Source organism: Silene latifolia, chromosome 11 (assembly GCF_048544455.1).
Source record: "Silene latifolia isolate original U9 population chromosome 11, ASM4854445v1, whole genome shotgun sequence".
NCBI classification, from domain to species: domain Eukaryota; kingdom Viridiplantae; phylum Streptophyta; class Magnoliopsida; order Caryophyllales; family Caryophyllaceae; genus Silene; species Silene latifolia.
Window position 1 is genome coordinate 48,824,225 of NC_133536.1, and position 72,089 is coordinate 48,896,313.

A 72,089-nucleotide genomic window follows, 5' to 3' on the forward strand; every position below is an offset into this window, starting at 1 on the left:
AACCAAAAAATCCTAAATACATTTTAGGACCAGAAACTTTATCATGCATAATTGATTTCGTGATATATCATAATAAACACAAATTTATAAATTTTATTTGTTAATCGTATAACTCGGAAAAACTATAACCGATTTGCATGCAAACAACCTAAGGCTCTTGATACCACTTGTTAAAAATCTATATCTCATTATACTCAACATATTCTTATATGTTACAATTTAATTTAATCATAAAATTAATTTGGATCTTATGCATGCAAACATAAAAGATAAAGAAGAAATCTTTTTCCTTACATTGAGAAATCGGATAAATGGGCACAAATGAGTTCTCCTACTCACTTGTTCTTGAGCTTCCTAATATTGGATGAACAAAGGATTCAAGCTTAGAATCCCTCCCAAGGAATTATACCCAAGATAACTTCTTAAAAATTAATATTATTTATACTAGAACAATATTAATTTTAACTAAAAATGACACAAAACTATTGTTTTATCCTCTTGATATTTCGGTCAAGAGGGAGGAATATTGGAGTAATTTTTATCTCTCTAAAACTCTATATTTTTAGATGTGTGTTAGAATGAATAATACACTAGTTATTCATGTAGTGTATATTAGGTAAAATAAGAGAAAAAACTCTTTGGCCTTTGCACTAGGAAAACCGGGTAGGGGGAGGGTAAAGGGGCCAATGCATGACCAAGGTGTTCTTCACAAGAGTAACTAGGTATGCATGGCTAGTATTTAGGTAAATGATTATGCTTTCCACTTAAAAATTAATTAACACAATATTTAGCCTAAATCACCCTCCATTTCGGTCAATATAAGATAAAATGGATTCCATTTTATCTTTGTCAATTTATCAATTTGTCACATGTCACAAGTCATGTAAAATTGTTATGCATTTTTAACATATTAAAAATCAACGTATTAATAAAAATACGTCATGTACAAAATCGACTTAATAATTCATAATTACTTGTACCAAAAAGATTTACCAATTATAAATCACAACATCTTGTATTTATAATAAATTATTCATTCAAATTCAATTGTTTCCGTAAACAATAATTTCATCTAAGTAATAAAACAATTCGATCACTTAGACCGTATCTTATTTAATCAAATTATAATGAGATACGTAAATATTACTTCCAAAATCGTCCGTCAATTTTAAGTAATTTAATTGACTCGTATCGTCATACGACCAATTAAATATTCAATTAAGAGTGTTACCCTTTAGGTATGACCTAAGGGGATCAACTGATCACCAACGTCGCACGACAGTAATGTCAAACTCTAGTCAGCCAATCATTACCGATATGTGTAGACCAGTTGACAGTAAAATATTACTTCCCACATGTATTCTTAAAAATGAGACTTAAACATGTGATCATCATGATCGACAGTTGTGATCACATTATTGTCGGAGGACACATATTCCAACAATTATTAGTTACCATCTTATTTGCAATTATTAATATAAATGTCTTTTAATTAATTATTAAAATCACATAAATAATTCTTATAAATACTTATTGAATTACGGGGTATTACAGTCTTCCCCCCTTAAAATGAACTTCGTCCCGAAGTTCGCCTATAACTATTACAACAACAATTTACAAACATCCGCACAACTAAGCCTCTTTCCACTTATGATCATTGCAACATAATTAACTTACTTAAACATTACCAAATCATATCATACTTATCAAAATGTATCACAAAACTAATTCAAAACATGAAAATATATCACAAAATAAACTCAAAACACGAGGTGTCACATCCCCCCCCCCAAAAAAAAAAAAAACTTCGTCCCGAAGTTTCGGAACTACGACTACTTTATTAAACTGCTAAAAACTTAACAATAATATAAAGGATAAGACTCTACTCCTCCTAATAAACACTAGTTACTCTTCTCCCCCACTCCCTTGTACGGTGCTAGTTGTTCCAAATGTCTTCCCCACCATTACTCTGATCAACTCTTTGCCTTGCCTATTGCTATAGCTTCTGTGATTAGTCCACTGTCCCGGATTCCTATTACTTCCAATACTTGACATTGGGGTTTGATAAAGCCCTTGGTTTCCCACTCCATAATCGCTATTTCCGTTTCCATAACTGTTACTTTGATTACCCCTAAATACCCTGCAAGACACGGCCTTATGACCCATTTTTCCACACCTGAAACATCTACTTAAACTTGGCGAACTAAAATTGGATTGGCCTCCCCCACCGCTGTAATTCCCCCCTAATGATACTCCTTCTGGGGCATAGGACCGAAACTGGTTTATATTCTGCTTCTTGCCTTCTCCTTCACTCCCACTCGTATTCTTTGACTTTCTTTTCTCACCCTTCTCTTTCCTCTCCTTCTTCTCTTCCTGTAACATGTCAGCAATCCTCTCTGCGTGCCCAGCTCGCTGGTAAACATCATCCATGGTACTTGGCTGACCAGCTGCAAGCCTCTTCTTAATAGTGGTTGTTAATCCTTTTTCAAATCTAAGTGCCAACATCTCATCACTAAAATTCAAATCAGCTACATATTCTGACAATTCCATAAACCTGTTATAATAAGTCTCTACTGTCATCTCCTCAATCATCTTGAAAGAATCAAATTCAGCTCTCATCTTACTCCTAATATGTTCTGGTACAAATATAGCTCTCATATTCTCCTTGAAACCCCTCCAAGAGATAAAGGTTCTTCACTCTCCCTCCAAGCTTCCCTTATGCCCTCCTTATTACGATTCCACCACAAACCCGCTTTTCCCCTCAAATAGTAAGCCGCTTGGTCTACTTGCAGCTCTGCAGGACATCCTAACAACTCAAAAAGGTTATCAAACTCCCTATGTCAATCTCCTAGTAAGGATGGTTCACCTAATCCATCGTACTTCGTCGGGTTATGTCTTGCAATATTAGCACTCATCTTTGCTGGATCCTGAACTGACCCTTTAGCCTTCAGAGCCGCAGTCAAATCCTCATTCATAGATATCAAACGGTCAACCTCCTCTTGGGACATGGTAGAGGGTGTATATCTCTTTGGTGGCATGGTTCTATAAAAGGTAGAACAAGGCAACGTAAGTTTCTATCCGAGGTAAGATGGCTCAACACTTTAAACATTCTATACTTGCAAAGATAAGGTATGGTCAATTCTACCCATTAGGTCCCCCATATCCACTCATATCTCTCAACTAAAATAAGTTAAGATTTGAGAAAACATTTACACTAAATTTGTTTTCTTGTGAAACTCGCGTTTTCGAAAATTAAGGTCAAGCTGTAACTTTCAAAATTCACCATTAATTAACCATTACATTCCACGTTGAGTTTTCATATTTTACAGATAATATAAAGAGTTTTTAAAGTATGAGAAAAAGAATCAAGTCCAAATCTCGAATAATCAATTTATAAAGATTTTACAATTCAGTGGGTAGAAACAAAACCGATCAGCAAAAAGTTAAAAATTTTAGGTCACTTATAAAAATCACTATTAATTGTCAAAAATTCAAATTACAACGGGGCTTATCAATTTGAAAACATATTTTAGTCCTTAAAATATTGGAGTGGGAATTAGGTAAAAATATTAAGTACATATTAAATGAGAATTTTTATAAAATCTTTGTCGAAAACTTCATTGTACAGGAACTTTCTGACCACTGTCCACTAAATTATTTATTTCTCCCCACCCATAAAACTTTTAAACATGAGACCAATGGTATTAGTAAGATAACTCATAGGGTTATCACTCATAAAAATATCAACCTTGTATGATAAACGGAGGTGAAATGGAAACTAAATCAAATAGGGGTAAAATTTGACGAAATAAAGTTCAGCTCTAGGTTCCTTTTTACTAGGTCACAAGCCCTTATTAACACCCTCCTACTTCTATATCAACACAACTTGGTCAATAAACTTTCACACACGACTAGTATATACTCTAAAGCATTCATATCACAAGCTTAATCATTTTATAATATATTTTAAATAACATGGCTTTGGGATTCACACAACCGCATATCACTAGACATGATACTACTATCACACAACATCCAACCACATAATCAATATCAATTTGTAATGACTTTCATGCTTATGATCAAAACAATTCAACATCACATCATTATTTTATCCATCCCGTCCTCCTTAAAATCAAGGTTACGTCTCGTAACACTGGTCATCAACAATACACATCCAATCAATAAAAACAATACACCTTCAAGTCAACAATGAATCCTAAGAGATACTCAACATTTATTTTAATTTTCCCCGCTCTTAGTTATCTCTCGAGGTAACCGGTTCAAAACTGGAAGGGCCGGGGTTCGGAGTGAGGGTACCTTCTCACCCTAAGCCTAAAGGGGCACCTAACAGTTTCTACCCGGGTTCATTTTATTAGACACATCCTATATTCATTATTAGGTTCATTGGTTAGGCCTGAGGATCGTTTTGCTCTGATACCACTTTGTAACACCCCCATTTATTCAGGAGCCTTTAGCTAGACATTCCCAAATAAATAGGACTGTTACCATCTCGGTTTTCCGAGGTAGTGAATAACAAAGTCCAACTCACCAAAATACTTTATATTAAAAACTTAATGATTACATGTTTATTACAACTTAACCCACTAAAACTTAATATAAAAACATTTACAATTCGCAGTGGAAACAAATAAAGTGATATAATTATTCTATGTGATCTAGACTTCAACTATGGTCCAAGTCAAGCTTTCATCCAATGCTCCAAAGTCGGCTAATCATTAGTACCTGTCAAATCTGCTCCCCATAAAACGGTTCACCGCAGGTGTTCACGAATACACTGTCAACCACGAGGTTGAGTAGGAATAACCAACAACAAGTCAAAGTGAAATGATATGATATATAATGCCAATACAACTGAGCTCATCACCCGAAACACCCATTCATCCCGCCAATACCTAGCCCGGGGTATCCATCATTTCAACCGAAGTTGAAGTATCCATCATCCCAACCAAAGTTGAGGTATCCACCATCCCAGTATAAAACTGAGGTATCCAACAATTACGATATATAGCAATAACAATACAATAACAATAACCCATCTCAACACGAGGCTGAGGTATCCACTCAAAGATATGTAATACTAACAATAACCATAACTCGTCTCAGACCGAATCTGAGGTATCCAATAAGCAATATGAATAAACCAATAACCAAAATATAATTCTATGACATATAATTCACTTCCGACAATTCATCCAATGGCAATTATCCACACAGTTTCACAATTTCTCTTATCAATTAAATAGCAAGACAAGTTGATAGTTATCCTACCTCGAGAGCAAGCACTACAATCACGCAATCCAATAAAATAGCTCCTCACAAGACCGTCACCTAATAGTAATAATAATTTATCCAATATTAATTAATTATACTTTATTTATAATCCAATGTCAATTATACATTAATTACTTATTATTAATTATAATATAACGATATTCTAAAACCCGATTAAATTACAAAAACCCGAGACTCAACTCGTGATAACTCTTTCACAACAAACCCACATCATATATGATACACCTAACCAATACAACACCCAATAAACACAACACCCTCAATAACCAACCCGCAACAATCCACAAACACTACCACTGACTACCATCGTGGCCACCTCTGACAACCCAGCCTCACGCCAAACACCAGCAAACACCGCTACTTATAGTCGAACAACCACGCCCTAGCTTCCCCGTGCATCCGACACCAACAACAACCACCACACCAAATCCCACGATACCACCTACTAGCCACATTACGCCACTAGTCAGCCTCCACGGTGGTCCCTGACTGACCCAAGGTGGTCCCAAAAGCAGCGCCACCTCCCCCTGGCCAGTTCTAGTCGAGCTACGGTGGTCCCAGCATCCCTCAACTTCACGGTTTCAATCAACAACCCACAACCCTCTGTTTTCCCCTGTTTCACGTTTTTCCAGCCAACCACCTGCATAAACCACCACCCTTACCACCCCAACACCCACTAATATGGTCGAACCAACCACCCTGACCCATCCCTACCAAGCCCAGGTGACTCACGTCCCGAATAAGGGTTCAAAACTATGTAAACCGTGTAACCCACATGTAATAACCACCCATTAACAACCCCGTCAAACACCCTTTTCCTGCCAGTCTAAGGTGGTAACCGGAGGTCAACAGTTATCCTTGGTGTCCCACGGTCAATGTCATAGTCTCGGGTCGGTCAACGGTTGTCTATTTAACGAGTTATATTAGTCTTAAGGTGAGTATGTCATGAGACGATAAGAAAATTACCTTGTGACGATCTCCTAGCTAGTTGTTCCTTCTCTTTTCTCTTATGTGAATTATTTGTGTTTTATGATGAATAAAGTCTATTTATATAGGTAGGTCATAGGTATAAGGAAGCAATTAGGAAACTATATAATTACCATATTATTTCTAGTATACAAATACGATTATTATTATTATTATTATTATTATTATTATTATTATTATTATTATTATTATTATTATTATTATTATTATTATTATTAGTATACTTTAAATACTCAGTCCAACACATCTTCCTGACTCGTCCATTACTTTATTATTAGTTACCATCTTATTTGCAATTATTAATATAAATGTCTTTTAATTAATTATTAAAATCACATAAATAATTCTTATAAATACTTATTAAATTACGGGGTATTACAGTCACTCAATTTAGCACTAACAATTACCGGACACATCTCCTCATCATCTAGAAAAGCATACCTCAAATCGGAGGGGAGGGGTTTAAATTCGGATTTTTGTACCTCAAGGTCTTGAGGTGTAGAAACCAAACCTATAAAGGGTGAGCTTTTCTCCATTGATAGCTCTTCTCTATCCAATTCATGCTCCAAAGCATCTATCTCCTCATTTCCAATATCATCATCACCTGCAAATGATTCTAATAGCAAGAGTGCCTCCAAGGGATCTTTAGATAAAAAGATCGAGGTGTAGAGTATTCTATGATAATGTCAAAAACATCCAAAACATCAATAGAATAACAAGACTCTTCTATCATAGGACTCTTCATGGCACTATTCAAATTGTATGTGACCTTATCGTCACCCACTTCCAATGTGATTTTACCATTCTTGACATCAATTACCGTCTCCGCGGTATGTAAAACGGGTCTTCCCAAAATGATTGGGATTTGGTCATCTTTGGCCATGTCAAGAACAATAAAATCAACCGGAATGAAAAACTTACCAACCTTCATGGGAACATCCTCCAAAACTCCCAAAGAGCGTTTTATAGAAGGATCCGCCATTTGCAATGTGACACTAGTACATTTTAAGATTCCCATATTAAGTTTAGCACAAATAGAGTAAGGAATTACACTCACACTAGCACCTAAATCAAATAAAGCTTTATCAATTTGATAGGTGTCAATTGTGCATGGAATGGAAAAACTGCCGGGATCTTTTAACTTAGGAGGGAACTTGTTTTGCAAAAGAGCACTAACCTCGGTGGTGAAGGCTATTATTTCAACTTCGTCAAAAGTCCTCTTATTAGTTAAAATGTCTTTCATGAACTTAGTATAAGATGGGATTTGATTAATTAATTCGGCAAAAGGAACGGTTACCTGGAGATTCTTCACAACTTCCATGAACTTACCGAATTGAGAATTCTTTTGATGCTTTGCCAATCTATGAGGGAAAGGCACTTTGACTTTTTCTGGCACTTTTATTTCAATAACCTTCTTTGGAGGAGCATCATCCACATCTTTGACTTCTTCAACCACGATCGGATCATCCACCTTTTTTGGAATATCCTCACCTTTCTTACCATTAGGAGAAATCTCCAACTCAACAAGTACCTCCTCATCTTCCTTGGGCATGGGTGGCTCATCATATTTCGTACCACTTCTCAAGGTTATGGCATTGAGGGTAGCATGTGGTTGCTCACCTTGAGGTGGTAATTGACCCTTTTTTCTTTCAGAGCTTGATGAGGCTAGTTGAGCCATTTGTTGCTCTAACATTTTGATTGCGGCATTGTGAGAATGATTACTCTTTTGTAGTTGAGCCAAAATTTTTGATTGGATCTTAGCCATTTGCGTTACCAAGGCCTCAAGTTTACCCCCTCCTTGATTGTTTTGTTGGCCATTTTGAGGTGGTGGACTTTGATTTTGTTGGTAATTTTGTTGAGGTGGCCTTTATTGTTTGTTTTGACTTTGATAGCATGGTGGGAAATTATACTTTTGTTGTTGTGGAATATAAGCATTTTGTTGTTGTGGTTGGGGTTGAGGTCTAGGGTTAAGCACATTATTACTTTTATAAGATATATTCGGGTAAAATCTTGAATTTGGGTTATACGTATTTGAAAATGTACCTGGTGGATATGAATTTTGTCTAAAAGTTTGATAAGCGCATACCTCCTCCATAGTAGCTTGGCAATGAGCGGCATAATGACCCGCACCCCCCGCAACCTTCACAAACAATGATTTAACAAGTAGAGGACATGTCATTGAGTTGTTGAAGAGAATCCCTAGCATCTCGTTCCGCTAATTGTTGTTGGAGTAAGGCAATTTCAGCTAACAAGACGGGATTATCGGAAGATTCTTCCTTACCCTTGCGTGTCACACTTCGGGAATTGATATATTGCGCGTCATGGATCGCCGTGGATTCAATTGTGGCATGAGCAATATCGGTGTCAATTTTATCAAACCGCCCATTGTTGGCAGAATCGAGAATCGTTCGGGACTCGGCACAACATCCATTGTAGAATGTTATAGCTAGGAACCAAGCATCCAACCCATGATGTGGGCATTGTCTTTGCAACTCTTTGTACCTCTCCCAAGCTTCATATAAGCTCTCAAGGGCTTGTTGACGGAATTCGGTGATTTGGCTCATCAAAGTTTGAGTTTTCTCCGGTGGAAAAAAACTTTTGATAGAAAGCAAGAGCCAATGTCTCCCAATTTGTGATTCTCATGGCTGTGTGATCAAGGCTATTGATCCATAGCTTTGCATTGTCCTTCAAAGAGAAAGGGAAAAGTATTTCCCTAATTTGGGCTTCAGTGACGCTCGTTTGCCAAATCATGGAGCAATAATCGCAAAAGTTTTGTACATGCAAATTGGGATCCTCCAAAGGACTTCCCCCAAATTGTTTCCTCTCCACAAGGCTAATGAAAGCCGGTTTGATCTCGAATTTCGGCGCGGTAATTTGAGTAGTTGTAATACCAGCCGGAAGCATAGCCGCGGTGGGTTTGGAATGGAAAGTTTCACCATCTTTTTGGTTGGAGATGGTGGTGGTGGTGGAGATGATAAACTAGAAACCTCCTCCTCTTCAAGAGCTTTTCGATCGCCTAAGTAAGACTTTCTTGCTCTTTCAACTTGCACCGGGGAAGCGGCTTCTTTCACTTCTTTCCAAAAACTTCGTCTCCTACGAAAGGTTTTCTCGGGCTCGGAAACCGGTGAAAACAAATCTCCACTACGAGAAGACTTGGGCATAAGACAACAATCTCTAGAAAATGATAAGTAACGGTCTCAAGGAACAAGTGTTCCTTAAGACAAAAGAAAACAAGATAGAAATCGACAAATCTAAACACAATAAAACAGTGCTCCCCGGCAACGGCGCCAAAATTTGATAGGCAAAGTCGCACACCCAACAAAGATAAATTTCCTAGACACAAATTAATGTAGTAATAGGGGTCGAACACAAGGAGACGGGAATTACGCTATGAAATGCTATGAGTAGACTTCTATCAAGGTCGATTACGATTGGTTTGGTTTGTTAGTTGGTTTGATGATTAGCAAATAAAATGATATAACAATATATGATTAAAGGAGTCTAGGGGAGTCGGGTCACACATGCAATTGTAAATATATATTCATGCCAAAATCGGAAATAATAACAATGTCAATTGTTTAGGCTTAAAGACACCCACCTATCGATATTAGTGTCAACCATAGACCAGGTCCTAGAGAAACTCTCGTTTATGACTAGGTCGTCCTACTACACATGCTTAGTCTAATCCGATTCTGTGCCTCTCGAGTTATAGAATGAATTAAAAAACTTAATCAATGAATAAGGCCTCTAAACAAAGATTAATTGTGACGATACAAATATGTTATAGAAACAATTAGACAATATTATATCAACCTAATTTATCATTTTACATATATTAGTTATTGCATGGCTTCTCTAATCCCTAGACTAAGGAAATTTAGCTACTCGTATTGAAATGAAAACTACAAACTATATTGTAAGAAATGCTAGACATGATTATAGAAATAATGTAAATTAAATGGTGAAACATAAATGCAATAATAAACTATGTAATATAATTAAAATACTAATGATAAAACTATGTGATAACTAAAATAGAAATGTAAACTAAATAAACTAGAATTAGAATTACCGAAATAGAAATGGAACTTGGACTAGGAACTTGCAAGGAAGAACAAATGAGAACCAAAAGCTTGATTATAAGAACTAAATTTTTAACAAATATCAAATGCTTGACAATATTAAAACTAAAATGAGAACTATGAGAGAATTTGTTTGCTTAAGGCTAATAGAGAGTAAAATGGTATATGAAAGACGTATGAAAAGATGTATCCCAATGACGGAATAAGACCCCTATTTATAACAAAATAGGGGCATAACGTAAAAGTCCAAGAGGGGGTCAACCCCGATCGGGGTTGCCTGCCCTGATCGGGAACGTAGGAATCCGGGCATTTTGTCTTCAATTCTTGATTAAATGCTTGAGGGATCCAATGTTTATGTTAAATGCTCCTTAATCACCCGGTTAATCACATAATTTGGCATCCCATGAGCATTCAAAGTTGAGCATCCAAAGTGTTTGTATGGATTTCTTAACTTGGGCTTCATTTGTGATTTTATATGTGCATCAACCCACTTCATAATTCCTCATGCTTGGACCTTGTCATTTCCATAATATCCTATCATGGTTCATCTTGCTTCCACTTAGCTTAGTGAACTCGGTGTTTTCTAAAATGACGGGAAAAAGCATCCAAGTACTTCATTCCTACAAAATGCGATAAAATACAAGCAACACACCTAGAACACAAGATTAGCTCACAAATTTACTAATTAAAGTATGATATGCAATCAAAACTGAGCTAAAATGAGGGGTAAAAGTATATATAAAATGAACACATCACTTGTTGTTGAGGAGACGTAATACGGTTGGGAGACCATCTTACGTTTGAGTCGCCTCTTAGAGCTTCCTGCTCGAAGAGGAATGTGCACATTAATGGTTTGAGTTCGGAGGGACTCGTGTGGATGAGATACGACGTTTGGCAGGATATCTGGTTGGCTTCCGGGCCCGGTATGTCTGGACGTGTCCCGGTACCTTTGTGTGAGGTGTGGGGTCGTGGGCGTGTCCCTGGCACCGGTGGTTGTGGGTACGTCTGGGCATGTCTTGTTACCGGCGTGGTGATTGTATAATTGTGGTGCATTCGTATCATTGGCATGTTGCATTTTAGCTATCATGTTGTGTCTTATTATTATTTATTGAAACTGACGTGTTGTGTGTCTGTGTAATTGTCACCTATTTTCGAGTGGCTTGTGTCGATCCATATGATATTTCCCATCATATAGGGAGCAGGTTAAGTACATGTTATTTTGATGTCACGTGGGAGACGGGACGAGCATCGGACTTGGAGTCAAGTAGCATACATAGTTATCTTAGATGGTAGACAAGTTGTATAATGTCTAGTTCACATTTATTATTCATTTATTTGTAAATCACTAAACTTATCATTTATTTAAGTTGTTTCTTAATTATACTGTGTAAGGAAATTCTACCTTATTCGCAAAATCCGGAAATAGCGCAAGATGGTTTATAACTGCTCTTCTACAAATTCTTCACTTATATAACGATATACATGCAATTACTATCCATAATCTATGATTACACGACCATTTTCCCATTTTATCCCAAATCAGGGTTACATGAAACTTCTAAAACAAACTATAAAATGAATAAGGATGAATATTGACTTACTACGCGAATGATACGAGAACTAGGAACTCCGAATGCTCAACATGTTGGAATATGTGTCCTCCGACAATAATGCGGTCACAACTGTTGATCATGATGATCACATGTTTAAGTCTCATTATAAATAATACAATTGGGAAGTAATATTTTACTGTCAACTGGTCCACACATATCGGTAATGATTGGCTGACTAGAGTTTGACATTACTGTCGTGCGACGGTGGTGACCAGTTGATCCCCTTAGGTCATACCTAAAAGATAACACTCTTAATTGATTATTTAATTGATCGTATGACGATACGGGTCAATTAAAATATTTAAAATTGACGGACGATTTTGGAAGTAATATTTACGTGTCTTATTGAAATTTGATTAAATAAGATACGGTCTAAGTAATCGAATTGTTTCATTGCTTAGATGAAATTATTGTTTAAGAAAACAATTAAAATTGAATGAATTATTATAAATACAAGTTATTGTGATTTATAAATTGGTAAAATATTTTGGTACAAGCAATTATGAATTGTTAAGTCGATTTTTGTATATGACGTATTTTTATTAATACGTTGATTTTTAATATGTTAAAAATACATAACAAATTTATGTAACATATGACATGTGACATAAGACAAATTGACATTTTGACAAAGATAATATGGAGTCCATATTACCTATGTAAACCGAAATTAAGGGGAGTATTAGGGAGTTTTTGTGTTGATTATGTTAGTGGAAAACATAATCATTTCCTACAAAACTAGCCATGCAAAACCTAGTTGTCATTGTGAAGATAAAGTATTGCATGCATTGGTCCCTCCCCTTCCCCTTACCCGGTTTTTCATAAGAGCAAAACCAAGAGTTTTGCCTTATTATTAACATATACACTTGATTATATTTTAGTGTATTAGCCAATTCATTCATTCATCTAAAATTGATTTTTAGAAAGATAGACTCTTCCTTCTCTTCCTTCTCTCTAACCAAAATAATAGAGAGTTCCATAATATTTTTGGGTCAATTTTTCCACTAAATTAATATTATTCTAGTATACATAATATTAATTTGATTAAGAGTTTGCCTTGGGTATTTTACTTTGGGAGGGATCCTACACTTGGATCCTAGTTCATCCATTAAGAAGAGCACAAGAACAAGAGAGAAGGAGAACTCTCTTGTGTCCATATAAACCGAAATACCAATGTAAGATGAAGATTTCTTCTTTAAATTGTTTATAGTTTGCATGCATAAGATCACCATTTAATTTTATGACTAAATTAACAAAAACATATATGAATATGTTAGTAAAGAGATCTAGATTTCTAACAATCGGTATCAAGAGCCTTGGTTGTTTGCATGCAAATCGGTTATAGTTTTTCCGAGTTATACGAATAACATATAAAACTTGTGAATTTGTGTTATTATGATATATTACGAAAATAATTTATGCATGTTAAAATTTATGGTCCTAAAATATTTTTAGGATATTTTGGTTATTTTATGGATTTTTATTGTTCATCTTATATAATAATGGCATTAAAAATATGATTTTATGAATAAAATGTCATTTTCGGACTAAAATTAGCTAAACTTCGACATTTCCAGTGATTTTTGGATATGTTGTCACATATATTATTTTGAGATGACCTGTAAATTTTCATAATTTTTGGAGTTATTATGCTCGGAAAATGGATTTTTCATGTTTAAAATCGGATTTAGATGAAAAATAGGTTAATATGAGATAAATTTCGAATCTGGTCATAGAAATTTAGTATGTTATCACATGCAATTTTAAACGATGTGTGTAAAATAATAGGCTATATTGAAGTCTTTATGCATGATTTATGATTTTTTGAAGAAAAATAGCATAAATAGTGACTTAATTAGTAAAATATTAATATAACATACTCCATGACTAAGGAAAAACGTCATATGTTGCATTTTATTATTCATTTCAGATCTAAAATTGAAAAGTTGATAAATATAATTTTTCTTATGTTTTATGACTATATTTGTTAAAACCGATAAACCGCAACATTGTTTTTCCGGATAAATTTCGAAATTTTTAACTTAAGTTTTTTGAACATTATGAGTGTCATGGTATTTTCCAGAATGTTCACAAGTTTTAAATTTCAAATTTTGAATTTATTTGGAATTTTTGTGATTTATTTGTAGTTTATAGCTTATTATTGTAATTTTAAGTCCATTAATGAACAATTTTAGAAATATGAGTTAATTATGGTCAAATAGTTAGTGGAGACTAATTTTGAGTCCTAAGAGGTTAGGGTAATTAACTTGTGCATAAATATGAATTTATGTAATTTTTGTGATTATAAAACGTTGAATCACGCAAATCCGTAAAAACCGTGTAATATACGATATTGGCTACTTAAAGGCGATTTAGCATAAAATTTGGCATGTTCATACATATTATAATGCTGCATTTTCATTGTGATTGTCATAATTTTATTTTATGTAATTTTTGAATTATGTAATTTTACTTAGTATGGCCTTAGTTTTTAATTGATATTACCCGAAATGTATGGGAATATCGATTCGGTTGTAATTTTATTGTGATCTCGTATCACCGTTTTGTATTTTAATAGATTTATTTTATTTTATGTACAAATGTATAATAGGAAATTATGTAATTTATTATGTAATTTATTTATTCCGGAGTTCCATAAAGACGGATTTCTTCAAGAAGACGATACATAAAGACGGTGTTACCTCGAGATGCGTGCCACAACCGAAGTTCAAGGGACCAATGGAGTTGGTTTCCGAATATGTAATAGTTAAATAGTTTTTCTATTTTAGGAAGGCCATACTAGGATTTATTTTATGTTTTGCATTTTTATTATATGTCGCATGCATCGCTAAATCGCCATAACGAAAACATGCATCATCTTTTATCGAGTTTATCGACCGTGTCAAATACAATTATCGTAGTTCACCGCTTTAGTTCACTTAAAACGTGATAGATAATAAATTGATATGACCTCTCGCTAAAACAATCAATTGAGACATAGCCTTACCAAATAGTAGAAACCATGAAAACCTATTTCGCGAGGGAGTGCACTCGGCTACCCCGGGGTACAAACCTTGTTACGTAGGGGAAGTGGGTGATAAATGTCTATCCACCGAATTTATGTTGATGAAGGTTTCATCGGCTACCCCGTGCCCAAATTAATGTAAATTTGGATCATGGACACATTTATTCGAAATTTGGATTGAACTCAACAAAAGTTTTTGATAAGGGTTTCATCGGCTACCCCGTGCCCTTGTCGGATGTGTTTTGGGCTATAGATAAACATTAGAGTAATTTTATCGACCAAGAGTTCTAAAAGTAGAATCGATTAAAAGGTTAATCCACCAAGTTATATTGATAAGGGTTTCATCGGCTACCCTGTGCCTAAGTTGATATGAATTTGGGTCTTGGAATCATTTATCTAGTTGGGTAGAGGTCACTAGAAAAATGCAATAAAACTTGTTTAAATTATTTTACGAGTATTATTATTAAAACGACATATGTTTTATTCCTTCTATCTTTTGTTTTGTAGACCACTTCTTTTTCTCATAACAAATGGCTACACCAAACCCAAACGCCACGCCTCTCGCTAATTCATCATGGCTCCGATCCTTCATGGATCGATGTAAACTTGAAAAGAATGGGTCAAATTTCTCCGATTGGGATGCCCAACTCAAATTAGCCGCCCAAGGTGACGACAAGCTTCGTTATCTTACCGAGGCCTCTCCACCCGAACCTAATACTAGATCGACCGCCGCCACAAGGGAAGCATATGAGGCTTACCATAAGGAGTCCGCCGCAATGAAAAATGTGTTGATCTTTGCGATGGAGGCGGATCTCCAAAGGAGAGCCTTTAAGATGGGCACCGCTAATGAGATTTACTCCAAGCTTGTGACAATGTTTTCACAAACTCCGCGGATCGTCCAATATGAGGCGGCCGCGGCATTCTTTGATCTCGACTTCAAAGAGGGCCAAAAGGTTAGCCCTCATGTGCTCAAATTAATGGAGCTAGTCGAGACCTTGAAGATTCAAAAGGTTGAAATCCCCAAAGAACTCATTGTAGATAGAATTCTACACTCCTTATCCAAAGTCAAAGCGTATGTTCAATTCCGGGTGAATTTTAACATGCAAGACAAGGACGTGTCTCTTGAAGAATTGCACAAGTTACTTGTGCAAGCCGAAAGGGACATGGGGTTAAATGTGAACCCACTCAAGGATGTGCTTAACATTAGCACCAAAAGCAAGGGGAAGTTCAAGAAGAATGGGAGGAAGGGTAAGAAACAAGCTCCCACTTTCACCAAAGCTAGGACTTATGAAGCTAGCACTTCCAAAATCAAGAAGGGTCCTCTTGATAAATGCCATTATTGTAATGGTGTTGGACATTGGAAAAGAAATTGTTTCAAATACCTTGGTGATATTAAGGCTGGAAAGATCACTCCAGTAGGTAAATGACTATCCTTTCTTTTATGTTTCTAATTCAACTATGGCATTGTGATACAAAGTTGTGATAATGTATCTCCCTTTTATTGTAAATAGGGCCTCCACCAAGCAAAGACAAAGGAAAATAAAAGCAAGCTTGAGAAACCATAAAGAAGCTAGGAATAGCTTTCATGAAGCTTTGCTTTTTATTGTCTTATTTTAATTATGTTTCGGATTTTAGAACCTTTTAAGTTTCCGTGTTCGACATGGAAAGGTATTTTGGATAATTGGTTGTATTTTGGATAATGGTGGCTTGGTTTGCAACCCAAGTCACCCGTTTTATCGTTTTATCCTTATTCTAAAATTCGTCTTTACTTGCTTGGTCTTAGAAACATATGATTATTCACTTAAAGTGATCTAATAGACAATTATAATGATGAGATTCATTATATGTCCACATGCTTAAGGCTTGTGTATGATCATTTACAAAGTGTCATTGAGTTTATGAACTCTCTTAAAGGAATGTCAATCACCAAGTACACTTACAAAATCTAAAACTATTAGTCAAACCTATGAGATAGTCCTCCTTATACTTCAAATCATTATTTGTGTGCCATAAGCTATCTTTGAATCTCTAGTGTATTTATTCTAAAGATAGAGTGGGAGAAAATGAGGACACAACACCAAGATAAATCTATATACTTGTGTATACGAGATCTACGCAAGAAAGAATGATTTGAATAAAGGTATATCTATTTATATAGTATACCCAATAGATAAGATCTATGGTCTCGAATAAAACTACATGAAAAAAGAGACCAAGTGAAGTAATCAAATGAATGTTTTCTCACGATAACTACACGAGGAGACCAAAAGAAAGTTTTGGAAGAAAAAGACTAATGTAAAGTCTTAACAAGAGTTTTGACTAGTTTATGATAAATTTTGACCAATAGTTTCAACCTTGATATTTACTTAAGAGCCTAAATGAATTAAGTAACATCCTAGAAAATAAACATGATTTATGACTAGAGGTTGCAAGGATTGATATACCGATATCATCAATAGCTAAGTTTTAACCACGCAAATGTCATTACTTAACCTCATTGTGAAAATGAAATAAACCTCCTTCCAAAAGGGTATTTCGAAGGACGTGTTTTAGATATTATTTATATTTGAATAATGACATTGCTACACATCATTATGATATGAATAAGTTAGAGATTAAAATCTCTTTCCATAAGATTAAGATGAGACCACTTCAAAATGAGTATTTTGAAAGGATATGATGGGAACATATATGGTTTTATCTCAATAACTTAACAAAGCAATAAATTTCAATTCTTGAAATATCTCAATTGAGTAGTCAATTGCGGATCATGTGGAATTAAGTGGGAGTTCGAAATTATCATGTGAAGACATGGAATTTAGTGGGAGTAATCCTCTTATAAAAGTCTATAACTCATCACTCATTGAAGAATGACGAGATAATACCTTCCTTCACAAAGGAGTATTTGAGTTTTCAATTCTGGATGAAAATGGACTATGATGAATCCAATTACATTATGAGATGTTGGATAAGTATTGAGACATTCACATCAAATCAACGAGAAACGTAGGTTATTCATGTAAATGAAAATGGAATTGCCATTAGCAGTCATGGTCGTTCCTTGAACCTAAGAATGGTTGATCTCATGATTATTAGTTACTAATGTTTCCGCCATTAGAATAATCATGCACATGTCCAATAATGATTCATATGCATAAAAGCATGATGAATCGTTGGAAAACCATACAAGAAACGTCATGAATTCTCGAGGAGAATTTGATGAGCGATTTCAGTGTTTGAATAGAAGACTCTGTTGTGTGCCAAGAGGTTGCACATATTGCAGTTCGAACACATGTAAGGATTTATGAAAATCCTAAGCTCTCAAGCTAAAAGGAGAAATAGCAAGTTTGGAAAGATACTTAGTTGAATAAGAAGTTACTCAAAACTAATCTTTCCTAAAATGCTAGGACTTGTGAGAAGTGCTAGGCAAATCATCTTGACAAATTGTTGCAAGACTCTACAAAACATATACCTAGTGTATTGTGCGTGGATGGAGTACTTGAACAGTACAAGTTATATCATTCACCACAAATTCGTTTGTGATAATCGACAAGGAAGTTCTTTCAAGATAAAGAACTGAAACCGAGGTTGTGAACCTAGATTTGTACTTGGTAAGGTTCATGCTATGAGAAGATAACATGAACGTAAAGGAAAATGCGATTATAAGAAGTTTGAACACATGGACACATGATATGTTAAACTTCTATTGCAATCAACAAGTGTTTACACACTTACGATATGCATCACAAGGTTGTAATATGGTATTGACTACCCGAGTGTGATGTCGACATTTGTCGTTTGAGTTATTATTAACTCACCTTATACTTTGCTATGTCCAAACGGGTTGTAGAGACAACTGAACCCCGTTAAAGTGAACACGGATTAGCATTGTATTTGCCCATAGTTACTTACATGAGGTGACGTCTCGAAGTGACTAGAGTGTGATGCGATTGATGGCAAGTTCAAGTGACATAGAGTCATGTGAGATAACTAGTCGATCACATAGGCAGACTGTTAGGAACATTTTGTCGGGCCTTATGACCGCTTATAGAGTTCTGGCAAATTTATATAGCCTGGTCGTGGCGAGAGCTACTATAGTATTCTAATGAGTCGATTCTTTTGACTAAAAACTATTCGCCTAAGATGGCACGATTTGATTAACTTTGATTTGTGTTACTACGACCTTCGTAAATGGGGTCAAATGGGCATATTTTGGGTTATGATGGCTGTGGCTAGTCGAAGGGAATGAGTGCGATAGGAATTGTCCATCCCTAGTCAGGGTTATAACAATATCTTAGGGCCACTCGAGGAGCAATGAACTGGAAATGCGTGGTCATGCTCGGAATATGTCCATAGTGGATAAATCCGGTCAATCAGTTATTCTCCAGATCGAGGAAACCACTCTCGATATGATCACTTGCAAGTACGACCTGAAAGACACCTTGCATTGAGTGGGAGATAGTAATAGGACAAGAGAATTGGTGACGCACACTTGTCGAGGACAAGTGGAGATTGTTGGAATATGTGTCCTCCGACAATAATGCGATCACAACTGTTGATCATGATGATCACATGTTTAAGTCTCATTATAAAGAATACAATTGGGAAGTAATATTTTACTGTCAACTGGTCCACACATATCGGTAATGATTGGCTGACTAGAGTTTGACATTACTGTCGTGCGACGGTGGTGACCAGTTGATCCCCTTAGGTCATACCTAAAGGGTAACACTCTTAATTGATTATTTAATTGATCGTATGACGATACGGGTCAATTAAAATATTTAAAATTGACGGACGATTTTGGAAGTAATATTTACGTGTCTTATTGAAATTTGATTAAATAAGATACGGTCTAAGTAATCGAATTGTTTCATTGCTTAGATGAAATTATTGTTTAAGAAAACAATTAAAATTGAATGAATTATTATAAATACAAGTTATTGTGATTTATAAATTGGTAAAATATTTTGGTACAAGCAATTATGAATTGCTAAGTCGATTTTTGTATATGACGTATTTTTATTAATACGTTCATTTTTAATATGTTAAAAATACATAACAAATTTATGTAACATATGACATGTGACATAAGACAAATTGACATTTTGACAAAGATAATAAGGAGTCCATATTATCTATGTAAACCGAAATTAAGGGGAGTATTAGGGAGTTTTTGTGTTGATTATGTTAGTGGAAAACATAATCATTTCCTACAAAACTAGCCATGCAAAACCTAGTTGTCATTGTGAAGACAAAGTATTGCATGTATTGGTCCCTCCCCTTCCCCTTACCCGGTTTTTCATAAGAGCAAAACCAAGGGTTTTGCCTTATTATTAACATATACACTTGATTATATTTTAGTGTATTAGCCAATTCATTCATTCATCTAAAATTGATTTTTAGAAAGATAAAAACTCTTCCTTCTCTTCCTTCTCTCTAACCGAAATAATAGAGAGTTCCATAATATTTTTGGGTCAATTTTTCCATTAAATTAATATTATTCTAGTATACATAATATTAATTTGATTAAGAGTTTACCTTGGGTATTTTACTTTGGGAGGGATCCTACACTTGGATCCTAGTTCATCCATTAAGGAGAGTACAAGAACAAGAGAGAAGGAGAACTCTCTTGTGCCCATATAAACCGAAATACCAATGTAAGATGAAGATTTCTTCTTTAAATTGTTTATAGTTTGCATGCATAAGATCATCATTTAATTTTATGACTAAATTAACAAAAACATATATGAATATGTTAGTAGAGAGATCTAGATTTCTAACACAACAATGACCAACCTTTTCTTGGGAGGTGATTAAGGTGATTAATTAGAGGGAGTTTATAAAATGTAATTAGGTTTTATAAAAATGATTAAGAAATGTCGATGTAAGTTTATGTCTTTCTAATCACTTTAATCAAAACCGCGCAAAATACATCCCCCGACCGGACACTCGGTCGAGTGTCACAACCTCACTCGACTGAGTACGACCTACTCGACCGACTGCCTCACCAGCGCGGTCGAGTTACTCCAAAACAGAAGCCTGACAAATCCCAAGATACCACTTGGTCACACCACTCAACTGAGTACAGCTCACTCGGTCGTGTGCCCTCACCTACTCGACCGAGTACAAAACCGTGGTATTACATAGAGAGCACGGGTGGGGGGACCGATTGAGAAGGGTAGAGATTAAGGATGGTAGGGGTGATGAAGATAAGCGAAGGGAGGATGAGTGGGTGGGCTGTAGACGACCAGGTGATGGTGTGGTTAAAGTTAATGTTGATACGGGGCGGCTGGACTGGCGAGATGGGTGTGTTCGATTAGAGTGCATATGGAATGGGAGTCAGATGTTGCGGAAGCTATGGTAATATTGCATGGCATGAAGGAGGCTAGAAGACGTGAGGAGCGACGGATCATCATTGAAAACGATTGTCAAGTGGTCATTAATGCGATTAATGCCGAGAGGCGCGATAGGAGTGATATTTCTTTAGTATACGAGGATATTTTTGTTGCTTGTAATTGGTTTAACTCTATATCTTTTAATTGTTTTCGTCGGAAGTTTAATAGTGTAGCTGATAGCTTAGCAAATTTTGTTCTTTGGCAGCCGGGACGTCGTAGCTGGGATGATGAACCACTAGATATTGTAACTTTGCTGGAGGCTGATTTACGTAATAATAATTAATCTCCTAAAGGGGTTTTCTAAAAAAAAAAAGAAAAAAAGAAAAAAAAATAATTGAAACACCCAAAATAAAATAAATAAACAATTAAAATACAACGTCATTACTCATTCATGGACGAGTTTTACTCAATCATGGACTTTTTGCCATAATTTTTCCACACATTGCCCTCAATCTAAAAACAAAGAAACAAATTCTCTCTTTTACTCTTCCTCTCAAAATTAATCAAATCTCAACGAATTGATTAATCAATGATTTTATTTATCATATTAACAAGAATTCTAACATCATTAGTTTTGCTAATTGTTTTGTATCAAATTAAGTTGAATAAATTAAATTAGGGTTAATAAAATTGGGGGCTATGCTATATTAAATTAGGGTTTGAAAAAATTATAAAATTATCAAACTATGTAATACGCTTGGTCGCTGACTTCTACTTTCGAGTACTTTTATATGGTTTCTGCTTGGGGAGGGTACGCGTATATCGTTAATTTGATCCCCTTATATGTGTTTATCATCAATTTGCCTATAATTGTATACATGTGCTTTGAATGTTGTTGGCCATGCGAAGTCGGTTGGTTAGATTTCAACGTGTTCAGTAGGGAACAAACGACTGCTATGGGTGTTTTTTCTTGATCCGAATTGTGCTTTTTTCTCGTATAATATTTTTATGTGGTTCACGGGTGGTCTGGGTGGATGAGATTTATTGATTATGAAACAAAAAGGAAAATGAGGGTGTAGAGGGAAAAAATTGAAAATTGAGGAGTTGAAATAAAAGAGATAAAATGGTCATTTCTTATATAAAAAAAAGTAAAAACCGTAAGCACCACCCAAATAAAAAAGTACGTATTTGCTAAATCCCGCACAACGCTTTACTCAATCCCGCACATTTTGCCTCTAACATTCCAACTTTACCCTCCCTCTTAAAAACAATTAAAAAAAAGTTTTCTCTCTTCCCTCCCTCTAAAAACTAATCCAATTCAATAATAATTTATCAATCATGGATCTTAATTCGACATGTTAGAAGTAATTTTGCCGTTTTGCCAACAATTTCATTAATACAAGTTTTTTCTTTGATTGGAAAAAGGAAATTTACAATTAGGGTTTTGATTTTTTGTTGTTGTTGAAGGGCTTTGATGTGAATTGGCGGTCGAAGGGTTGGCTGGAGTATGGTTCGACGGTCTTTGGTGGTTGGACGGAGTAGTGGGCGGTTGCTGGTGTACGCTGGTGGTTGTTGCAACGGTCGTCGGTGTACAATTTAAAGATGCATCTCCACACCAATTACAAGAATAAATTAAACACAATTTTGCCATTCGATTTTTGCAGTTACAAATTAAATGATTCTTGTACACTTAATCGTCATCGTCATTGAGTCAGTTCCAAAACAAGTCATTGTTGTATAATTGTATTCTACGTAGTTTTCAATTGATAAAATTTGCAGTATGATATTCCAGTGCTATTGGGGAATTTTATTCTCTTTTGGGATTTTTGATTTCTAACTTAAGGGGAGAAATGAAAGGGGTAAATTTGGGATAAGATGTTAAAATGTGCGTGATTTAGTAAAATTGTGTGCGGGATTTAGCCATTCCCAAAAAGTAAGACGGAGAGACGAAGGTGATAATTTGGAAAGAAGACGAGGTGAAGGCATTTGGTTCCTGAATTTAATGGTGAGATCATAACATTGGTAAGCCATGTTGAACTAGCAGAGTAGTAGGAGACAACACCACTTAGCTTGGCTCCCCCATACTCTTTCTCTATCTTGTTCTCCAATGACGTCTTATCTCTCCCCATCACCCTCCCACTTCTCCACCACCTCACGCTCCTTATCCAGACATTCCTCTCTCTCCTCTTCTCCCTCTTCGCTCGTACTTCTCCCTCGAAGCTTAAACTGGAGGATCAATGGTGGACGATATTTGCATAAGGAGGCTATTCTCGTTAGAGCTGAAGATAAAGCTCGAAATTCTTCATCATCTCAATTTCAGGTCCTCATATTTAACTTCAATTGCTTCATTTTACTACTTTTATGATGATGATGATGATGATTAGTTCATTTGCTAGAATTTTGTTTGGTGAAACTGTCAATTATTCTGTCAACAGGTGAATGAGAATTCTGTTAGCAGCTGAAAGTTCAATCACTGATTTATGAGCATGTTTATCCGAATGTGTAGAATTTTAGGTATATTCATGTCTTTGAATGTATTTTCCTGCACTGATGTTAAAGAATGTTGCCGTTGTGTGGTTCGTAAGCTAGAATGAATTAATCATCTTATCCGTATCTTATACTCCGTAGTTTAACAAGTTCGGTATTGTGCTGGTAACTTAATTGATTGTCTCGAAGAGAGGATTGTCAGGAATCAATGTGAAGCCTGAAATATAGGTTTTACTTGTGTACTTTTAGTAATGCGTCCATATGTATAGAATAACATAAGTAAACAATTGACTGGGACGAACGGAGTAGTTTATAAACTTATTCATCCATATGTATAGATGTATTTTGCTGAACTGTATGTTAAACATGTTACCCTTGTATGGTGTGCAAGCTATCATGGATTAATCAACTATCTTATTGTTTAAGAAGTTCGGTATTGTGCTGGCAACTGTAATGTAGTACTATCAGATTTGTTGACTTAGTTGATCAATTCAAAGAGAGCATTGGTAAAGAATCAATGTTAAGCCTAGGATATATGTTTTGCTCATTTACTGCTAGGATTAAGTCTTTAATATGTGGATGTGCATGTTTGTATAGTTGATGGTTCAATCAATGAATTTCTTAGAAAGTTTTTGCTCTGAAGTTTCTTTATTCACACATTAGTTTATTCCTCAGGATGTGGTTCCGACATCAGGAGAATGTGATCCTATATGTTCTGTTGACGAATCGAGCTCCAGTGACATAGAAGCCGGTTATCAGCCAAAGACGGATTTGCTGAAAGCTCTTGCTATCCTTTTGGCAGCTTTGACAGGCACTGCAGCTATTAATCATTCATTTGTCGCTGCCAATCAGGTCCTTTCTCTTAGTTAAGGTGTTTGTTTTTTAAGTTGCATGCTTTGGTGCATTCTGGTGGGATTGACGTTATGGTGTTCACAAATGTTGGTGTAATCTTGTTCTTCAGAATCTTGCTATGGTTTTGCTATTTGGAATAGGATATGCTGGCATTATTTTTGAGGAGTCCCTGGCCTTCAACAAAAGTGGAGTGGGATTACTTATGGCAGTAAGCTTGTGGGTCATACGCAGTATAGGGGTAAGGTTTTCGACGTATCTTGGCATAACAACAAGTCAACAATCTCATAACTTCTTTCTTTCTTTCTTCTGATGACATGTGATATCATGTTTGAGGTTGGGTTGTCTTTCATTGATTTCATGATTTGGACTACTGATTAGCCTTACTTGAGGCTATTTCTAGGAATGTCTTAAAGAGGGTCATCTTGAAAGAGCAATTCTTTTACTCCTCTGTGTGTTGGGTACATTTGACCAGAATTTTGCTTTTAGAAATCTATTTAGATTTCACATAATATGTGACACTTTTTTAACTTATATTGTAGGCCCCATCAACCGAGGTAGTTGTAACAGAGCTAGAGCATGCCACTGCTGAAGTCAGTCAAATTGTGTTTTTTTTGTTAGGTGCAATGACAATAGTTGAAATTGTTGATGCTCATCAAGGGTTTAAGCTGGTCACGGAGAACATAACAACACGAAAACCACGCACATTGCTTTGGGTGGTAAGTTTACATTTTAATGTTAGCATAACTCATCAACCGATATTTCTTGTAACATTTGATGAAATTGCTGTACGAGACAGAGAGCACTACAGCAGAACTTGCAGTCATTGTCCTTATTTGGCTATTTTGAAGAAGATAATTATCTGCAGAAATTTCTGTATTTCCTTTGTCTTGTTTGTACATAGTCGACTATGCATTCTGACTTCTCGTTCTGGGCTAAGCTTTCTATTATGGATTGTCTGTGAAATCTTGTTATATTTGGTGAAAGAAATTTTCACCTAGTAAAGATATGTGCTGTGTCAGTGTTTCTTTCAAACTATAAGTATATGAAAATCATTTCTTGATGATGTTTAGTGTACATACATCAACATCGTGGCATTGGGTAGTTAATGCCTCCTTGTCATTCTTTTTTGTTCCTTGGAAATTGGAAATCTACCGCTGTTGGTGTCTTGGTGATATCCTTCTCTTGTATCATGGAAAATTCTGTAACGTAGTTAATGCCTCCTTGTCATTCTTTTTTGTTCCTTGGAAATTGGAAATCTACCGCTGTTGGTGTCTTGGTGATATCCTTCTCTTGTATCATGGAAAATTTTGTAACGTAGTTGGGGTTGAGATTTAATTGTTGCTTTATTTTGAACTTCCAAACCCAGCTTTGAGCCATAGCACACTGTTTACTTTAATGAATGATTTGAGTGATGAGAGAGGCTAGAAATGCGATGGTATTCAGTTAAAGCATATACTAGCTTTTTTTCTCCATCAGAAAAAAAAGTTATAGGTTATGTTTCTTTTTGTCAAAAACAATGGAATTTTTAATTTGGACCATAAACGGTTAGTCTTTTTTTTTTAATTCTTTTGCATTGACATTCTGTGCTCACTACAGTTTAGACTTATAGTTATAAATATCTATGACGGTGCTTAATAATTCGATTGTAATGGCAGGTTGGTTTTGTGACATTTTTCCTCAGTTCGATTCTTGACAATTTGACATCTACCATTGTCATGGTTTCTTTGTTAAGGAAACTGGTTCCACCATCTGAATACCGCAAGTATGCTCTCCAAGCTCTCTAAAATTTCCTCATTTGCTTTCTCTCCTATCAAAGCCTTAACGCGAGATAAAATGCTTGCTTTTACAAAATTTGAAACTTGGGGATTTAATTCTTGTGTGTTTGGTCTGCATTCTTTTATTTCTGATTAAATTTTCTAGTATAGTCCAGACTTCAAACTTTCAAGGTGATAACAATAGAACACATATAAAAGCTGAATCAATAATTTCCATGCTAGTAATTGATACGGTGAACTACTTATAAGATTGATGCTGTTTAGCTTTATTTCATTGTACACAGTAATAATAACACTTTAAAAGTGAAAGGTGAAAGTGATTTGTATAGTTCCCATGCTACTACTTTTAGAAAGGGGTAGGCAAATGTACCCCTTTGTCTCTGTAATTCCTATTGTCCCCATTTAATATTCGTAGTCTTCAAAATTATGCAAGGGGGAATTTAAAATGGAGATTAATTTGGAGGGAGGGGGTATTTTTCTTGGGTAGAAATAGGAAGTTTCTTCTTAGATGGAAATATCTAGAGCACTGAAAAGAATAATCTTTTACATTTTAACTTCAGAAATCATTATATGGAAGTTTATTGGGAGAGACAGCATCGTTCTCTTTTCCTTAACTGTTTAAACTAACTCTCAAATTTCAACATGAAGAAAAAATTCTAGTCAGTAGCAGATTGGTAAAGCTTACACCTGGATTCACCTCTGTTAAAGGCACACATACTTTATGCAGCACTTAAAAGTTAACAATTTAACAGCCGGACAATCATTTTTGGATGTAATTGGCTTTTACATATAGGTCGTTGATTCCCTTTTAAGTCCACGTCTTCCTTCACTTGTTAGAATTCCTTGGCAGGCTTTTGGGAGCTGTTATTGTCATAGCCGCTAATGCTGGGGGTGCTTGGACACCCATCGGAGACGTTACAACAACAATGCTATGGATACATGGTCAAATATCCACATTCCCTACCATGAAGGTTTGTCATTGTATAATGAAGTGTGTCTTGTTTTCTTGTACTCTGTTATCTAGCTACCTGTGATGGTTTAATCGTAAGTGATCTTAAGTGTGCATAACTGGTGCTGATGGTTTCGTCATAGATGAGTTTTGAATTTTATCATGCCATCGCTAATAGCTGTAATGTCTTAAAATTGTATTTTAACCTTCAAGTAATCCTCTGGAACATTTTTTGGCATTTAACTTCTTATCTTTTCGCTAGGAATTTTGGGGTTGCTTGACACTTCTTTTTTCTTGTAAAATGTAGGACTTGCTAATACCTTCTGCTGTATCTTTGGCTGTACCTTTGGCCCTATTGTCGCTCACAAGGTATTTCAATACCATGTCATGTAAAAGAGACGGTCACTTCAGTCTATGCTGAGAAGAAATGCTCTACTGTTTTTGAATCTTGAAACAATAGCAATTCTCTGGTTTTCATTTCAGCGAAGTTAATGGAAAGGCACAAGAATCTGCCAGTGTTTTGGCTTCAGAACAGATGGCACCCCGTGGACAACTTGTTTTTGCAGTTGGCATTGGTGCTTTGATATTTGTTCCTGTGTTCAAAGGCCTAACTGGCCTGCCGCCATATATGGGTATGCTTTTGGGCCTTGGCGTTCTTTGGCTAGTGACTGATGCCATTCATTATGGTGAAACTGAAAGGCAAAGACTAAAAGTACCACAAGCTTTGTCTCGTATTGATACTCAAGGGGCCCTTTTCTTCCTAGGAATTCTTCTCTCTGTTAGCAGGTAACATATGGTCCATCTGCATTGGTTGTCCCTCTAATCTAGTTTGCTTCGGTTTTGTTTTGTGACAAGGGAAGAAAACTAGGTTGAAAATAAGACAACCCTATTGGCCTATTCCATCCATCCTTGGGGATGATGAGGAATGAGGACGACTGGATGTCAATAGCTATCACCCCACCTCGAAATAGGACATGAATTTTCTCAATTGGCCATAAAATTAGCTACTTTATTGGTCTCGAGAAAGTAATGATTAATGAGTATACTTCGCTTTTCATAAAGAAGAAAGTTCACTTAGAACCACTATTACTATTACTGAAGTCTTGTTGCAAGAAATGAAGTATAGCCAACTATTCGAAGTTAACAAAGACAAATCATTGGCTTGTACACATGTAGTAATGCTGATAATCTGAGATTTTACTTCTATATAGTTGTGTTCGTAAGAATTTTTTTTTTTTTTTTTTTTTTTTTCTGTGGCTCAGCTTGGAAGCAGCAGGAGTCCTAAGAGAGCTGGCAAATTACCTTGATGCCCATATTGGAAATACTGAACTTATCGCGAGTGCAATTGGGGTTGCTTCAGCAATTATAGATAATGTTCCTCTTGTTGCAGCCACGATGGGAATGTATGATCTTTCCTCATTTCCGAAAGACTCAGAATTCTGGCAGTTGATTGCATTTTGTGCTGGTACTGGTGGTTCAATGCTAATCATAGGATCTGCTGCCGGCGTTGCTTTTATGGGAATGGAAAAGGTCGATTTCTTTTGGTACTTAAGGAAGGTACATACTTGCATCCTTATTGAGTTATTTCTCGTTTACATCAATTGTACATAGACTGTGAAAATAAGAACCAGTCTGTAATTCCAACACAGCCCTCTTCTTTGAAGGCAAAAACCCGTAAATCTTGACTTGTGATATGAAATGAGCCAAATTTTGGCTTGACCACAGCCCTGATCCTGAACATGATCCAGACCCAGGCCTCGACCTACCCGACCATTTGACAATTATAATTGTACATAATCTAAACACATACTCTGGTCTTGTGCAGGTGAGCGGTTTTGCTTTTGCAGGCTATGCGGCTGGTATTGCTGCATATCTAGCGATTCATAACCTCAATATCTCCCTCCCTACTACTCTCGCAAATGTTCCTTTTTTGTCGGGTTAAGTCCCTGATTTGGATTGTTGTATATTTAAATTGATTGAATGTAATTCGTTTTGGATTCTTCTTATTTAGTAGATATTAGATTTTAATAGCACGAAATAAGGGCGATTACTGTGTAGTATAGATTGGCTGCGTAGGAGGCATGTATTCTGTACTGAGAATAAAATCCGTTGTAACAAGTTTTTAGATCTTTCAATTTCCTGGGTTGGGCTAAAACAATGAATTTGTACTGTTCAGTTCTCTTGATGATTTTCGTTCAAATTGCTATTTCATTTACATATTTTATCAAATCATAATATTTCGACGACCATCACCGTTGAAAACAATGAATTCGTACCATCGCCTCTCCACACCACCTTTTGGCGACCATCACCGTTGCAACCACCACGAAAGACAATGAAGGAAGAAAACGTAAGATCTAAGAGGTGGATGTCAAATATGAGGGTTGTGGTTGTGAGGTGGAGTCGGCGTCTCTAGGGGTGACCTTAGGTGATATCTAGTGTTGAAAAAACAAGATCTATGGCGGCGCCGGTGTGGGTAAGTTGTGTGGAAGGAGTGGTGGGTGACGCCAACAGTGGTTTTCAGTTAGTGGTGGTGGCTGGGAGGTAAATGTCGGCGGTATTCAGGGTTTGACGGCGTCTCACTTCCACCATCTTCGACAACTTTGTCTCACTCAATAACGTCAAAATCATCCCCCCCCCCCCTCTCACGACCTCGTCTTTTCCGTTGATGGCATCGATAATAGATATGCAGATTGTGTATTAGAAAGCAGTGGACAAAAAATACTATAAGGAGTAACAATTTCGCCTGAAAACTAAATGCTACGAGCCAAGTGAATGGAAAAGAGAACGATTTAAGAAAAATTGTGTGAAAAAACATGACTTTTGGAAATCTTAGGTGGGTAGCAAGTAAAATACTCGAACTACGTTCGTTCAACCACGACATTCTTGGATAACTTTAGGAGCTTCATAAGACCATATATATATAGTATATATCAACACCAGAATATTACATAACTGATTCCGAATAATATACATAGCCTAATGCCATAATCACATGAAGTTTAAAGAGGATGATGCTAAAGGCAGGCAGTGCTCATAGGATTGGCAAAGTAATGTTCCCGGCACACATACTTGGATTTCTTAAAGCGGTTCCCAAGGAGGCTCTCGAGCAAAGCAGGTGGTGTTGCTGAGGAGGTCTTTTGACACATCTTCCGTACAAACAGGTGTTTATCCAAAATCATCAACTCCAACAGCTTACGGCAACTCTGATAAGCAAATGTAAATAATTAGTACATTCAAGATCCAGAAAACGATAGCACCCTGTAACGTCGATCTGTTCAACTGCACTCTTTTTTAATAACTTGTAAAAATTACTAGGGCACGCTTTCATTTGATCACACTACAAGGTGAATATAATTGTTGCCTAGGAGGGCGGCATCACGGTGTCTATTAACATTTTTATACATCTTAGTATATAAACTAGCACTTCGCCCATAATGGTAACCTTTAATTTTTGTGAGATTCTCAGAATATTAGGTTAGGGATTCAGATCTTAACCTCCATTTTTTCTCTAAAATCTGTATGTTCTAGTTTGCGTCTTCGTGTAATCATATTAACCGTTTAGCAGGAAGAAACTAGAGTGAGCAAGGAAAGGATACCTGTGGATTTAGCACTTCCATGTGTCTGATAATGGCATCCTGCAACGTTTAACCAGAAAATAATAACTAGAAGTGTAGAAAAATAAACTTGCACTTCATTTGGTCATTACTCAGCATGATCAGTTATCCATCATGAGAAACAACTTAGTGAAGAGATACAAGTATAAATTATAATACAACAACAGAGCCCTAATGACAAATTGTTCTAGGGTCAGCTTGCATATTTAAAACCCGTCAAAAACAAGTGAAATAATAAATTGATTTATGGATATAAGATTGATTAATAGTCAACATACAAATTCATACTATAAATATTACTCGTAGAAAACTTTATGAAAAAAAGTTGTAAATCAATTAAAATGACCAAAAATAAATTAAAATAAGGAAAATACCTCCATTATCCCTGGATTTTGGGTTACTATACCAATAATACGTCGTGTAAGTCCCTTATAAACGATTCCATTAATGTTTCCGTCCCCATTGATCCAAGGTAATATTGGCTGAAAAGCAGTAATAACGTCCAAGTTCTGGTTCTTTTTGCTCCCTTCTATTGGTGAAGTACTAGTTTTGTCGCGTCCTTCAAGATTCTCATGAGTCTGGATTGCATTTGAGAGCTGTGAGGTATCTTCGGATAGATTTAGGATGGTCACTTTATGCACATCATCTACATTCGAGAAATGAAGCTCGTGTTCATGAATAATTCTTTCTTTGACCATATTTGTAGCTTCGTCCACCCTTTGTGGTATTGAGGACAGAGTCTCTTGGGGATCTCGAGAAGAAGTAGCCTTGGATGTCAGAAAGTACTTAGCACGATACAAGCCATCCACAATACGGACATAATTATAACCATTAACCTGTGCCATAACTAACATCAGTCCCCTTGAAACCTGACGTTAATAAGTTTAGCAAGATATATTACATTTGTAATAAAGAAAAAAAAAAAAAAAAAAAAAAAGACCTCTTCCAAGCAAGTAGCCATAAATAATTACTCCCTTCGCCCCGATCATTTGTTTACCTTTGCTTTTGGCACAAAGACCAAGGAGAGAGGAGACCATTTGTTGTTATTGTTATTGGATGACAAGTGGACACTAATGGATGTGGAAGATCAAATTACCCATTCGAAGCATGCGTAATATAGAAAGGTAAACACATGAATGAGACGCCCAATATTGGAATAGGTAAACAAATGAGGGACAGAGGGAGTAAATATCTTCAAGATGAGGTGACGGGTGGAAGAGGAAGCCAGGGAGATGAAACTATGATAAACACACTGAAGATAACTCAACAAGGTTTTACAAAAGAAACAACATTGCCAAAGTGCCTCAAGGGTTCCCGAAAATGCTAGGGCAAAGGGTAAGGAGTAACCGGATGTATGCAACCTTACTTTGTGTTAACCAACACCAAAAGACTTCCCGGATAATTCATAACGGAAACAGCATCAGGAATTGAATCAAATGATTGCTACTATGCAGTAAAAGAAATGCATCCGGTTTAGCGAGTCATTATGATTTGTTTCATCATGATTCAACCCCAAGTTCCGTTAGAAATGGAACCAAGCCCAAAGAGGTTATACGCCAACATTAATTAGATGAAAATCACGACAATTATAGATATGAGCTTATAATATTTTGATAGGACATAGACCGAATGATTGAGAAAATCAAAAAGGTTTTTGCCAAGCAAGCAAAGCTGTATCAACCGAAGACACATGATTCTTGATTTGGAGGATCAACCAAAATCAACTGATTGGGTGAAGGCAATGCTTCGGAACTCTTGGTGTACTATGTGATTCTACACCAACTGTACCCCAAGCAGGGAAAGAATTGGAATTGACAACCATCCCTATAAATAACATAGAATCCAAGTGAAATAACAAATAAGCTTTCTCATCTGATAATGTGTGCACTGACGTGGTATACCAGGTGTGCCTAAGAATTTTCTTGGAGAAAAAAGAATAAAAGGTGATAAAAAGGGGAAATTAGAGTGAAAAAAGTTGTGTCCCAACGTAATAACTTTAAATTAGGTGCTGCATAAGTAAAGCAGATGATAAGTAAAAAGGCTGACTTTAAAGTTACATCAAAGTTTGCATAAGCTCACACCAAAACATAAAACAAACAGAAATCAGCTGTATTCTTGAGAAATGATTTAAGGCACTGAAACTAACCTTTAACACAAAACCAAATAATTCAAGCACATTGACAACATGCTCGTTCAGAATAGTGCCTACACAAAGAAACAAAAAGGACTAGTAAGATGTTTAAGACAAAAGTGAGTGAAGGCATTTGTTACTCTGACTCTTCGTATTACCTTGCATACCCATGTCCGATACTCGACAATCATGCATCCGTATGACACTTGGACACTTCATTATAACTTATGAAAACGAAAGTGTAACACTTGGACATGCACGAGTATCGGATACTTCTATTGGAGTCTGAGTAACATAGAAGGAAGACACAAATCTAGCTCAGTGAGGCAATACCTTGGATACCTATGCACTCAGAAACCTTAGACATGCTCAAGCCCTGATCACCAGCTTTCTGAATGCTTCTATATGCAGTTTTGAACAGTTCAGGATGGACAATAATATTTTCTTGGTCTGAATGGTTCAGCTGATTTTGGATTGTGTAATTTGCCATAACTTCCCATATTGAATTACCAGAAATAGTTGTCGACGGGGTTATGCTATCGAAATCAGGAGCTTCCTTGACATGGGAAATGGAGGATTTAGTACAGCTACTTTTCATACTCAAAGTGCCATCAACGTGATCATTTTCACTTGAAAGAAGATTTTGATCATCTTTAAAAAGTTCCACGATGTTGGATCTCGTGATTGTTATACGACTAAGAGAAATGGTTATACCACGGAAGCCTTTCTCTCGGCGTGAATACAGCTCACTGTCGTGCGAAGAAGAGCACTTCTGCTTTTTGCTTGTACTACAACTGTCATCTTCATGGTCATTAGATTTACGTTTTGAAGTTCTTGAGTCTTCAGTTTCTCCAACACCTTCATGGGGTAAAACTGGTGAAATAGACAGCTCTCCAGAAGAAACTAAAGCGAACAGTTGGAAAATGTCCCCACATTGGAGATCTGAATGTAGAATCACAGCGCCCTCCATCAATTTCTCCTCCTTTTCATGCACCCAACTCGCTAAACGAGCAGCTCGTTTCCCAGTATTTGCTGGAAACGGAGACAAGGAAAGATTCCTCAGAAAACTTTGAGAAAGGACGAAGGGCTCACTGGCACCACTTCCAACCTGTTCATCGAGTACATGTATCAACAAAAAAGAATGGTAAATGGTACTGCCTCCATCCAAAGTTTATCATCGCCATTTGACTTTTGTGGTCGACTGGTGTCACTTTCGCCATTAAATTCTCCAAATATATGTAGACATACAGTTTAATGTTTGTCAAATCTGATTCATCCAAAATTTATTTAAGATCACTAATTTTAAAAATTTTGTAGCTGTCGCATATTGGGAGGAGGCAGAGAAGTCAAAAACGATATATAGAACATATTTTGAGGCATTACCAAGAATTTACTCTGTCTGAGGTAGTCAAAAGCAGTGTATTGATCATGTTGCGAATAGCAGCGTAAAGTTTCTGCCAACAAATTTGGCATATCCGCCGATTTTGAATTGGTCAAAAAGACAAGCTTAAAAAGCTCAACAGCACTTGAAGCGGCTAATGATTGATTTACTCGTCCAATAACACAAACACCTTCTTTTAGATGCTTAACAAACTTCTGAGGTAGGCGATTGCGCCTGGATTTCCGGTTTGAACCTAAAAGTTGCTTTTCACCGTCATTCTCAAGCGCACAATGTGTATTTGCAAATCCTTTATGAGGACCCTACATACAAAGATTGATCTTTGAGCAATAAAAGATAGCAATTTAATGAATAAGAGGACATACCTCCCTCCAACAATGATGACACGAAAAGCATAAAACCAACCTCAACATCAGATAAAACGCAGGAAAATACTACAACTACTGATTGTAGACAACTAGACATTAGGTCACATAACTATCAGATAATTATCTATAAACTTGTACATTTTCGATAAATATTTCCAATTAGGTCAAAAATCTAACATTGGTCAACATGTGTAAGTCATGGATGGACGTACACAATCCAAGCATACAAGATTAATAAACTTGCGCGTGGTATTAAATATCGGCCGCGACAATGGATTGCCACAGAATTATCAAGGTTTTAATAGTTACCACATTTTGAGGCGGTAAAGACTGCATTAATAGAGCGATGACCAAGATCACGTCCAAGGATCAATTCTGAGTTCAAGTCTCAAACTGAGATTTTAATAACATGCCCGTACCAAAATTATACTAGCACAATTGCCTTCAGATTTGGTCATTAAATCATAGAAAAGGTCCTTATGCTTATGCTGAGATTGAAGGTTACCTGAGAAACAGTTCCAGTTCTCTTGGCAGAGCCCATTTTCGTCATTTGTGTAAGAACTTCATGAAGGGATACCTTAATCTTGCTATCCTCGAAGTCATCCCAGTGTTTAACTGGAGGATTTAACTCTTCACTGCGATCATCAAGCTTTGACTTTCTTTCACGGTTCACATGTTGAGCATACCTTTGGGTCAGCAAGTTACAGAGCTTCATCAATGATTTTCTGAACATATCGGATCTAAGAGAGGCTAATCTTCTGCGGCAAGTGCTTGTGTCTGCAGGAAGGTCACTAACCGAAGCCCAATCTGTGCCACGTCTTGCGCCTTGAATCGCTTTCTGTCTTGCATACTGGACTATTAGTTGCCTGACAATATTACAATGTGGCAATAAGGCAATCAGAGGGGCCTCAATGGTAAAGCAATTAAAGATGGTTTAAGCTTCAGAATATGAAGTTTAAAACAGAAGAGCAAGATAAATTGATGCGGACAAGTACTGCGTTACGAGTCTATGATCATCACCCAATTACACAAGGTCATCCCAAGGATCTGGGGGGACCCTATGTGGAAGTTAAAATTTGGGCCCTCTATATGTTTTTCAAAAAGTCAACTAAAAGAGATATTTAGGGGATATGAAGCCCAAGTTTCTCCAAACTAACATGTATGACAACCTTCACCACTATTCTATAAAGAAATGTTTGATTTTCACACACGCAAAATGCAGAATATAAGGAAACTGTTGGATAATTGGGTCCCCAAAATCTAGGGGCCCTGTTCTGAGAGCCAATGACATTATCATTCTCCTTCACTTCTGAAAATTAGAAACCCTAAAATAATAGTAATATACCTGTCTGCCTCTTCTGTCCATGAAAATTTAGATTTGCGCGCTTGTTTAAATATTGGCATTATACACTCTCCAATTAATGACTCGTGATGTTCCTGCTCATCTTCCACAACTTCAAGAGATTCTAGAATGCGAATGGAAGGGGAAGCAAAACAAACCTTAAGGCAACTTGTAACTAGATTATTCTCAGTTAACTTAAAAGCTAAAATAATTAGGTTGCACAAACCAGTGGGGTGATTGATCATCCCATCCTTCGCAGAGCTTCCTTCTGACCTTCTCTTCCGCTTCCGCTGAGATTGAGGTCTATCATCTCTAATATTTGAACCCATTTCTCCAACATCCGAATTAGCCTGGAATTTATCAAGACGCTTTTGCCTATTATCATAGTATATACGAAGCACCTGCAAAAATTGCACTAGGCTCATGTCTTCATGAAAAAAAAAAGAGAAAGCTATTTTCCAATGCTCCTATACCTCAGCATATATAGCTCACGTGTACTAAAAAATAGCAGCTATATGGGATACTTTCACTGCATGAAAAAAAATATATACGTTCAAAGTCAGATAGTTGTAATTGCATGTCTATGATCTAGGACATACATGACCACTTCTTATTCATAAATTAATAAATATATTTTTGCACTTTTGCCTGCATGAATGTTATTTCAAAAGATGCTCAACTGGTGTTAGTATAAAAACAAATTTTGCTTGCTCCTCTGTCTGCTTAAATTCTGAATTTTCAATGTAAGGTTCATAAAACCAAATGAACAAGAGAGAAACCATAAATCAACTAAAAGGAAATATCCTGTATGTTTTAGAGAAACTAACACTAAGCAGTACCTGTTGAAGAGTGAGATTGAGTTCCTTAGCAATTTCTCTACACTCCATGAAGGTCAGTTTCTTATTCCGCTGATCCTTGATGCGCTTGAGAAGTTCATCACGTTGCCCCGCCTTCATAACCCTGACTGTTGTCCATGATCGATAAAGACAAACCTGCATAAAAATGTCTCCAGTGTTTAGACTAAGAAGACATTATGAAGAAATGTAGATGATAACATAAGCCTCGTGGAATATGTGCTAATGCAGCTGCGCATATTCTCTGGGAAATAAAGAACATACTACACAGCTATTTTAAAAACCATGAAAAACAAACTACTGATATCATGGAGAGTACAAAACTCTTCTCTTGTCATAATCACCAACTTATGAAATGAAACCCATTCACCAAAAGCCTCCTAGCACATCCACTCCCAATTGATATTAAATGCAGAATTGTGAAGAAGATCAGAAAGAGTGTATTTGCTTGAAGGTTCCCACTTTCCTTTAACTACACAGTACAGAGAGATCCAGGTCTACTTGTTGCCCCGTAATTGTATTCAGGGATAAAAGGCAATAACAGCAATCAGAGAGTACATCACAAATCTGTTATGTCACAACTCAATACCCAGTTTCAGATTTACTGGAGATAAACTTTACACAATCAACCATCTAACCCCAGCGCCTTAAAGGATCACGCCAGCGTGGTAAGGGGTAGTCGAATACAGCCGCTTTATTCCTAATGACCCATACTGAATATTGCATTACAATGTTCGTAATACTCATTACTTAGCAGAATTTCCTAAGCACCCCTTTTGTTCATTTCTGTGACGTTCCATAAAACGCCAAAATATTACTTACATGAATCAATATTTTTCAAAACTCCGTCGTTACCTTACAGATATATTTGTAATTTCATTTCATACTATCCATTAATTTTGGAAAAAAATAGTTGTAAACATTTATAAATCTTAAGAAGTGAATGCGTTTGTGAAAAAATGGAAAAAATGGTGCATGCGTTTGTGAAAAAGAGGTAATAACTAATAAGAAGAGAAGAAAGGCTATAGACATTGAAACCCAACTTAAGATTCAAATCTTAAGAAGTGAAGATTAGAGCATTATGCTTGGGTAAGCGGATACACTTTACGTATCAACACATGAAGTAACAACAAGAGGATGAATATCGAATGGATATAAGAACAGTACCTCATAAGCCACAGATCCAGGGAATGCATGTACAGCAGCTTTTGGATTAGCAGCAGAATAACAGTACTCTAATGTCTGCCAGTATTTTTCTAAAGCATCAGTGGTTGTTAAAACAAAATCATGTCTAAAATGTGGACGGAGATCAATAGAACCAGAACATCCAGGAAGTGGGTCCACTGACGGTGGTTCCTCAATATAGGGCTTAAGCTCTAGAGCATATACAAGGGTGGTAAGAGAAAGCTTGACTGCATCTTTGGGACTTTCGTCAGCTACCAGCTTGATCAACTGGATCATGAAGGCACAATGGAAAATCAATGGGTGAAAGAAAAGTAAACAACACCAAAGTTTATCAACCACAATACAAAGAGCATTGTTAGAATGATAACATCCTGCATTTTTTGTAATGTTAACTGTGTCATTTCAGTTTATTAAATAAAAGGCAACATCGCTCCTACTTAACAAAATAAAATAAAAGGCAACACCAATTATGAGGATATCGTTCCGCGTCAGGCTGTGTAATATTACATCCAGAAATACCAGTATGTTATTGATGTATGCTTAAAATTCCTGAAAGCTCATTGGTCACTAGACTGAGAATTGAGCACGCCAATCTCAATCTTAGACACTGATTGCTAGACAAGACTCTACAAGACTACAAGGCCGGAGTGACCACTGATGTTCTTGATGAAGCATATGCCTAAGAAGGTGTAAGGCTCCCATAGAACTTAGATGTATAGTGCATGCAAATTGCTTTCTACACTTACGTTGCATGGTTTGGTTGTTTGATTTGATACGGGAGCAAGTTCGTGTTCGTAGAACGCTACATTGCCTCAACTTAGTTAAAATATAACAACTCCAGCAACCTAGTAAGCAAACGAACTCCGTTCTAGTTCTAGTGCTAGTTCGAAATTCGGTACGGGGTTCTGCCAACCAACCCAAAACCATGCTCTACACTATTCTTAAAATCCGGTAATCCACTGATTCCCTTCCTTCCATTTAGTGATATAGATCATTAGACGGACTAGGTTTCACATTTGAGGATTTTACTTGATCTATGGCTCTATGTAATGAATATTGATGATTCCTTATGTTCTGGCATTGCAAAATTAGAGTTGATTTTCCAGGAGAGCAATATCAATAGAAGCCTTCAAAGGATCATGGGGATCAACAAGAAAACTTTATACTAAATAAAATACATATACTTTTAAAGTTTTAGTCTTTAGAGACCCAAAAGACTTCTTACATGACTCTCATCCTTTAGAGAACCAAGTCATGGTTATACAATTTTGACTAGCGTAGGAATATGGTCCAAAAAAAGGCCAGCTGCAAACAGCAGTTTCAAGCAGAGTAGAGACTAGTGAGAGGAAAATAACCAAAAAATGTGAAATATCAGAATAATAGTGTGTGCCAAAGTCACCATCACAGTATCATATAGGAGTAATAAATTCTTAAAAGGAGCTCACTTGCATGCACAACTCAATCGAAGACCAATAAAAGTGATCATCCAATACACAGCAATTTACACATGTAGTACCTTGAGACGACGCAAAATATCAAGGAGCCATGACAGCCGTCCAGTTGCACGCGTGTCCATCAGAGACTTGTATTCCTCGTCAGGAAAATCGGACAGAAGAAGACCATCCTTGCATTTTTCAGTCATATCCTCCCATTTAAGTGCAGAACCCACCACTTGCAAAAATAATTCAAGGGGCATGGCCTTTATAGCACTATCTAGACTAAATAACAAACATGAACTGTGTGGATTATTTGGAATATCAATGCATGTAGCTGAATTATTCACAAAATCCCACAGAAAACAATGCAGAAGCTTCGTGCGAACCATTTTTGCCAAGACAAACCCATTAGCACGCATGGTTTCTGATTTATTAGTCCCTGCATCTGAGGTTGAATTCATATGAAGCCTCTCTATACCATGAAGAACTGGAACTGGAAATTGTTTCTTGAGGGGTGATACTGAACTACGAATTCGCATCTCGAAAGATCTCAACTTGTCATGCACTTGTCCTGACAGTTCACTGGCTGAACCTTTAATAGATGGATGAACAACCACAAGTATCTCACGGTGACGGCCACAATTTGAGACTCCGGGTATATTGAACTCCATGAGTTTGCAACGCCCTTCATGTTTAAGCTTTGTCAGGCAGCGTTGTAAGGTCTTTCTGTCCATTCTTGTCTGCTTGTCCTTCTCAAAACTCTCAAGCCAACGCTGCAACTCGGGTTTGATGATGATTTTCTCCGTCTGGGAGCAAAGGGGAAAAGATGTCAAACTAATGATCTTAGCGTAAGAAAAAAGTTTCAGAAGTCAATAGTGTTAATAACACAATGACAAGAAAAAGAAACAGGTGCATAAATAAGGCCTATTTACTGACACTGAATTTTTCTTAGACAAAGCCCAGTACTTACTAAATTACTATCCAACAGTGTTCTTCTCTGAAACACCATAAATAAAACCTCATGCTGTATTTTCATAACATAGACAATGTTCTCAATTATAAGTCATGAAGAAAGAGGAGAATCACAGACCTCCAGCTTTTCAAGAATTCGCAACTCCCTTGTGGCACTAGTTAGAGATGGATATCTCTGGCCTTGTTGAAGTTTAAATGACTTGGGCACTGGACTAGATGGAGCCTCTACAAGACTATTAGACAGAGCTCCATCAACTGCATGAGGAACAGCCACACTCATATCAGGTGCCACAGCATCTGAATTGCCAGCCCAAATAACCATTTCATTAGATCTCCTGCCCTCTTGAGGACCATACCCAAGTTTTTCATCAGCAACTCCCTTTTCTGTATTTTCTCCAACTAGCCAACTCTGAGAGTTCATATTGTCTTCAAAAGTGGCAGTTTCACGAGCTATTTCACCTAGGGAAGACTCTTCAGCAGGTGATAAGACCAACTGAACCTCAGCAGGACCATCTTCTACTCTGATGAATGACGAGTTAGGTAATTTCGGACAGAAATTTCCCCGAGTCCAAAATCGATAGGCTGATCCTCTTTTACGATTCTCCGAAAGTTGATGCAACCCAAACCGAGGAACTATTGAATTGCTCAAATTATCAAGCATTTTACTGCTGATCCCAAGCCTTTTGCATACCTGTTCATATAGGTATAAGGGTGTAAGACTACTAATTCAATTTCATACACAAATATAAATGTCTATTTTCCGTATTTCCAATGGAGCCAGAGACTCATTACTCTTTGGTTTTGGATTATGGTGGAATAAATCAAAATGGTTCACTAAAGTGGTTGTGCTTCTTTCTCTTGTGAAGTAGGGGTCCTTCAATGCACTTTTCGACGCAATTTTCATCTTGGGTCATTCAGAAACAACTTCTTTGTGTAGCTAACACAAGGGAAAGGTTGCATACATAACACCCCCCCCCCCCGGCCGCAATTTGCGGGAGCCAATGAGGCACTCGGGTATGTTGTCGTCGTCACGCAAATCTAAACGTTCCTGGTTCTCCACACAACACAATAAAACCATTATGAGCTGAAGCCACTTTAGGTTTTCATTCAGTGTTTCAAGTTTCAACAACTATGTAAATGTAAAACAATGAGTTCAGCTTCCATTAATTTTCCCTTCAACATCCTTCCTATTCCTACCCCTCATTCTGATAAAAACAAAGATGGAATATGGGAGTTTAAGCATCAACCAAATTGATTTTTAAACACCTCAACTCCAAGCAGTCCTTTTGACCCTTCAGCATCAATCATGTCAATGATTTGTTGCTCTAGGGGAAGCTCCACAAGCTGCTCTGTGTATTGAAATTGTTTTTCCAGTGCAATATGCTGATCTGATGCAAGATTGTCATCCTCACAATCAAGACTTTTATGTTCAAACAGCTTTGGAGAAAACTTCTTCAGCAGTTTTAAACAACTAACAGGCTGCCAAGTGTCACACAATTAAATGAAACACAAATGTTAGATAGCAACCGTCTGAGACCTGATAGGAGTGATACTCAGAAATGACTTGCATTTAGCATCAACAAGAAGAATTTGAATACTCATATCTCACTGATATTGTTTTAGTTGACAAACCCTGCATTCTAGTAATCATCAGACTAAAAATACAAATGAAGGACAATGTGTATCTCCTCGATACCTTTCACCGATTGCTCCAAACATAATTAGTTAGCATGCAGATTTTGGTATAGGATATTTATCAGATGCTTCCATAAATTAACCTTTAATTTATTTGGGAAAATTCCCCTCAATAATCCCAAGTTTGACAAATGAGCCATTTTTCATCCCAAGTTGCAATCTTCCCAAAATAATCCCAATTAACAACACTTTCCAGTTTCCACCCATCTCCTACGCTGATAGTTTTCTGTCAATTGGAACTATATTTTTTGAAATAAATTTATAGAAAAAATCCAGAAAAATACAATGTTATTAATATTTTACGAAAAACGGAAAAATAAAAACAAATTATTATTAAAACATGTAAATCTTCTCAAAAAAAACAAATTATGAGAAAAATTAATAAGTAACCGTTAATTTTATTTTATTTTTTCGAAAGTGGGGTTTAAAAATAAGTTTTAGATTTTAATATATTTATAAAATTCGTAGAGAATTATATTTAACCAAAGTCAATTTACTTTTCTTTTCATTTTATAGTTCAGATTTTTGTTCAATTTATTCACGAAATTAAAAGCATTAGAAATGGGTGCATAACTGGAATTTGGTTCGCAACTTGGGATTATTTTGGGAAAATTGCAACTTGGTATTTAAAATGGCGGACAGGCCACACTTGAGATTATTGGGCAAATTTTCCTTATTATTTTTAGCCTTCTACTGCCTTTTTTTTGTGCCGAACACTTCCGGCGAAAAAAGTCGAATTTCAGACATAATACTTATTTTCATCGGAAATGCACCATTTGGTTTTGCACAATTGTTTAGGCAAGCAACCGACACAGGAGTATTTTACCTTATTACCCCTCCCTTTATCCATGTCCTAACACTCACTTCCACCAACACACCTCCACTCCACCACAAAATGGTGGAGTCATGCTGGTGTTGGATGTGGTGGAGCGGGTTGGAGGAGTAGAAATGAGGCGGATAGCTATGAGAGGAAGGGAGCATAAGGATGGCCATGTGTAAGTAATAACGGGAGGGTATATATGTCGTTTGTTAGGTTAAATTTTGTAATCTAAGTGAAGGGTGAAAATACAGTTAATGAGATGAAAATGTTAAGTGGTGCTTTTCCAGAGAATGGAGAAGTATCTGACAAAAGAGAGGGAGGGAGGGGGAGTGGCCAAGGCAGTGCCAAGGTTACTAAAAAAACAATACCAACAAATCAAGTCGTAAATCAGTTCTCATTCACTACTGTTCAAATTTGGTGTTTTGTTTTGTCTTACGTTTTTAATTTTAAACCTCTTCATCAATAAAAGTGCCTTTGATTCGAAAGAAACTAGTTTTAAACCCGTGCAAATTGCACGGGTATGCTCTTTAAGATTTTGTTACTATAAGAAAATGTAAATTATCAAGATCAAATTTCAAAGTAAAGCAGAAAAATCTTCCTTATAAATCTAATAAATGAGAGATAAAATTTTATTTAAGATCTTAGAAATGAATTATAAATTAAATTTTAATTAACATAAATTATACGTTGGAGTCAATTACTTGAGTATTTGTTGTAGTATGATATGTACTCTTGTTAGCTAAATTTACGTTACTACCTTTTCTTGTTATTCCTCCAGTGGCTTAATAAAAGTCCGTTTTGTGTGAAATAAAACAAAATTACTTGGATGAAAATTAACACAAAATTAGTGAAACTGCACAGGTTTAAAAAGTTGCAAACTTATACAAATTGTTAAACCCGGTAATCATTTAGTCAAACTGTGCACGAAACTAAATGAAGTGCATATTCAAAGTGAGAATTTTGACCTATGCATTTATATCATTGTATTTAATATAATTTTGAAAAATTATATCGAATATACTGCAATTCGATGTATACATATAACAAAATCGTTTTATATATTTTTTGTTGACCTCCACCATCTATGAGCTTATAAAGATATACATTTTGGTTATATACAATAATCCAAGCCTGGGTCAATATACATTATCACCTAATACTTCCTTCGTTCCATTGAGTTCCTTACGTATAGATCTGACAAAATAATCCAACCCAACTGATGACCTGACCCGAAATTGACCCGAACTACAACCTTCGAATGTGACCCGAAACTCGAATTGACCCGACCCGACACGACCATGACACGGACTTTGTTGAGCCGGAACTGACGTGACCCGAAATGACCCGATCCGAAACCATCCAACCCGAAATGACCCAACAAAACATAGCTCTAGTTGAACAAAAAAAGACTTGAAATGACTAACTTAAAAGCACACTTAATAGTATTATTTACGTTCATAATAAAGAATAATTAGCAAAACTAAAATAAAAATAGGTAATAATACTAAACATACTTTTTTCTCTTTTAATCATTGACTCAAAAATTACCCGAACCCGAAATAACCCGACCCACTTGACACGAAAATGAGCCGAAAAACATCCGAAACCCGAGGCGACCCGAACTAACCTGATACTATGATAGACCGAAAATGACCCGATCCGGTTGACCCGTTTGCCAGATCTACTTACGTATTCCATTTTGGGTCGTACATTTGATTCCTTATGTTTCTATTTTTAGTTACTTACAACCATTCTAAATGGCTATGTACCATGGCCTACCCCACTTTGATTTGGGGTAATAGTCTTTTTATTATCAAATGCCTCCCTTCCTTACTCGTTTTGACATTTTAATATTTGTGCAAAAATTAAACGTATAGAAATCAGTTTTTGGGTCGAGTCATGTACTACATATACAGATATACTTCGTACCCAACTTGAGATTATCTAACATGGACACTTAATAAAGACACGCATTCTGGTTTTTTTAATTTGGCCTGTATAATCACCATTAAGAAACCCTATTCCCACCTTATATAACTACATTTACCATTCATCACTCAATAAATCCTAGTTTAACCTCATATAAATACATCAACCCACAATCAACCAAGTTGGCCAAAAAAATTACGCAGCTCACTCACTAATAAAGGTAATTTTTACTCTATCTCACTCCCTTCCGCCACTCCTTCTCCCTTCTCGTCACTTAAAACTATATGAAATCTTAAACTCCTCATTCTCCCTTGCTCAAAATCACCCTCAATCTAACCATTTGATTTTCATGCATGAAGGATAGATTATAAGTATTTGAAAAATAGTATGTATGGATCTTTTTTATAAGGATATCTGGCTATTGCAGACGATAATCCCCTTTTTCAATTGATATTTTGTATATGTATATTTTCGATTTTAACATTTTTTGATCATTTTTTTTCTAGGAAAATAATTCGTTAGCTTTTTTTTTTTATCATTACGGTATTCTTTCATTTCATGCAAATTTGGCGTACTCGGTATTAACGTGGAGTCCTTACTCAAGTGTACAAAACATAAGTGCATTTTTTTTGTTGGTTTTTAAGTGATATATCTATTTATTTTTTATTAGTTGTTTTTTCAGTTTTGTTTCCGTTTTGAAGTCCATTGTACTGTATTTCTTTTTTCATCAAATTTGCAAAAGGCTATTTAATCGATTGGATTTTTTCAGCCGTCGATTATGTTATTTTTTATGTCGTGATCAATTTTTTATATCAATCATATTAAAAAAAAATATTAATTATAATCGTATTATTTTTTGAGGGGGAGTTTTTTTTTGGTTACATTTTTTGAGGGGAAGTTATAATCATATTATGAATCAAGTTAATAATGAGCAATCACATGAATATTAAAAAAAAAATATTAATTATAATCGTATTATTTTTTGAGGGGAAGTTTTTGTTGGTTACATTTTTTTAGGGGAAGTTATAATCATATTATTAATCAAGTTAATAATGAGCAATCACATGAATCAAATTAATTCAAGGATCTGAACATGTGTACGTAGTGCGTGGGCCTTATATGTAGATAAATAAAAAAAATGGTCTTTCAACCACAGACTGACACGTAGGATTTGTGGTTGTTCGTTTAATAAATAGGATGATTAAAGCAAAATACGGAGTACCTTTTTTTGCCCTCTGGATTTGCTCTTTTTTGATTTCGTAGCGTTTTCCACCTCACTACCTACATTTGCCTCGAATACTTCGATAAGACCTGCCTGCTTCAGCCTGTTGCAAACCTAGAAACCAGGAACAATCATAAACTATTCCAGAGAAGACACTGTCTGCCCAGCAAGGAAAAGAAGTTACATTTCGCCAAGCTCTGTGTCCACGTGTTTCTCGATAACCAAGTTCTCGCTTGATGTCTGACACAACAAGAACCTTCAAGGACAAAAGACATCATGTGGCAGATAGAATACAAAATGAAGCTAGAAAAACTAGAAAAAAATTCATTTAATTTAAGTTTCTTAAAAATGATTTCCAGATTCTCAACAAGTTCAAAAGCAACAGACCTTGCCTTCAGCTTGCTCAAGCCTATCACAAATGGCTTTCAGTGCAGGCAAGAAGTCCTTCACAAGCACATCATCTTGGCCACATTCATCAGGGATAGCTTCAGCTCTAGACAAACTATTCCCTTGGTTTTCTTCCAAATTGCTGCTCTCTAAGGTAATCTCAAGTCGTTGCTGTGAGCTCATAGATGGTGCATAACGATGCAAACGGATCAAATTTGTGTGCACTGGCTGGCTAATTTTAGGTTCCTTACCCATAGATGCTTCTTTCGTTCTCACTATCGTTGAGTGTCGAACAACCAAACCCCAAGACTCAAGTCTTTTCACCACATAAAAGAAATTGTTTGGAGGCATCCCAAGTTCCTTACAGAGTTGGTTTTGTGTCACCCCATTTCCTCTGGAATAAAGCAAAGAAACCCATTAACTTCTTGAAATAACTTGAGTCTTTCATGGGATAACGACTTCCTGCATTATATTACTAATAATCAATTCAATTAAGGAGAGCTATGAATAATACGCGGCCTTTATTTACTAACATCGATCCCTCGTGACACAACTACAATCCAACAGTAACCAATGCCACAAAAAGTAGGCTTCTAGCAGATCAAGCACACCAAGCCACAAGTTAGTGATCAGAATAAATTTGTACTGTTCAAATCTTATTTCTTGCCAACATACATAGCATTCATATAACCCTATTTGCTATTTATCCAACAATTATGTTTGCAATATTAATCAGCTAATCCTGAAGTAATGTCATTGTTATGACCATTTAAATAAAAAGCACAAATTTTTTTCCTCTTAACCCACGAATTATAACATGATATACTTAATCAATACATACATATATCACCTAGATCGATCCCATACATAAATCAAGAAAAAGAAAAATACATTTTAAATCCAATTTAGTCGAAAGATCAAAACTTTGTTCACAATTCTACAAATCCAGTCGTCTTCTACTAAAAGCAAGAAAACATAAATGAGAGCTCATCATTTTGGAGACAGTCGAGTAAAAAGGAAATACTCGGTATAATTTTATTCATGAATCCACAAATAAAAGCATTCCCCCTACTCAAACATATCAACTAACTTAACTACACCTATAAACCAAATCAATACGATAAATCATTAAAAACCAATTGAGATTTGAAGTCCGACATTTTATCCTAGTTCACTTATTACAACATGCTCTACTTAAAATAAATATAGACAAGCTCAATTAACAAGAATCCCCTTAACCTAGGAACTAAATGCATCCGTAAATGCGAAATTGCAACAACAATTACACCATTATCATACATACAGACCACTAAAATTTCACAATTACTCTCCCCGGCGACGGTCTTTCAGAAAACCAAATTATTTCAGCTTAAGTAAATAGTGTATTAGCGTGAGACGGTATCTCAGGAGACTTACCTAGCTCGGGCAAGCAGCTCGAGCACACGCTGCTGAGGAGCAGTAATATTAGACGCCTTAACATCGTAAAGTCCAACAAAGCAGCGCCGCAGCTGCTCATCAGCAACCACCTCCAACCCCAACCCCTCCCACTCCTCAACGGGCCTGGAATTCGGGTCGAAGTACGACCCGTCGCGGGACTTGAAATGGAGGCCCGGAACGGCGGAGAGGCCAGTTAATACGGCCCGTTTAAGGGCGGGACAGAGCGGAGGTGGCGCGTGGAGGCGAGGCCAGAGGAGAGAGAGTGAGAGACCGGTGGCGCCTTGAGTGCAGATCTCTTCTATAGCTGAGTGTACGATCGTATCCATTGGATTGTTGTTAATCGGACGGAGGTGATGGATTCATGGAGTGGAATTGGTGATTAATGTGGCGGGAAGGTAACGATTTGGGGAGAAATGGTGGTGGTGGTAGTGGTGGTGGTGTGGCTTAAGGTCGAGGGTTCGAAGATTTGGGGGGACAAAATGGGGATTTTATTTTTTTGAAACACAATAGAGTGGGGGTGTCTCTTTTCATCTATAAAACTTAATTAAAAGGCTCCTTGAAATATCTACTTAATGCCACGTCATAAATGCCATGTCACAATATCAAAATGCCACATAAGCTTGTTGAGGCCACCTGTCATCATGAGCAAATCAATCAAATAGACTAAACGGAGTACGTGTTGCCAGTTGTTTGAGGTTTTTAAGGATTTTTTAAATTACTCTTCCTCCTAAAACAAAAGGCAAGACCAACCGTCGTTTGATCTTTCCATATTCCTAATCTCACCTTTTCAACTCTCTTTCAATTACTTGTATTAAAATTGATTGACAAATTTTATTATGAAAAATTTAATACATAATAGTGTATGAATATTGAGGTCTTCCGTTTTATCAAACCATTCAACTATCCCATTGGAATATTTAAATGCACAATTTAACCCTCGTCTTCAATTTCTGTATCTATTCCATAGTTGTCTCTTCATATTGAATCCGACGTTGACTTTGTTTTCAAATGTATAATCTTTATGTCTCTGTATACACTCTTAGAAGGTAAGATATCTTTATTTTCTTTTGTTTGCAATCATGTTTCTTTCTTAACCTGTTGCTTTATCTTAAAATATCAGAATGCAGTGTTCCCAACAATGTCAAAGCTAATACAATCGCCCATACTCTGGTAAATTTTTCTACCCTTTTATAGTGGTTTTCAGTTTGCACCTATACTTCTCTCGACTTTTAGGTTGAATTTGTATCTTTCAATGTCCAAAACATTATCTACAAAACTTAATTGCCACTGGTAAGCCCGGTTACGGTTATCAGTACTACAAATAAGATTAATAATTTGATTCAGCTAATAATTACATTAAGCAACTGATTTTGTAGCCATCTGTTTCGTATATTATTCTTGTGTTTTCGTGGTATTTAAGGTCATAAGATTCTCTTTGGTACTTGAAACCTTGCCATTCTTGACAGGATTTTGCTAATTTACTCGCCATCAATGTTAGCTACTAATCGCGATTCCTCAATTATTATCTTCCCATTCTTCTTTTCGTTTTGTTACTCCAACAATGGCCTTTTACAACATCTAACTACTTTACCAATTGTCTTTTGAAGTATGTTTTCAATAGTTATTAAGTTAATGGCCGTTTTTGAACACCCTCTCTAACTTATTACTTTTCATGATCACAATTTGGTATTCATTACTATTCTATTTCTTTTTAGAGTATTGAAAGCTTGCAGAGTTGCAGATGAGATTTCAACCTCTTTAATAAGAAGTACGGAACACGGCGTATTACTTTTACATTTTTATTTATGTTCACTATTTGTAGTTTACTAAGAGATATTATGGGACCTCTTGCAAAGAATAAAAAAGGTAAACAAACAATTAAATGATTGGGTCAGCGGGAGTATCATTGTAACACGGTCCTATTTTGAAAGTCCTCACGATTTCATCTCATTCAATTTTTCATTTTCAACTTTTCACTTATTATTGTATGAGATTCTTACAAGTTGCGGGCAAGTGATCTAAGTGAACAACCAACGATGTTGAAGCGAATAAGAAGTGTTGCTGAATGAAAGTTCCGAGGTAGCAATGTATCAAGCCACGCCATAACGGTGGTCGGTGGTTAAAGATTGCAACAAGTTAAGTTGTAGACTCTCGGCAAGTTAGATATTTTCATATAGTATAACACTTAGGTATTAGACTCTCACGTGGAATTAGTTAAAATTTGAAGGCTTTTCGTAATGTTACATGATATCGGAAATGGTCGGAGCGGTAACTCCAGTGTAGTTTAAGATTGCTTTTTAAGTAGCATTTGATTTGTGGGGAGAAAAGACTAAATAGAGCAATTTTTTCCCCTCATATAAATTGTTAAATCCCTGCATGTATTTTTCACAAGTAAAAGTTTAAAAAGTATTTCAAAGAGAGTTGCGATACAATCATACAAGATACTCCGTAGTCCGTACTATCTTACTATTACTTGGAGCCTACGAGGTGTTAGCTATTGTGTATTAAGTTAGACGATTCTGTTAGTGACTTTTACCTTTTTACCAAAGGGTATTCTCTATAGTGGACTTCGATTATCCAACGTTTGATCTAGAAATGCAAAATAAATAAAGTTAGAGTTTATAAAGTAAAAAACAAAAGGTAAACCAAATAGTTAAACAGTACTAACCCGTGCATTGCACGGGGTTCATTCTCATTTTACTTACCTAGTTCTTTCATGTACAAATTTTACTTAATTATGGACTTTTTTTCATAATTTTTCTACATACTACCCTACTCTTCACACAAAAAATGTCAAAATTTTTCTCTATTCTTCCCCAAAACAGAATCAAATTCCCATCAAAACTTTCAAATGAATCTCAATTTTCATATTAACAAGAAATAAGTTCATTTGATTGATAAACCACATCATTTTTATTTGGGTTAAGTTATTTTAATCATATATTATATTAAGGCAGAAACCATATGCCACATGTCATCGGCAGATGGCTTCTACTACGTGTCATCTCCTTATTTCTTTTGCCAAGTTTAATCTAATAAGCTAATATTAGGAAAAATTACAAATTACCACCATGTATTTGCCCGTTTTTACAAATTACCACCATGTATTTGCATTTTTACAAATAACACCCAATATTTACCGTATATTCCCCAACCACCACCGTATTTTAACCCCGAACACCGTTTTTCTTATTTTCCGTTTCGTTAAGTGACGACGTAGTCATAATACCCAAATTACCCTTCTATGCTACGTAGTACAACATTAATTACTCCAATTACATTTTACTTTGTTTGCATAATTCAATTACCCTAAATTCCCAAATTAAATCACTGTTCCAATTCTATTGATTATTTGGGGTATTCGTTATATCTCCCTAAATCATTCAAACGATTTCCAGGACATATTCTACTCTTTATCCATGTACTTGATCAATCAGGTGACATCCATGCTTTCACCCCAATTATTTCTGCTTCTCTCTTGCTACCTTCGAAATATCACGCTCCCCTTGCTTCATAAAACACACTAATATTTCTTAACCACCACATTTCATGGACTTTGGTCTTTGGTGTAGCAAGTTTTGATGGGTTTTCCATAGTCATCAAAAAAACTGTTACTCAAGATTTTTCACCCTCTAAACTTAGTAAACTAATCAATGATTTTTCACCCTCTAACCGCCTTCATCTTAAACATTCCTCCTTTGTTCTTTCTGATAAACTACAAGAGCAGAATATATTGAGTGATTATAATGTTGATGTAGAGAGCAAGCCCTCTATTGATTTCATTCAAAAAAATTCAGATCTGGAATATGGTGACCATGATTTCAAGGAGGAAGTTGAGGAGCTGCTACAAATGGGTTCCGACGATGATGTTAATAACCGATTATTTGGGGTATTAGTCATGAACAACATTAATCACAAACTCAAATTTTCAATAAGCGATTGAATTTGGGGAGAGATAAGGGATTTGGTGATTTAGGGTTAAGGGAAATAAATGAAATATGTTTTGGGGATTTAATTAATGTGAAGATAGGAGGGTAATCTGGGTATTTCACTTAAATCTTCACTTAACGAGACGGAAAATAAGAAAAACGATGCTCGGAACGAAAATACGGTGGTGGTTGGGGAATATACGGTAAATGTTGGGTGTTATTTGTAAAAATGCAAATACGTGGTGGTAATTTGTAAAAAAGAGCAAATACATGGTGGTAATTTGTAATTTTTACTAACTAATAAATGCATTACATAAATAACGTCAATAAAATGCAATATAAATGGTAGGAGATATGTAGAATGAAACAAATTTGTAAATTTTGAAAAACTTACTATAATCTCACTAGAATCACGGCAAGATATCACAATAGTAGTATCAATTATATATTTAATATTTGTAGCGATAATATTATGAAAGGAATATGAAGATACGTGCTTTGATTTTGGATTTAGTTACCGCAAATTTTGGTTCCTATATTACATGTGCTCATCCCAATTTACTACTCCGTATAACACTGATCATTTTTTAAGAAGAAGATGAACTTTCATGGTAACCATACAAGTTCCATTACAAACGAGATTGTTCTTAACTTATATTTCGGTTTTGATCGGATTGCTTTAAGCAGTAAGTTAATAACTTTATTAATTTTAATTTACGTCAATATAATCTGTTCTAAAACTTTTCTTTTGTTATGTTAACTGTTAATTTTACATAATTATTTATAAGTACATCTCATATCTTTTGCTGTTATCTTCCATTATTTAGTAGATTTTTACATTTAAATATTTAGTTTGTTTCTTCTAGATCCTATGTTCATTATATCAGACATAATAATATTAAGATGAATTGAAATATTATTTATGTTCTCACATTAAGTGCTACATCAATAGTATTGTATACGACTTTGTTATTTGTATAGAATTACGAAAATTTTCAAGTCTACTGCTTTTGAAGTATTGTATTATCGTCATCAAATTGTACAATGTGTGAGTTAATTCCTCTTATTGTAAAGTGCTTATTTGAAGGGTTGGATGAAATTGCGCACTTTAATCCTTTTCAGATCATAATTATTGTTTTGGTACATTTAGATGATGATTATTAAAGTTGTTATTTCAATGATGTTTTTTTTCTATTTAATGCTATTATTTTTATTATGCACGATTTGTATTTATCTCTTAAATATAAGAAACATAAATTATTATAATCGCAATGAGTAGAATAGACAAACCTCCTACTTGCTAATGTCTACTCTGGAGTTAGAGGCTAGGGACATCATTTCAGATATGGATAACCGAAGATTGTCATTTTAATTTTAACAATATATGGCTTAGAGTTTACGACGGGTTACTTCGTAATAATTTCACGAAAAAATAGTGTATTGTAAAGTCACATTATCTATAGGAAAGTGTGTACTAATTTTTCTAAGTTACTTATTTTGATGTAGTCATAACTTAATATGCAATAGTAAGTTTGACGTAAATTATTGTTTTAAGATATTTGAGTTATTAAAGGTAATTTCCAATTGTATAAAGTGCAAATCGATCGTATTGGGTTATTTATTAAACAAATAAAGTTCATATTGGCCGGCTCGAGGCCGAGTTGGGCCAAACTGTCTTCTAAACCAATTTTTAGCATACACAATTTTGTTTCTTTGTCCATCCTTATTGAATAGGGCCACTACTAACTAGATTATTACAGTAAAAAAGTGTAAATTCTCACTTAAAAAGAAGGTTATTTATTAACTTGGTTATAGTATACTATTTCACCTTAACCACCAAATTGACGTAAAACCTGTTAATGTATATATTTTGCTATTGTATTCAAAGTAAATTGAAACACTAGCAGGTAAATGTGTAAAGTTACAAACTATTGTCGTACTTCATAGTAAATTATAAAGAATATTAAGAAGAAGAGATGGTGGGGTGCCGTGTTTAGAAACTTTAGAGTGAAGTGGGTCGATTGGATGAAATGACATTACGGAACATTTAGATCGAGTGCGTCATTGTCAAAATCGAATATTCGTATTTCATAAATTACTATAATGAATAAGTTTGCTACTAATCATAATTAGTATTTGACGACTTGAAAAGCGAATGATTGAGCGGTGTTAGCGAGAGATCGTGATAGGGGAGGGGTCGCAATGGGTGAGGAGTCTCATAAGATTATGCGAAGGGTTATGGGTCATGTATGGGGTGGGGTCGGGATGATGGTGAGGCTGGGGGTACGAGAGGTAGAAGATGATGGAGGCAAGGTGAGGTAGGATAGTTGGAAGACGTAGGATATACATTCTTAGGGAGTGGTTAGTTGTGTAGGGGTTGTTGAGACAGGGGTTGGGATGGAAGTCGTAGTCCGAGGTGCACGTTGGGTGCGGTCACCGCTATGGTGAAGGGTCTGCAGGTGGATCTCAAGGTAGTTGGTAAGTGATGGCGAACGTTGTTTCCAGACGTCCAGACAATGTGGTGGAGAGAAAATGGGAAAGAAGGTAAAGAATTTAGAGAACAAACAAGTGGGATAATATGATTAAAAAACGTATAACAATGAGTAAAATTAATTGTATATTGTGTAAATAAACATGTTATGAAATTTACAATAATTTTATATTTACTTTTCAGATTTCATCGCTTATAAATTAAAAAGTCGAGAAAAAAAATTAAATAGAGTACTTCGAATAAAAGGATGCAACATAAACTTATCAAAAGTGTATAGGTAAACAAATTTAAGTTTTCTAAAATTTAGTTATTCACTATATCAAAAAAAATACATAAGTTTGTACTTTTAATAATATTTTTCGTTACCACCCGTGCACTGCACGGGTTCAAAAACTAGTTGTTATTTTATTCAAGTTGATTTTGATTTTTTTCAATTAGGGTTTGTGGGAAATTAAATTTCTACCAAAATTTAATTAAAATCGTTAAAAATTTTGCCATCATAATTCTTCAATGTCATCAAAAATCCCGTTGACATAATTTAATTTAATTAGTTTCAAAAACGAAAAAAATTTGCGGTAAACTTGATTCTATGGAATTTTGCAATCAAACTATCTTGAGGGTATGGGTTGGAATGTTCAGATTGAAATGAGGATGATTAGTATGGCATTGATTAATAGAAAGAAGGGGCGACAATTGCAGATTGTTGTAATTTGTAAATACAAAGGCTAATGGTGATTGGTGTTTACACTTATCAACACATATAGATTTCGTCGTCGGACATTAAGTAGCAGATTCACGACCTTCTTCCACAACAATCTGCACATGATAGGGTTAGTTGATTGCGAAGGATGATCAGTAGCATTGATAATAGGAAGAAGGACATTAAATCTCAAATGGGCAGAATGTAGATGCTTTGAGTTGGGATTAATTAGGGGAAAATAGGGAGTGTTAAGACGCCCCATTTGAGATTTGAAGTGAGCTTTATTTTTTCTAGAGAGGGAAAGCAGAGCCAATGACAGTTTAGTGAGCGTGGGTGAAAAAATGAGAGGGGTAATAGCGGAAAACATATACATGATAAAGTAAATCATGTCCATGAAAGAGCACCACCTTTTACTAAAATAGGTTTTATCCAACTTTGTTGGGCATTAAATGTGTTTTTTCACATACGGAATTTATTCTTTCACATACAACTTTTACACATTTACCCTTGTAATTTTTTCAATTAATCTCCCTCCTACTCAAAACCGAATAAAGACCATCCAACCAACTACCCAGGTCAACCACCCTATCGTCGGTTGCACACTTGCACCAGCCTTCAACCGTCGTCCCTTGCACCGACATTCAGTCGCCAGTCTCGCACCACACTCATCCCCCTCGAGGCACCCTCACCACGTCAGGCACCTCCACCATTACCGCACGTGACCCACTACCCTTCACCATCACTCGACCACCCTAGCATAGCCCACCCCTACCATGCGCGCGATGACCTCCTGAATACTACTTGCATCAATTATACGAAGTAGTTGAATAAGCTGTTAAAATCATGATGGATCAATCAATGAAACATCATACATAGAAAAGTGGAATTTGGCAAGTTATTAGATTGAACAACATGTTGCTTGTTCTCGAAACAAAAAAACCCTAACTCATCACTCTTGATCCGCCACCTCCTCTATCCACACATTACCTCCTTTATCCCCCCCCCCCCCTAACCTTTCGCCGGAGATAGGTTCATCCCAAGGCCTATCTCTGGTGAACCGTCACTTCTCATCCCTTTCCTTTTAACTGTCTTTCCGTTGTGATCTCACTTCTTCTTTATGCTCTTGATCTGACGGTCTCCTGGCTCTTCTCGACCGTTCGATTTGTTGTGATGGCTGCTTGACTCGTTGTTCCTGACGTTTTCCGTCCATCCGATTCTCCGTCTTGTCTGCGCCAGCCTTGCATGCAACCTCGGCCAGGGTGTGTTCCCCCTCCCCCTAGCCCATTTCCCCACCCCTAGTAAGGCTCCCTTTGTCCTTTGTGTAATTTGATCTATCCTGTCGATGGGTATAACCCATCTTGGTGGCGTCGTGGTGTTTTCTGTTTATGGGTTTGGCCGATTTGGTGTCCCCCTACCCCTCGCCCCTTCCCCCACCTATCGGTTCCATCTCGTGTGTCTTTTAGTGTCTCTGGTCAGATTGTTTTGTCGGTCATAGTTGGTCTTGTTGCGTGTAAGGTTGTGGTCTCGGGAGGCTTCTTTGGGAATCGTGGTTGGCTTTGGTTCTTGTTAGGCCCAGTTTAGCCTGGTCTGACTCTAACTTAGCCTGACCCTACTAGGCTGATTAAGACCTCCAGGGGCCGGACAAATCTGACTACTATTTGACAGATGAAGAGTATTACAGGATAAGCAGGCTATTAGATCCTGGAAGAAGAGCCTGATAGTAAGTACGGAATAGCCTAGTGGGGCATTCAAACAAGCTGGATTAAGAAGATAAACAAAAAGTGCAGTTGTATGAGTCAATAACCGTGTCCTATTCTCAAGGAAGACCAAGTCCAACCATGAAACTATATCATCTATGAATCAGGACGGAAAGAAGAGGAAAAGCTGAAGATTGGTTGAGAGTGGAACGGGTCAAGCGAATTAATAGGGACCGTGCCCTATTAATCCGGCAACAGTTCCTACAATTGGGAAAAACGTTGAGGATGAATATAACGGTAGCATTTGTAGAACTATAAATAGCAGAATCTAACAATTGTAAAGACATTCATTATTAGTCGATTATTTACACTTTATCTCTCATTTTATTCCTGAATATTCAGCTACACACACAAGATTGTACTCAGCTTATCAAAATAATACAAACGTTATTCCTTATACTTAATTCTTCCCTTGTTATTCACTCATAATATTCCAAACTTATAGAACTAGATAACCAAATTACTCTTTGATCAAGCCGGATCCGTTCAGGGGAAATCCTGCTAAAACAATTGGCGCCCACCGTGGGGCATCTAGTTCTTCAATCAAAAAATTCCTTTTACCATTTTCCATTTAATATTCACACACAAAAATGGTGGAACTAACCCCAGAACAACAACTAGCGGCTGCCCTGGCCAAGATCAAGGAAATGGAGACAATCCAAGAGAAGGCGGTCAAAGCGACGAAGTAAATCGATGGCTTAAGAAATCGAGTCGACTGAAAAAGAAATTGGAAAATCGGGCTTCGGTTCCAAGACCGATTTGAGCCAGAACCCCATTCTCATCCATTATCAAAAACATTGACTTTTCCAATTTTGGAACTCCGGAGAAGGATACCTTATCCGGTACCCGCACCACTCCCAATGATGAAACAAACAAAACTGAAGCAACAATAATGATGGCTATGCTTCAGGAAATTCAAAAACTCCACAACAAAATAGAAAATATACCGGGAGTGCCAGACCCCGTGGCTGAAGTATAAATTGACAGCTTTGCTTGACTCGCCCTTTGCGATGAAATTGCAAAGATTGACCTCCCAAGAAATTCACCGTCCCATCCATGAGAACTTATGATGGAACCTCGATTCACAAAATCACGTTGCTATATTCAAACAGAAAAATGCTAGCCGCCTCAATACCCAGTGAACTCGGGCGGTCCGCATGTGTAAAGGCTTTGGTACAACCCTGACCGGAGCAAAGATTGCAATGGTTCATTAATCTCCCAAATGGAGGTATCAAGAATTTTGCAGAATTGATCAATGCTTTCAATTAACAATTCGCAAGCAGCAGAGATATGGCCAAGAGACCCAGTAACCTGTTCAGGGTAAAACAACTTCCTGAAGAATCTCTCAAAGAATTCCTGGCAAGATTTGTCAAAGAGAACGTGGCCATTCCCAGGTGTGATGAAGAGACAGCGGTAGAAGCCTTCAGGCAAGGAGTCCTGCTTGATAGTGACATCTATGCAGACTTAACCAAGAAAGCATGCCCAACCTTTGCCACTGTTCAATCCATCGCCTTAGAGCATGTCAGATTGGAAGAAGATCTCAATTTCAGGACGAACTCATCCGGAGGAAAGCAAGGCTATGGACACACTAACAGAAAAGCTCCTACCGAAAAGGAGGCAACCCCAGATCGGCACCCTATTCCAGGCCCGAACGATCCAAGTCAACATGGCACAAGAACACAAAGGTAACCTCTCTAGCCTTCCAACTATTCCTGAATATAACTTCTCTATTAATACTGCAGGATTAATCAAATGCCTGGAAAGCCTGGGAGATACAGTCAGATGGCCCAAGAAATCCGACAACCCCATGAAAGACCCAACAAGATGGTGTGACTTTCAACAGGACATCGGGCACACCACAGAAGAATGCATCCAACTCAGGAAACAGGTGGCATATCTCCTAAAGAAAGGCTTTTTGAAGGACTTAATCCAGCAGCCAAAGAACAAAGATGAAGGACAAAACAAGAGAGATTCAAGGAACGACAGAGATCCTCCTCCTCCTCCCCCCATCTATGAAGTTAAATTCATAAATGGAGGATCAGAAATCTGTGCTCTGACCAGCTCAGCTGCCAAAGAATATCCAGGGAATCCAGACTTCAACCCCCTTCAAGGTCCAAGTCATTGCCTGCTATTACTTTTGATGACTCGGACCTGCAGGGAATATCGGATCTACACCATGACAGCTTGGTAATCACCATGCAAATTGGCACAGCTAAGGTATCAAGAATCCTGATAGACGGAGGCAGTTCAATCAATCTGGTGATACTTGATGTCCTCAAAGCTATGAAGATAGATGAAGGAAAGATCATCAAGAAATCCAGCGTCCTGGTTGGATTCAGCGGAGAAACAAAGAACACCCTGGGAGAAATCAGTCTGCCAACCTATGTGGAAGGCGTGGCTTCATATGAAATATTTGGAGTAATGGATTGCCTATCCTCATATAATGTAATCCTGGGCAGACAATGGATCCACAATGTCAAATCAATCCCATCAACATACCATCAATGTGTGAAAATACCAATCGAATGGGGGATAACCACCATCGGGGAGAAACGAGAGGACGGCTCGGGAATGTTACACTCGGGCTTTGAAACCCTCAAAGTCAGGTAAGTCCCTTGCATAGCAATTAAAGTCACCTGTCGAGAGAAGAGTATATTGCACAATCACGGATGGAAACAGGAGAGGTCATGTTGGACCCCAGAATTCCCGACAGAAAGTACTTGTAGGGTCGGATGCACCGGACTCGGTCGGACCCAATCTGTCAGCTTTCTCAAAACTAAAATGTCTTGTTTTGCTTGGTCACATTTTGATATGACTGGTATAGATGCTGATATTATAACTCATAAGTTGAATATTGACAAATCCTTTAAGCCTGTACAGCAAAAGAGAAGAAAATTTGCTGCAGAAAGGCATGAAATCATCAACCAAGAAGTCGACAAGCTACTGGACATGGGAATGATCAGGGAAATAATGTACCCTGACTGGCTTGCAAACGTAGTAGTCGTCCAAAAGAAAAATGGCAAATGGAGAGTCTGTGTAGACTACACCGACCTAAACAAAGCCTGCCCAAAAGATCCATTTCCCCGCCACACATCGATGCAATGGTGGATGCCATGCGCAGCCATGAAATGTTAACATTCATGGATGCCTCCAGTGGATTCAATCAAATAAAGATGCACCTGCGGATCGGGAAAGCACAGCTTTCATTACTTTGAAAGAGGTATATATTGTTATCTTTGCTAAGCCCTTTGGATTAAAGAATGCAGGTGCAACCTATCAAAGGCTAGTCAACATGATGTTCAAAGACCAAATAGGAGATACCATGGAAGTCTACATAGATGACATGGTAGTCAAGTAAAAAAAGGCAGAAGACCACGTCAAAGACTTGGAAGTAGCTTTTCAAATACTGGAGAAATTCAATATGAAGCTCAACCCACAAAAATGCCATTTTGGAGTCTCAGCAGGCAAATTCTTGGGCTATATGGTGACAAAAAGAGGAATAGAAGCCAGCCCTGAACAGATCAAAGCTATCCTGGAGCTAGAACCACCAAAGACGGTCAAAGACAGACAAAAAGCTGATGGAAGAATAAAGCGAACTGAACAGTTTCATTTCAAGATCGTCACAGAGGTGCAAATCATTCTATAATCTGCGAAGGAAGAACAAGGACTTTCAATGGACCCCGATCATCAGTTTGCCTTTTAAGACACGAAAACATATCTATCCTCTCCTCCCTTGCTGGCAAAACCGGTCAAAGATGAACCCGACGACAAGATACCGCCGATCCACGAAACTAAATCGGTGCGGTCTTGGTCAAAGAAGCGCGGACAACAACAACACACCGTCTATTACGTAAGTAAAAGTCTACCGGATGCGAGAGATCGGTATGGCCTGCTTGAAAAATATGTTTTAGCTTTAATTATGAGTTGCACAAAATTAAGACCATACTTTGAAAGCTACCCTATAATAGTCGAACCAATCTTCCTATCAAGTCCGTACTTAGGAAGCCGAAATTGTCCGGGCGAATGTGCAAATGGTCGATCCAAATGAGCACATACAACATAACATTTGAGCCAAGGACAAAGAATTAAATCACAAGCACTAGCAGACTTTGTGGCTGATTTTAGTCTAACCCTAGAACCCGACCTAATAAAATAAGTAAATAAACCCACCAGACCAAACGGACCTAGAATGGACCCTATTTGTCGATGGTGCGGCAACATGAGGGGCACGGGGCCTGGGGTAGTACTAAAATCGCCACGGGGGATAAGATAGTACGAGGCTATAAGTCGTGCATTTGAGGCTACCAACAATGAGGCAGAATATGAAGCCCTAATAGCTGGATTAAAGGTATGTATTGACCTTGGTGTGCAAAACCTAAAGGTACGTACTGATTCCCTTCTTATTTCCAACCAAGTAAACGGAATATATACTGCAAAAGACTCAAAAATGATGCTTTATTTGGAAATTGTTCAAATTTTAAAATCAAAATTCCGCAATTTTAATATTGACCAAATTCCCAGGGACTTGAATACCCAGGCCGACGCCTTAGCCGGCCTAGGATCCAACTTCAGTCCCCTTGACTTCGACAAAATACCCATCGTACATTTATTAGAACCTGCAATAAATAAACAAGATGAAAGTTTCCCAATTTATGTTGCCAATTCTTGGACAAAATCTTACTATGAATGGCTACAACAGGGAATCCTCCCCCTAAATAAGCAAGATGCCAGAGCACTAAAAATAAAAGCTGCTTCATATACTATTATTAACAACGTGCTTTTTAAGAAATCACAGGCTGGGCCATACCTCAGATGCCTAGAGCCACAAGAAGCTGAGCAGATATTATCAGAAATCATGAAGGATACTGTGGAAATCATAAAGGTGGAAGAAGTCTGGCAAGCAAAGTACTCAGAACAGGTTATTATTGGCCCACCTTGAGGGCCGATTGCCTGGAATTTAGCTCTAAATGTAAAGCTTGCCAGATTCACGGACCATATATCCATCAGCCATCTGAGGAACTACATTCCATATCTGCACCCTGGCCATTTATGAAGTGGGGCATGGATATAATAGGGAAACTACCCCAAGCACCCGGACAAAAAGTTTTCATGCTAGCAATGACTGATTACTTCTCCAAGTGGATAGAAGCTGATTCATACAGGCAAGTCAAGGAAAAAGATGTCATAGCATTCATCAAACACAACATCATATGTAGATATGGCATCCCCTCTGAAATAGTATGCGACAATGGCACGCATTCGTGGGAAAAAGAACAATGACCTTACTCGTGCTCAATGGAACATCAATCTGTAACCTCCACACCAGGATATCCAAAAGCTAACGGTCGGGCGAGAATCCAAGAACAAAGTAGTAATCACCGCATAAAGAAGAAGCTAGAAAGATGGAAAGGCGGATGGGTGAAGAGCTCCCCCTGGTCCTCCGGGGTGACGAACCACGCCTAAAACATCCACAGGCCAAACCCCCTACTCCTTGGTCTATGGATGTGAAGCAGTAATCCCGGCTGAGGTAGACATTCCATCAGCCAGATGCAGCCTGAACACAATAACAAGCAATATACCTCTAATGGAGGACAACTTGGACTTAACGGAAGAGCTAAGAGATGCGCAACAAGATTAGATTGGCGGCATATCGGCAAAGAGTTGCGAAAAAGCTACAACAAGACTCACAAAGCCAGGGTATTCAGGGTAGGAGATCTGGTCCTCAGGAAAGTCTTCCAAAACACAAAAGAAAAGAATGCTGGCAAATTGGCCCCAACCTGAGAAGGTCCCTACCTGATTGACTCAATAGTCGGCCAGGGAGCTTATAGGTTACAAACCCTGGACGGCGAAATGATCCCAAGAGTTTGGAATATTGCACACTTAAAACTATTTCACATATAAAATATATCTCCCAGTCCAGGTATAATTTTCACCTTGACATTTCTTGCCTGGCTTGATATGAAACTACATGTATGATACTTGCCATTATATGAATAAATGCCTTATATAATTTCTCCCATGATGTGCCCAAGTACTTGTCAATATTCTCATATTTCTTTTTACCAAGTAGAATCTTCAATACTTGTTTTATATATTGCACTTTACTTAAAACAAATCTTAAAGATTGGGGGGCACCCCCACCAATATCCAACTGATACCCAACTTTCAGTTGCAAAAACATGCCTTAAAATACTAAGCTCAACTTAACATACAAACCTGGAAAATCTATTCCTGGATTGTATAACATAGATGGGTCATAAGCCCTCCAGACAGGCAACAACCCCACCCATAACACAATAAATCGCGGATCCAAGACAAGAAATCTGGCCGATCCAGTCGAATAACTGGCCAGATCCAGTAAGACATCCAATACTACAAAAGTTCCTTATCAAAACACAAAAAGGAACCAACAAAGACCAAAAATTTATTCATCCAAAATAGCCAGCCTTGCCACATACCTAATAATTATCCATTCCAGGGACATCCCCCCTGGATGGGCCAAAAAAAAAACAAGTATTTTTAAACCTAAAATATCCATTATAGGAACATCCCCCCTGGATGGGCCAAAACAAAGAAGAAAAACATAAACCTAAGAAGGTTTTGAGCCAGTAACCGACTCACAACCATCCACCATTTCCTGATCACCAGATTTTTCCTTGGAAGGAGGAGAATCCACTTCTTCTTCTTGACCCATGTTGGCCAAATCAGGATACTGAGTGTCCAATGCTGTCTCATCTCGGTCCGGCTCCCAATTAGCCCGGTCGGATTCCGGATCCCTCATGGCATCAACCCGGCCTTTCCCAAAGAAGTACTGAGCGGCATCAGCAAGTCGCGCCTCCACCAATTCCTTTTCAGCACCAAGCTCTTCATTCTTCCTCAGCTGATCCCGCATTGCACTCGCTTCTCGCACCAGCTCTCCTTGACAGACCTCCAACTCTTGCCGACAACCTTCTCGATTTTTTGCAGCTACCTCACAAACTATAGCGACCCTGGATGCCTCTCTAGTCGCCGCCACCGAGATTGAAGTACTACTTCATTACCCCTGGATGTGTGCAACTCACGGTTAACCTTATCCAGTTTTTCTTCCGAGTAGAAACCTTGGCACTGGCATCTCGAGCCGACAAGCGAGCCAACCCGACATCCAATCCCTACAAGAAACGAAATTAATCAGCCCAATACAAAGCAACACAAAGAGCACATAAACAATTAAAACATCCTTTTACAACTAACCTCCTTAGCTTGAGAAGCAAGTTCAAGACCTTTGTCACAAGAGAAGTCAGGATAGAAACCACTTTAGTAGAAGACTCAAGGGTATTAGCAGATAAAAGTTGGCCGCCCATTTTTGCGAAAAATTCATTTATCCGTTCCCGGCAAAGATCCATGTCGTCAATCCCGGCGGACACTTGCCTAATACTCCTGATTGGTTGAGCCTGAATAGGCTCTTTCTCTCCCCCTTCCTCTTCGGAATAACATCTTCCCTTCTCCTTTTAGAAACCCGAACGACCTCTCGGTGATACTAGCCAGGCGGTTCTTGGGGAGGCCGGACATCGAAACCAAAATATCAAGCGTCTTGTCACTCCCACTAGCCTCCTGGCTCTTGGACTGCTCGGTAATCCTGCCACCCCAACCTTTAAATCTTTTGCGAAAAAGTGGCCAACCTGGCGAAGACCCGAATCTCGAATATATAAAAAGTATACATAAATATCAGATGAGAAGCGATAAGAAGACAACAATTAACATAAAGACATATTGAAAACATACAGGAAAGAGCAGTGGAGCTAGGTTTGCTTTTGGGTACTCTAACCCCACTCAGCTTGGTCTTCATATACCGGGGCAATAAATCCACCCCCGGGATGGGGGGCCAGTCCTCTCTTCCTCAGGAATAGAAAGGAAAACGTCTATCCTTGCAACAACCTCCTCGTCAAGAGGATCATGGTTCCAGTCAGGAGCTACAAACATTACAAAAACAAAAATATGCAGGTAAGATTTATATACCCTACTTTCATTCAATATAAATTGTAAATTGAGAGTACAGGAAACGTACCACTCTCCAAAGGAGGATATCTCAAATAGTCAAAGCCTGAGCCCAGACTCTCAGTCCGGATAAACAGAAAAGTCTTCGCCCAGCTTTTATCGTCTCTAGAGTCCAAGTTAGTAATTAATGGAGACATCTTTGACTTAATTCTCAAATTAAAACGACCGTCAACAGGATTTTTCATATGATATATTGCCTTGATATCATTAATAGTAATTACAAGGTTGTGTTTAGCACATAAATTTTCAATGGAATGAACAAGTTTCCAAACCATTGACATAATCTGAAAAGGTGATACTTCCATAGCACGAATGGTGTCAATCATTAAGGGAGTAAAAGGTAACTTACAGCCTGCTTTGAACGCCCATTCAAAAATACAAAACCAACCAGGTGACACCCAGTTAGCTCTAACTGGACAAGACTCAGGAATCCATACCTCAGTCGACTCAGGAATTATTTTCTTCTCCCTTAAAACCTTGTCATAGTTTGTTTTCAATAAGTTCTCTTCAGGGAAGTAAGGATCCAGAGATTGAAGGGCAGAAAAAATAGAATCCTGATATTTAAAAGCTATGGCACGAGCAGGAGGATCAATTTCAGTCACCTTCTCCTCCTGGACGTCTTTGGGTTCAGGTTCAGCAGCAGCCTTTAAGGGTGCGGGACGCTTTTGGCTCCCATATCCTTTATTATTTAATTTATTGTGCTGAATTTTACTTATTGAAAAATTATAAGTTAGCAGAGTAAGACTCCTGGGAAATAGGGGAGAATTTTAGAGAAAGTTGAGCAAGGAAAGTGGAAGAAATTTTGTGAAGAACAAACTCATCGCAAATGCCATATTTATAGGAGAGAAATAACGGTGTAAAAACCCTAGAAAACACAAAATTGTCAGCGTGACATCACGCAAATTAGCCGTTGCAAGTGTTTAACGGTAACTAGGAGTCTAAGAGCCATTGAGTAAATATAATTCTTTTTATTGTTTAACCCGGTAAAGTTGACATCTCACCCCTGGCCTGATCCAGCACGGGCAAAATGTCAAGGGGCAATTGTTAGGCCCAGTTTAGCCTGGTCTGACTCTAACTTAGCCTTGACCCTACTAGGCTGATTAAGACCTCCAGGGGCCGGACAAATCTGACTATTATTTGACAGATGAAGAGTATTACAGGATAAGCAGACTATTAGATCCTGGAAGAAGAGCCTGATAGTAAGTACGGAATAGCCTGGTGGGGCATTCAAACAAGCTGGATTAAGAAGATAAACAAAAAGTGCAGTTGTATGAGTCAATAACCGTGTCCTATTCTCAAGGAAGACCAAGTCCAACCATGAAACTATATCATCTATGAATCAGGACGGAAAGAAGAGGAAAAGCTGAAGATTGGTTGAGAGTGGAACGGGTCAAGCGAATTAATAGGGAGCGTGCCCTATTAATCCGACAACAGTTCCTACAATTGGGAAAAACGTTGAGGATGAATATAACGGTAGCATTTGTAGAACTATAAATAGCAGAATCTAACAATTGTAAAGACATTCATTATTAGTCGATTATTTACACTTTATCTCTCATTTTATTCCTGAATATTCAGCTACACACACAAGAATGTACTCAGCTTATCAAAATAATACAAACGTTATCCCTTATACTTAATTCTTCCCTTGTTATTCACTCATAATATTCCAAACTTATAGAACTAGATACCCAAATTACTCTTTGATCAAGCCGGATCCGTTCAGGGGAAATCCTGCTAAAATAGTTCTGTTTTGTGTGTCTCTTTGTGCCAGCCCATCCTGTTTCTGTGGTCTTGAAGTGGTCGTTGGGTCTGTCTTTTTCTTCGTTTTGAGTGAGCTCATGGATGAAGGACGTCTCTCACACAGTATGAGAAGTGTCACGGTTGGGTTGAGTAAGGGTTTGATAGTGGTGTTGGTTAGGTTAGACGTGGTGGTCTCTACTACAACCTTATGCTGTTTCAACATGGTTTATTTTGCTTTATGTTTTTCCAATTAACTTTAGCCGGCCTGTCAAGGATATTTTGGGTGTCCTGTCCCATTATTCTTGGGGTTTTGGCTATCGTTGTCCCTTCACGGATGATTTGGGTGTCCTGTCCCATTATCTTTGGGGTTTTGGTCCGAGCTTATTGTAACACCCCCATATTCAGAGGAGCCTTAACTAGGCCTTCCTTAGCATATAAGGGCATTACCATCTCGGTTGCCCGAGGATAGTAATAATCAAATGTCGATAAGAGAACTATTATGTTATAATACAAGTGAATTAAAATCAACAACGATATAAAAGATACAACTCAAAGACTACTCTCTAAAGCTATCGAATCTCGTAAAGACTCATCCCTGTCCGAATCCAGCTATCAACAACATCGACACCTGCTAAGACCGACTGCTCACCATAAGGGATCACGGCAGACACATAACAAACAAAACAACCACACAAGGTCAGTACTGAGATGAGACACGACAAAATCAACTACAACTATCAACACCATATGACGCTATCAACCTCACACACAATCACAATAATCCAAACAACCTCTGTCACTGACTGTCCACTGGACCAGCCCTGCCAGTGGGGGACCACAACCGTACCCACCAAATCCCCGCTCATCTTACCGAGCGATAATCCTGTCCATTAATGTGCACATCCCCTTTCGTGACGGGTTCCACGAAGGGCGAAACTAGGGCGTGAAGCCACTCCCGCAAGTGACCCCACTCAGCCGAGGACGCACCTCGCAAACCAGAGACAAACATTCACAGACAGCTGAAACGTAACAACCAACAATCTGTATGTACCAACCAACTACAACATACATGCTGCCACACAACGCAGCCATAACGCAACAACAAAGATACGACGATCGACACACTAGACTATCTACAGAAACTGAGTAGGCGAACCTACCTTTAAGCAACTGCAACCAATCCATACCAACATATGACATATCCATCAATCAAGCAAAGCCTATAACCACAACACAACATCTATTACTACCAAGCAAACCCTAACTGCAAAGACGAGGATACGGATGATGATTATGACATACCTATAAGGAGAAACCCGGCAAGAGACCGCTACCCGACTCAAGTAACGCTCTCCTAAGGCACAAGGATCCTCAAAAGGCTTCCATGGAGGTTTTATGGTGAAGGGGAGAGAAAGAGGCGACCAAAGGATAGAAGGAAAGTGGCGGAAATGATTTGTGGATTTAACAAAACGCGATTAAAAACCCTCGCTGAAAACTCGATACTCGATCGAGTACCCGACATACTCGATCGAGTGTCCCCCTACTCGATCGAGTAACCTAGCTACTCGATCGAGTAGCCTCTACTCTATCGAATACCACTCTTAACACGTAACTCAAGATAGTTTTGGCACGCACTTCTAAGAACTATTCCCGCTCCCAAGGTCAGTCAACGCTGGTCAAAGGGTCTCTAAAAGGGCGGGTATTACAGTCTTCCCCCCTTAAAAGAACTTCGTTCCCGAAGTTCAACTCACCTATCTCCACACATAAGACACGGGAAAACACGACATCACCCTCCTTCCTACTCGAGTCATTACCCCCCCCCGGAAATACCATCCCTCATGTCATCATCATCACTGTCTACCGCTCTATATGTATACATCAGCTCCTACAAACTATCATATATAAAACATCAACCTCGCAATACGAATCAGCACAAACAACGATCTCCCATCATATGATAACAACTATCAACCCGAAACATATCTCATATCAACTTCATGCTGCATAACTAACACCACCGTGTTACTCACTAATTCATTCTATTACGACACCTTGCACCACAACTAGCTCTTTATGACCGTCAATAAAACATACTATCACATTCACTTCAATGAACTAAAGTAACCACTTACACTTCATATAAGCAATGTGATCAAAGTACTAGAAAATTTTGTAATTAAACAACAAGACATTATAAACAAACAACAACATAATTTCAAAATCAGCCTTTTTATTTTGCGACATTACTCTTCCCCTCTAAAAAGGAACTTCGTCCCCGAAGTTCACCACCAAAATTAGCACACATATTATCCATTACTTGCTTCATAACATAAATTAGAACCATATTATTTATTATGGACATTACTCGCTAAGCATATACTCGTTAATTTATAAATCATACACAAACCACCGGAATAACTAGTCGCCGTCGTTAAAGCATGTTAATATCGTGTGCACAAACGTATGAAAAGATTTAACTTCGATGGATAGATAGTAATATGGCATATGTAATATTAAAACAACAAGAAACCGTCACCACTTCACTACTTATGACAAAGATGCATATAAAACCCAAGCGCAACGCCTAACATATGAAATTAACGGTTCAAAGGTGTTACTACGCACTAATAACCACATTAAACCTCAAACGTGCAATTATAAAACAATTGGACACTTTTAATCTTTGAAAACTTCCTATAACAGTGCTACTCGATCGAGTATGTAGTGGTACTCGATCGAGTGTCATGCTACTCGATCAAGTGTCTTGGGTACTCGATCAAGTAGCCCAGAGATCAGAATGCTTTATTTCTTTCCTCCCTGCAGCTACTCGATAGAGTACGGGGTACTCTGTCGAGTACCTACAGGCCAAAATGCCTTATAAAACATGTCATAAACCAACATATATATACATAGCCGTCACATAGCTTGGGTCGGGATGATTTCCCGACCCTAAAATCAACCCTGCAACAATGTTAAGTAATAAATCCGGCCTTATGGCCAACAATACAAGTCCATAACCAAAGTTTAAACGAAAACAACTACCAAGATCTAACAACACTACCAACATCTACTACCAACGACCATAAACGAAGATAGAAACAAGGAGCATCACTCCTCCTGCTGCTGCTGCTGCTGCTCAACCACCACCTCATCATCACCACCACCACCTCCAGACGTACCCGCTCCTGATGAACCAATACCCGCATCTACTCCTGCTCCGGCTCCCGGTCTCACGTACCATGGGGTCAAGCCACCGTAGGCAAAGGACTGAGGTGTCCCTCACGTCGACTGATCCACTCCGTAGGAGTGGAAAACCCCACTATAGTCCCCTACTCCACTCCACCAAACCGGATGCGGTCCCTCGGTCCCTATCCCCTGAGTGTACGCCATCTCGTGCATATTCCTGAGTGTCAAATTAGATGACACTCTCTCTGCTAAGTAGATGGATCGCGTCTCCGGGGTGTCAAGGTAAGGGTAGCACGGAAAAGGACGCTGCTGCTGCTGAGGTGCTACCGGCTGTGGCCTAGTCTCCGAGGTCCTCTCCCTCACTCGACGGGGTCCTCTCCCCAACCTGGGTCTCTCCACCACAACCGCCGCGTTCTCGCCCTTTGTCGGCTCTGGCATCACCTCGAGAATCGTGTCGTCGATGAGGTAGGTCTGCAGCTGGCGTGGTCTATCAACATCCTCCTCCTCATCATCATCATCAGAGTCCACAGCCACAATCGCCGGCTCTAAAGGCTCCGTCGGTGGGAGGTGCTCAGGAGCTGGAATCTTCATCCAACTCATGCCCCACACCCTCCAAGCTAGGCTACCGTCAGCCAAAGTTCTCAACCATTTCAGGTCGAGATAGTAGTCACGGTCCATGGTAGGCACTGGGTAGCCAAAGGTACGTAGTCCGAAGAAGCCTCAAAGGAGGTTAGCTTTTCAGCTAACCGAGTGGCGATAGCGCCACAACTCAAGTACCGCGAAGAAGCAGTAGCCATCAAGGCAAGGGCAGCACAGACGATGGAAGGAGCATTAAAGACCACTTTCCTGGCCTGCTCCGGGTTGAGGTAAGACATCAGAAGCAACACCTCATGATTATTCAGTTTACTGATATCCTTTCTGTCATAAAGGAGGTTTGAAAGAGAACGGAGAAAGACCCTCAAAGTAACATGCTGAACATCATTAATCAGCATGTTGCTTGAGGTGGGAGCTGGCTTTCCGCTCAAGCAAGGCATTAGGCGGCAGACACCGCACTCAGCAGGTATATCAGTGATAGAATCCTTGGGAGGCTTGGCCAACCCAAGGTGAGACACAAACAGATCCATAGTCAAGAGAAAAATGGTGTTCATCAACCGAAACTCAACGGTCTGGGCAGCTGGGTCATAGCTAAAGGAGCTCATAAACTCCAAGGTAAGAAAAGGATAAGAGTGTTTCCTCAGCCTATACAAACCCGTAAAGCCTAAAGTCTCGAATATGTGACGGATATCCGTCTCTATTCCCAAATCCTCCAACAGTGTAGTATCTATACACCTCGTTGGTCTCATCTTGCGTTTTTGCAATTCTACAAAACGCTCTCTCTGTTTGAAATCTACAAACACAACGAAGGGTACTCCGAATGCAGTACCACGGGTCCACTCCCTTCCCCATCTCGGGTTGGGTAACCCTCCCCGTTTACTCTGACGGGTCCCTACGTTCGGCCTCGGCATCTGTTCCAGCATATGACTTAAGCAACTTACATAAACATGTAAAGCATCTACTTCACGCAATTTGGACCTTACATACTCAGCTAAGTACACAAATTCATCAACAAGTTCGACATGTGAAGCACATAATTCATGCTATTAACTTTGAACACTCAGCTAGGTACACACATTCACCAACAGTTTCCCAAATTTGACACATAACTTCAGTTTAGAGCAACTCATAGACAATAGTTGTGAAAATTTTATCATGGAAAACACACATACCCAACCAATTCCAACATCCTAGCATGATTCTAAGGTTACTCTATACACCCATGTAATAACATGTGAAGCATTCGTACTAGCTCATGGAAAAGTAATTTAGGACATATCATCACCACCTTCAATATTAGAAACAAATAACTCAATTAAACTTGTCAGACGGTCTCTACAGCTGTAATTATTTTAACATATTCTTCATCATTTAACATCACGACTATCATATTGAAGTTCAACCTTTACCTAAGCAGTCATGTACAACACCAAATTC

General features: G+C 37.6%; 2 protein-coding genes and 1 non-coding gene across 5 annotated transcripts; 2 read left to right on the forward strand and 1 right to left on the reverse strand.

Moving 5' to 3' along the window:
* The first annotated feature begins 8,766 nt into the window (after nt 1-8,766).
* LOC141615638 (small nucleolar RNA R71) lies at nt 8,767-8,873 on the forward strand. Its single transcript, XR_012530048.1, has one exon. It is a non-coding gene; the product is annotated as a small nucleolar RNA R71 (small nucleolar RNA).
* Nucleotides 8,874-23,340: 14,467 nt separating this feature from the next.
* On the forward strand, nt 23,341-29,579 carry LOC141611613 (sodium/proton antiporter 1). Its single transcript, XM_074430190.1, has 10 exons — nt 23,341-23,681; nt 24,524-24,700; nt 24,810-24,938; nt 25,240-25,416; nt 26,356-26,462; nt 27,326-27,446; nt 27,732-27,793; nt 27,908-28,210; nt 28,687-28,981; nt 29,250-29,579. Exons 1-10 carry the CDS (start codon nt 23,469-23,471, stop codon nt 29,364-29,366), a joined length of 1,701 nt encoding a protein of 566 aa, XP_074286291.1. The 5' UTR covers nt 23,341-23,468; the 3' UTR covers nt 29,367-29,579.
* A 666-nt stretch (nt 29,580-30,245) lies between these two features.
* Nucleotides 30,246-48,760, reverse strand: LOC141611611 (uncharacterized). Of its 3 annotated transcripts, none has more exons than XM_074430187.1 (18): nt 48,198-48,760; nt 46,782-47,175; nt 46,579-46,650; nt 46,395-46,508; nt 41,995-42,207; nt 40,847-41,419; nt 39,837-40,562; nt 38,303-38,587; nt 37,121-37,273; nt 36,508-36,682; nt 36,285-36,405; nt 35,445-35,805; nt 34,556-34,873; nt 33,506-34,280; nt 33,188-33,246; nt 31,416-31,877; nt 31,024-31,062; nt 30,246-30,630 (listed from the first exon to the last, which is right to left on the reverse strand). In XM_074430187.1, the coding sequence occupies exons 1-18, from the start codon at nt 48,542-48,544 to the stop codon at nt 30,442-30,444; spliced, it is 5,376 nt and encodes a 1,791-aa protein (XP_074286288.1). In that variant the 5' UTR covers nt 48,545-48,760; the 3' UTR covers nt 30,246-30,441. The 3 variants fall into 3 exon arrangements, with proteins under 3 accessions (XP_074286288.1, XP_074286290.1, XP_074286289.1); XM_074430189.1 differs by having other exon boundaries at nt 46,782-47,243; nt 48,198-48,737; XM_074430188.1 differs by lacking the exon at nt 41,995-42,207 and having other exon boundaries at nt 48,198-48,737.
* Between the last annotated feature and the right edge of the window lie 23,329 nt (nt 48,761-72,089).

Coding starts and splice junctions, on each gene's coding strand:
- LOC141611613 (XM_074430190.1), top strand. CDS start 23,469: ATGACGTCTTATCTCTCCCCATCACCCTCCCACTTCTCCACCACCTCA. Junction 25,417..26,355: donor CACGCACATTGCTTTGGGTG/GTAAGTTTACAT, acceptor TTGTAATGGCAG/GTTGGTTTTGTGACATTTTT. Junction 26,463..27,325: donor CCACCATCTGAATACCGCAA/GTATGCTCTCCA, acceptor ATTCCTTGGCAG/GCTTTTGGGAGCTGTTATTG.
- LOC141611611 (XM_074430187.1), bottom strand. CDS start 48,544: ATGGATACGATCGTACACTCAGCTATAGAAGAGATCTGCACTCAAGGC. Junction 38,588..39,836: donor ATATTTTGCGTCGTCTCAAG/GTACTACATGTG, acceptor TTCATGATCCAG/TTGATCAAGCTGGTAGCTGA. Junction 37,274..38,302: donor CTGGATCTGTGGCTTATGAG/GTACTGTTCTTA, acceptor ATTTTTATGCAG/GTTTGTCTTTATCGATCATG.